This window comes from Rutidosis leptorrhynchoides, chromosome 2 (assembly GCF_046630445.1).
Source record: "Rutidosis leptorrhynchoides isolate AG116_Rl617_1_P2 chromosome 2, CSIRO_AGI_Rlap_v1, whole genome shotgun sequence".
Classification (NCBI taxonomy): domain Eukaryota; kingdom Viridiplantae; phylum Streptophyta; class Magnoliopsida; order Asterales; family Asteraceae; genus Rutidosis; species Rutidosis leptorrhynchoides.
The window spans coordinates 412766437-412838525 of NC_092334.1; the positions used below are offsets into that span (position 1 = coordinate 412766437).

Below are 72089 nucleotides of genomic sequence, written 5' to 3' on the forward strand. Positions count from 1 at the left end.
ATAGACACAAGTACGTGAAACTACATTCTATGGTTGAATTATCAAAATCGAATATGCCCCTTTTTATTAAGTATGGTAATCTAAGAATTAGGGAACAGATACCCTAATTGACGCGAATCCTAAAGATAGATCTATTGGGCCTAACAAACCCCATCCAAAGTACCGGATGCTTTAGTACTTCGAAATTTATATCATATCCGAAGGGTGTCCCGGAAAGATGGGGATATTCTTATATATGCATCTTGTTAATGTCGGTTACCAGGTGTTCACCATATGAATGATTTTTATCTCTATGTATGGGATGCGTATTGAAATATGAAATCTTGTGGTCTATTGTTACGATTTGATAATATATAGGTTAAACCTATAACTCACCAACACTTAGTTGACGTTTTAAGGATGTTTATTCTCAGGTGATTATTAAGAGCTTCCGCTGTCGCATACTTAAATAAGGACGAGATTTGGAGTCCATGCTTGTATGATATTGTGTAAGAACTGCATTCAAGAAACTTATTTCGTTGTAACATATTTGTATTGTAAACCATTATGTAATGGTCGTATGTAAACAGGATATTTTAGATTATCATTATTTGATAATCTACATAAAGCTTTTTAAACCTTTATTGACGAAATAAAGGTTATGGTTTGTTTTAAAATGAATGCAGTCTTTGAAAAACGTCTCATATAGAGGTCAAAACCTCGCAACAAAATCAATTAATATGGAACGTTTTTAATCAATAAGAACGGGACATTTCAGATCAGGGAATTGATTTTCGATAAGAAATAGATTATAGGATGTAGATTAGTACCCTGCAATACATAATTTACATATGCATATATAATACTAAAATCCCATAAGTTACGGAGGAATCTACGGAAGCTGCCAGGCAAAGGTAATAATAACAGATACGCTAAGATATGAATTTATCTATACACTATCTATTCAATAGAGGCAGTAAGACGTGTCTAGACTTTAAGGATGATAAGCAAGTAATTTTTGACACGGAATGATAAGCAAAACTTTTGACATGCAGACACGGCCGAAGTTCAGACCCACTAATGCATCTAATCATCTATCAATTAGACACACTAATGCAAGACCTGATTCGCTAAGACCACCGCTCTGATACCAACTGAAATTCAGTTGGGGACACCACACGTCCCACCCAGTGCCTTCCCAGCTAACCGCCTGGTGACCACTGAGTGTACCCCAGATACTGATTTTAGGGCCTGCCTCTCGGCTATTGCCAACCCTCGTAAGGGATTGCAAGGAGTAAGAGCCAGTGCTTCGCCACAGGTCACACTGTGAGAACCTCCTTTACGACTAACCCGTCACACATGGACGCGGTTATACCAGCTCTGATGCCAACTGAAATGCCCCGTTCATATCAATTATAAATGATTCACAATAGTTGATTTCATTACGAGGTATTTGACCTCTATATGATACATTTTACAAACATTGCATTCGTTTTTAAAAGATAAACTTTCTTTACATCGAAAGCTGACGGCATGCATACCATTTCATAATATATCCAACTATAAATGACTTAATAATATTCTTGATGAACTTTACGACTCGAATGCAACGTCTTTTTGAAATATGCCAGGAATGACTCCAAGTAATATCTTTAAAATGAGCAAATGCACAGCGGAAGATTTCTTTCATACCTGAGAATAAACATGCTTTCAAGTGTCAACCAAAATGTTGGTGAGTTCATTAGTTTAACATAAATAATCATTTCCATCATTTTAATAGACCACAAAATTTTCATTTTCAGTTCTCATAAATATACGTCCCATGCATAGAGATAAAAATAATCATTCATATGGATTGAACACCTGGTAACCGATATTAACTAGATGCATATAAGAATATCCCCTATCATTCCGGGACATCCATCGGACATGATATAAAACAACATCAAAGTACCAAAGCATCCGCTCCAACGGATGGGGTTCGTTAGGCCTAATAGATCTATCTTTAGGATTCGCGTCAATTAGTAGACTGGTTTACTAATTCTTAGGTTACCAAGTAAAAATGGGCATATTCGGCTTCGATCATTCAACCATATAATGTAGTTTCAATTACTTGTGTCTATTTCGTAAAACAGTTATAAAAATTGCGCATGTATTCTCAGCCCAGAAAATATAAAGGGTAAAAAGGCAAATGAAACTCACCATACTGTATTTTGTTGTAAAAATACAAATAACAATATTGAACAAGTGTAGGGTTGGCCTCGGATTCACGAACCTATATCATTCGTATATATATTAATACATATACTTGTAATCGGACAAATATGTATATTAATAGTAATATAAGTTTTAATATTATTAACTTATATGTTTCATTATATTCATTTTATTCATTTTAATAAATAAGATATTAATATAGTTTACTTTTGTGTTATTAATTATATTGTTATATGAATATCATTTACTAGTTAAATTAATGAAAATATTAAGATATGGATGATAATACTCTTAGATTTAATAATAATAATATTAGTGCAAATTTTATATAAAATGATAAGTTTAATAATAATAACGATAATGAAAATAATAATTTTGATAATAATACATAATACTTAATAATAATAATTATTATTATACGATCTTATTACTAATGATAATCTTTATATTAATAACTTTGTTAATAATAATAATAATAAGTCTACAATGATACTAATACTAATATTAATGATAATAATAATAATAATAGTTTGTGTTATTTTCGTAGGAACAATAATAATAATAATTATACTCTGTATTAATAATAATAATACTTTTAGTTCATAACGATATTACTTAATAATATCTAAAATGATAATAATAAGAATCATGTTATAATAATAACAATAATTAATAATGATCATAATATCAATAATAATACTACTAATGGTTATGATACTTATAGTTGTGATGGTAATAATAATAATTGAACTAATAATAATACTAACAATAATAATACTATTACTTAATTCTAATACTTATATTGATAAGATTACACATTTTCGTAATTATAAGTAAATAATGTTTATTACTTCTATTAGTAATAATGATGACAATAATAATATCCTTAATACAAACAATAATACAACAATAACAATAATCAGATTAATAATAATAACAATAATAATAATAATAATAATAATAATAATAATAATAATAATAATAATAATAATAATAATAATAATAATAATAATAATAATAATAATAATAATGAAAATTGAAGCTACCTTCAAAAGAAATCAGCCCAAAAATAAACTGCCCCATCAGGGACTCGAACCTTTGACCACTCGCTCACCCATAACAATCCAAGACCACTGCTCCGTTTTTATTTTCCTAATATAATCTCATCCTAATTTAATTTAAAATGTTTTCATCTGTTTCTTTTCACCTCTCCTTCTTCTCAGAACCGAAATCAACCAAGTCAGTTTTTAAATTGTCCCAACAAAGATTAAGATATTTTAAAACAATTATAAATAGTAGAAATCAGATGTTTGCATTAAAAATAAATAAAAAAAATATATAAGTATAAACTGCTAACTGCAGTCACGACCCAAAAACAAAAAAATAAATCGTGATTTCGAATTAGAGGTGGTTTTAGATAATATTTACAACATAAATTGTGTTGTAAATGGTTTATAGAAACTTTATGGTTTATCAATTTATCCAGAAACATCAAAACAATTTCAGATTTTTCGATGAACAACTTGTTGACTTTTTTTGAATTAAAAATTTGACTCTAAAATTAATACACAATTTAAAGAATTAAAACCTGAATTTTTGCAGAAAGTTCGTTCAAAAGATTCTTAACATAACTGCAATTTTAGTTTTTGAATTGGAATTCAAATTCGAGGTTTTTATAAAATGGATTAAGAACAGGGGTATATCGAGTTTATTTTCTGTATTTTAGTTTCCTTCCTTTACAAATTACAGAGTAATATATCCAATGAATGATTTCTGTTTTTAGATGTGATTGAGAACAACTTGTAACAAAAATTCGACAATTACAAAACTTGGTTACAGTAGGGATAGAGATGGACAACTTAATCGTACACTTTATGAAATTTTATATAATATATGCATATAGCTGTATTTCTATATATATATCTCTGTATATATTTATATATATATATATATACACCTGTATCTGTTTATATATATCCGCATATATTTCAAGATTTTTTTTGGTAATCAACAAGTATAACTATATGAATACTATTAAATATACTAATAATAATATTACTAATAATAATAATAATATTGTTGATAGATGAACTAGTAATAATAAATAATAAATAATATTATTAATACTAATAAAATGATAATTTTAATAAAATTAATAATAATGATATTAGTCATATTGTTAATGTTAATAACCATAAACTATATTATTTTCTAATAAATTTTAATAATATTAATAATTATTTTAATAATAATTATAATAATATTAGATAATAATAATGATATTTATAATAAAATAATAATATCATTCATAATACTAGTAATACTACTAATTATAACACTTTAATAACATTGGTGATAATAATAATATTAATATAATAATTTATATACATCAAATTTCATATTTATAACATAATATTATTAATACAAATATTGATCTTATTAATAAAGAAGGTAATAATATTATTATAACAACTATATGTTAATTTGTTTATATATTATTATTACTTAGGTAATGCTTAATAATCAGATATAATAACTTTTATTAACTATTTATTATTTATACATTCTATATATGTTACCATGTATTAATAATTATTAATAGAAATCATGTACATATTCATAATATCATGTATTTTTTACATTTTTAATTTCAATTGATTAAGTGTACTTTATTAATTTAAATTATTATCTATACCCTTATATTTATATCTATATATATATATATACATATATGTATATATATTTACATATTTACCTACATACAATTGTTCGTGAATCGTCGAGGATGGTCAAGGGTTGAAGTGTATCCATGTGAATATTTCAAAGATTTTTGAGATTCAACTTTACAGATTTTTGCTTATCATGTCGAATTCATATAAAGATTGAGTTTAAATTTGGTCAGAAATTTTTGGGTCGTCACAGTACCTACCCGTTAAAGAAATTTTGTCCCGAAATTTGTTTGAGATGGTCATGGTTAACATTAAAAATGTTTTTATGACAAATATGAGTTGAAAAATAGAATTTTATCATCATTGAGTAATAAGGATAAAATAATTCGATTATTCGAAGAGCACGAATGAAGCTATCACAAAAGTGTGAGATGAGTAAATAGTGTTTCGTCAAATATTTTGACGTAGATATGATTGATTTCCAGAATTCAAGGGATTTAAAGAAAATCTTCGAAATCTAAAAGATTTGATTCTTCGGTGAATAAGGAAATTAGATCTTTATAATTAAATACGGTGATCTGCCTCAATTACTCTCTCTGATATTTCTATTATAATTTAAACTCTTCCGTTCCAGTATTCTCACCATTCCTATAATTTCTTTCTTAGTTCATACTTCCAAAAGATTGTGAAAATGCTTAATCCCATTCTAATCCTTGATATTTTCCTAATTATCATTTCTGTCATCCTTCTTTTCAATCTTCCACCAGAAAAATTTGTTTACTTCTACTATTACCTTGGGGTGATACTATTCTTAATTCTACCGTGTCTTTATATTGCTATTCATATTAATATCCACGGTTTGTAACCTCCGTGTTTTTATTGGGCTTTATATTTTCTCTTATATTTTGGAGCTCTTTGCCTTTTTATTATCTTTTCGACCTCTAGTAAAGCGAGTAACGGTCCAGAATTCGTAAGTATGGAATTTCGAATGAACTTAATATTCTAAACAAGAAAGAACGTAATAGCACGATTTGATTTGTCAAATTACCAGAATCACTGAGAATAGAACTATCAAGAATATATTTTCTTGATATGTTCAGAAGTTAAGCCGAATGAAAGAGTTATGTAACATGGCACATGATGACGTTATGATCTGTGAATCATCACGTTCCATTAGAAACTCAGCATGACTTACTGTAATATAATTACTTTGATCTAGTGTCATTATATTATACTAACTCATGCTTCAGTTCCCAACACTACTTCAAAATCATTCATATTTTAAATTCGAAGGTTCACAGAATATAGAAACTAAAACAGTTTATTTTTATGATAGAATACAGATAGCGCGGAGAGATAATTAATATCGGACGAGAATATTTATGAAGATATCTTCGATAATATTGAGGATATTAATAAAGAAAGATACGATGATATCTTAGAATTTCTAATATCGATGGATGATGATGAATATTTGTCCGTAAAGATTCAGAGTTAGGAGCAAGGTATTCGTTAATGACTTCAGCAGGTACTGAATCATTTGGATTCTTTGAGGGAAGGTTTAGTCTTTGTGATTTGTCCACATCCTCCTTCACAGTTTGCTTAATTCGTTTTTCAGTTCCAACTTTTCTGAGCTTTACCAACATACTATTCTTTATCATCAAACTTTCGACGGTTAAGGTTGTTTATGGTTGTCTACAGTTTCTGTTGCTTCATTTAGCTTTTTCAAAATTCAGAGTATTGGTTCATAGACTGGTGCTTTTCAGAGTTTCAGAATGGAAGATCAAAATTTTAAGAGAAAAATGTTATATTTATACATATAACTGTTGCTGGAGCTGTGACAAAATTGGCTACTTTGGAAAGGGATTGCAAAGTTATTTTCGGTAATAACAATACAATGAATCACGGATTTGTGTTAATCTGCTACTTAGGTTCCGGAAGTTTTCAGACGCATGACTATATGCATCAATCTTTTCTTCTGTAGATGAAGTGCGGTTGGTTCATTCTTTCGATTGAGGTGTTTTCAAGAATCATGAAAAGTTTGAACGCAGATTGTAATCGTCAAGATACAAATGAGGTTTACGATGAAATCATGTGGCAAACTTGAAGAGATGTTTAGTTTTATATGTTATAATTAATATTTTATTTCATTTTAATTGTCCAATGTCATTAGTCCACAATCAATAGTCCACAGTTAACAGTCCAATAATTCATATATAGTTTAATATATAATATTTGAATTAATTAATACGTATCGTGATCCGTGTACATGTCTCAGACTCAAAGTATATATATTATTATAGAATCAACCTCAACCCTGTATAGCTAACTCCAGTATTACTGCAGATAGAGTGTCTATGGTTATTCCAAATAATATATATAGATGCGTCGATATGATATGTCAAAACCTTGTATACGTGTCCCGATATTTAAAATGCGTAAATAACAGTATTTAAATGACGATAAATAAAGTGCGTAAAATAAATAACAGAAATTAAATGATGATAAATAAAATTGCGAGAATATAAATTGCGATAAATAAACTGCGATAAATAAATTGCGATAATTAAATTGCGATAAATAAATTGCGATAAAATAAAATGTAATACGAAATTAACAGTTAGCTAGGAACAGTTAGCTAGGATCTTGTTAGCGTGGTTTCTTAACAAAATTTCATATTGTTAATTAGTCTGTTTCTAATTAATTTTTATTGTGTCCATTATTTCTCCATTATGCCACTTGTTGGATTCTGATATGTCAAAATCCAAATACGAAATTGAATTTGAATGAAAATAGTTATTCTTTGGTGAACGGATACGTATATCGGTGGTTGAAAATAGGATAGTAAATGACCATTGAATCAAATTCGAAGAATGTACAGTGTAACTTATTAATGTGAAATCTAAATATTCCTCGGGTATTACCTACCCGTTAAAATATTCTCACCATTAACAGTTTGTACAATAAAACTCTTAATTACAATCTTTATGAAAACATATATACATATATATTTTCTTCAGACGTAATCATGGATTTAATGAGTTAACATGATATTAGACTCATTTGATTTACCGTTAGAACAAGAATAAATAATCTCTAAAACATTAGAGATTACATAATCGCCATGTCGAACAAAGATAAATGATGTAGAACGATGATTATACTCGAGGTACAGAATGAGATATTGAGGCATGGATTGTTGATGGTACTGGTGCTGTTATTAATGGTACTGTTGGTGCCGGTGATGTTGTTGAAGCTGGAAATTTGTGCACCATATTCTCCAAATCGATTATTCGAGTGCGAAGTTCGTTGACTTCTTGTATTACTCCTGGATGATTGTCGGTCGGAACGAGTTTAAATTGATCATGTCGAATTCATATAAAGATTGAGTTTAACTTTGGTCAGAAATTTTCGGGTCGTCACATAGGTAAAGGTGCCAGACACTCAAATTCAATGTTTCTTTTGAAAATTCACAAAAATGCACCGTGTAAGAATGAGATGTTTATATCATACTTTTATCATATAACCCCATTTCACAAGAACAAGTTGAAAGGACCCGTTCATATACATTATAAACGATGCACAACAGTTGATTACATCGCGAGGTACTTGACCTCTATATGATACATTTTACAAACATTGCATTCGTTTTTGAAAAGACAATCTTTCATTACATCGAAAGTTGACGGCATGCATACCATTTCATAATATATCTAACTATAATTGACTTAATAATAATCTTGATGAACTCAACGACTCGAATGCAACGTCTTTTGAAATATGTCATGAACTACTCCAAGTAATATCTCTAAAATGAGCAAATGTGAAATGCCCCGTCCTAATCCATCTGGATGAAGTCATCAACATTTGATCCCAGAGCGATGATTAACTCCAAGTAATGTCTTTAAAATGAGCAAATGCACAGCAGAAGATTTCTTTCATACCTGAGAATAAACATGCTTTCAAGTGTCAACCAAAAGGTTGGTGAGTTCATTAGTTTAATCATAATAATTATTTCCATCATTATAATAGACCACAAGATTTTCATTTTCTCATAAATATACGTCCCATGCATAGAGACAAAAATCATTCATATGGATTGAACACCTGGTAACCGACATTCACAATATGCATATAAGAATATCCCCATCATTCTGGGATCCTACTTCGGACATGATATAAATTTCGCAGTACTAAAGCATCCGGTACTTTGGATGGGGCTTGTTGGGCCCGATAGATCTATCTTTAGAGTTCGCGTCAATTAGGGTGTCTGTTCCCTAATTCTTAGATTACCAGACTTAATAAAAAGGGCATATTCGGTTTAATAATCCATCCATAGAATGTAGTTTCATTTACTCGTATCTATTTCGTAAAACAGTTATAAAAGCAGCGCATGTATTCTCAGTCCCAAAAATATATATTGCAAAAGCATTTAAAAAGGGATTAATGAAACTCACACATATAAATATTATAAAACAGTTAATAAAGCATTTGCATGTATTCTCAGCCCAAAAACGTAAAGAGTAAAAGGGAGTAAATGAAACTCACCATACTGTATTTTGTAGTAAAAATACATATGACGACAATGAACAAGTGTAGGGTTGGCCTCGGATTCACAAACCTATATCATGTATATGTATTAACACCAAATAGTAATCGAACAAGTTTATATATATACTAAATATATATTAATAGTTATAGTTATAAAATAGTTATAGAATTCTTATACTTGTTATATATATTTTTGAATATCATTTATTAAATTTTTAAAAGCAGGTTTTAATATTACTACCTATTAATATATTTTAACTATTATATTTTATAACTTATCATTTATTATGGTATATTACAATTTTAGTTATTATTATATATTAATGTTTGTCATAATATATTACAATTATATTTTTAAGAAAAATGATATATGTAATATTATGGTATTTGTAATAGTTATAAAATAACCTTTATCTGTTTTAACAATATTGTCAATATGTAAAATCATAATAACAATGATAATAAATTAAGAGTTATATTATTTTTATAATAAAAATAGTAATAATGATAATAATATTAATACTAATAATGATACTTATTTTATGATGATAATAATGATAATAGTAATAATAATAACAATAATAATAACTAATAATAATAATATTAATAATAATAATAATAATTTTAATAAAAGTGTTAATTTTAATAAAAATTGATAATTTCTAATAATATGATACTTTTAATAAATATGAAAATTCTAATGATACTTTTGATAATAATATTAATAACAATAATAATGATAATTCTAATGCTCTTTTTAGTAATAATAATAATAATAATAATAATAATAATAATAATAATAATAATAATAATAATAATAATAATAATAATAATAATAATAATAATAATAATAATAATGATATACCTAATCCATTAAGGTTTTTAAAGAAGCCCACTTAATAGCCCATCCTAAATGGCCCCATTTAACATGAGTCCAGTACCCAAATCGAGTTACTAGGTTAAATGGTACTCCGTAATCTGTTGTTGGCTCAAAAGTAGATCGAGTGGCAAGGTCAAGAACTCAGGAACGATTCAAGGATCTGTGTTTCTTCAATCGATCCAACTATAATCATCGAGGTAATACAATTCATCGATTCATCATCATCATTCTTCAATCGGCATAATTTGTTCTAATCGTCAATTATTGAATCAACGAAAAAAATAAAATCGAAGCAGGTGTTTGGATTGGTGTCTGTTCACACAATGGAGAAAAAGGATTGAATACCGCAACGTGTAATATCAGTGACTGCATCAATTCATCATCAACAGATTAATAGACGATAATTATCGATGGATAGCAGATCATTGATTTGTCATTATCCCTCTTCAAGTCATAATCGATCTTCTCCTTCATCATCAATTGATTCGTTATTTGGTGATGTAAGTAAATAGCTCTTTAATATTGTTTTAATTTCTTCATCTTCAATAAATTTTCTGTATTTTCTTAATTGAATTGAATACGAACAGTAACAGTAGTAGGGTTTTAAATGATGATGATGCTTCGTGGTATTTTAAAATAGGTGATGATGGTGATGGATTGAGAGGTTTGATGGAACAAAACCCTAAATAGAAGCAACAAGCGTATAGCAGCAACATGAGATTTGCTGATCTGATAATGGTTGATTTGTAGGGTGTTGTTCGAGTCGTGACATAGTAACAAAACCTCCTTCGTATGCACAGGTATGGTCTGAATGATTCATCAGGAGAATAACCAAATTTCTGATCTGTCAAAACAGGTATATAACCATATATGTTAAATTTTGATTTCTTTTACAATTACAACTTAGTTTGGTGTATACTTAACAGTTAAAGTCTACCTAGTTTTAGAGTTTACTAATTGTTTTCACATGTTAAAAGGTCCTGGAATTAGTTTGTAGACTAACTCATTTTAATCTATTTGTGGTTTCATTATAATGTAAATATGGGTAAGATCGTTTGTGAGTGGAAACAAGTTGAAATGATTTTTGTCACTGCAATATATTATACGTATTTGTGATATCGTTTGTTATACAGGGAATGGAAATAATTGTAATATTTGTGAACTACCTTTAAGGAGGGATGGATGGATAGCGGTTTGGTTAACCTGTTTGAACCAAAAACATTGGATAACCTAACAGCTTAGTTAGATAGATGAAGCAGCCATTTTGTTGGTGGTGTTGATAGGTGTTTTTGTGAACTGCAACAGTAGTTGAAGTGAGTGATGGGAACATGGGGTTTTCAATGGTATTCTAATTAGGGTTGTATTCTTTTTTTTTTATAGGTGATGGTGTTTTGAGGTGAAAAAGATAGTGGATAAAGGATGATTCGATGGTTGTCCGATGATGTTGATAAAGTGGTGTTCAAATGGGTTTGGTTTGAAGATGGCAATGGTGGTGAGGTTAGTTTCGATGGTGGTTGATGGCGTGAAGAAACAGAAACAAATTTAGCAGCAGCAGATCACTTTACAAGTGTTTTGATTTGTGGGTTACAACCGAGCAATGAGAAAGTTGCAGAAATGAATAAGTGGGTATGTAAGGGTGAATGTGGGTACATGCATCTATAGATGTATATATATAATATATAATGTATATATGTGGAGAGAATAGATAGGTTAGTTGATAGTCAAACACAGTGCAATTTCACTAATAATTGTAATCACGGGTGTTAGTTTGCTTTATAAATAATATCCATAAGTTATGTATATGCATATGGACAAGTTGTGTGTTGTTTATCTATCTTATGCATAATATATAATCTGTGTATTTTAGGTAGTGGGGATTGAGAGTGATATTTGACAAGAAAGAAAGAAACATAAGAGAAATTTCATGTGGTTTGGAATGGTGGTTGATTAGTCAAGTAGTATATCTAATTAAGAGATGATGGGTATTTAGTGATTCAAAACCAGAGAAACGGATAGCTACTCTTGCAAGTTGGTGGGGTTTTTATGTTTTATACTTTTAATTCACATTCTATATTTTGTATGCATATGGATATAATACGCTTATTATATTAAAAAGGGAATAGTGATATATGTTACATAATTGAATTTAGAATCAGACGTGCAATATATATATAGTCTAGCCCTCATTGAATTGTTTTCTTATATCAACAGTTTTATCACGAGTGATATTTCGTAATCCATTTATTTTAAAATTACATAAGTTTGAATTTAACTTACTTATTATCAATCGAAACATCAAACGAGTATTACCATCATTTAATATTTATTTTTAAAATACCTTATTTATATATAGAAATATATTTTAAATAATAATTATTATAATATCCTATTTTTTAATTTATTAATCAAATTTTTTTTTACAACAACAACATATAATACATCAAATTATATTATTATTTATATATATACATACACACAAATCTATTTACAATTAATTGTTCGTGAATCGCCGAGAGCAGTCGAAGGTCAAATGACTCTATGTAAACAGTTCAAAAATTCTTAAGACTCAACTTTACAAATCTTGGTTATCGTGTCGGAATCATATAAAGATTAAGTTTAAATTTGGTCGGAAATCTCCGGGTCGTCACAGTACCTACCCGTTAAAGAAATTTCGTCCCGAAATTTGAGTGAGGTGGTCATGGCTAACAATTAAAATGTTTTCATGACAAATATGAGTTGATAAGTAGAGTTTTATCATCATTGAGTAATATGGATAACACAATTCGATTATGTAAAGAGTACGAGTGAAGCTATCACTAAAGAGTGAAATGAGTAAATAGAGATTCGTCTTACTTTTGACGTAGTCAGGGTTGAATTTATAAAATATGGTGTATCATAACTTTTGATGTTGTCTTGATTGAATTCCGGAATTCAAGGGATTTAAAGAAAATTTTCGAAATCTAAAAGATTTGATTCTTCGGCGAGTAAAGAAATTAAGATCTCTATAATTTAATACGGTGATCTACTTCAATTACTCTGTCTGATATTCCCATTATAAATTAAGCTTTTCCATTATTCTCACAATTCCTATACTCAATTCCCAAATTCAAAAGATTGTGAAAATGCTTAATCCAGTTCTAATCCTTGTCCTTATCATGACTATCGCCACAATCTTTCTCCTTTTTCCAACTTCCACCGGGGGAATCTGTTTTCTTCTACTTCGCCCTTGGGGTTATAGTATTTTTAATTCTCCCGTGTCTTTATGTTGCGATAAACATTGTTACACACGGTTTGTAATTCCTATGTTTGTGATCGGCTTTATATTTTCCTTTATTTTTCGGAGCTCCGTGCTCTTGTTTTCTCTTCCCGATTCTAAGTCAAGCGAATAATGGTCCAGAATTCTTAGATATAGAGTTTCGAATGATTATAATGTTCTAAGCAGGAAGAAACGTGATAGCACGATTTGATTTTCAAATTTATCAAAATTACAGAAGATGGAACTATCAAGAATATATTCTTCTTGATATGTTTGGAGGTTATGTAGAATTAAAGAGTTATGTAACATGACACATGATGATGGTATGATTTACTGTGAACCATCATTAGGTTTCATTAGAAACTCAGCATGACTTACTGTAATATAATCACGTTGGCCAAGCGCCATTATATTATACTAACTCATGCATCAGTTCCCAACATTACTTCAATAACATTCATATTTTAAACTCGAAAGTTTACAGAATATAGAAACTAACAGTTTCTATATGATGTAACACTGATAGCACAAAGAGATTATTGATTTCAGATAAGAATAGTTATGAAAATATCTTCAGAAATATGGAGGATGTTTATAATAAAAGATACGATGATATCTTGGAATTTCTAATATCGATGGATGATGAAGTAGATTTATCCGTAAGGGTTTAGATTCAGAAGCAAGGTATTCGCTAAAGATTTTATCATAAACAGAATCATTTAGATTCTTTGAAGTCAAACTTATTCTTTGTGATTTGTCCACGGATTCCTTCATAGTTTCGCATAATCCACTTTTCGGTGCTAAATTTTCTATTGAGTGTTTCCAAAACTCCATTCTTTATCATCAAATTTTCGACAGTTAAGGTCGTGTACAGTTTGTGCTGCTGTATTTAAGCTTTTTCAGAATTTCAGAATGGAAGATCATAATTGTAAGAGATAAATGTTATATGTTTGCATATAACTGTTGATATAGACATGCTGCAAGATTTCAAAATACTGATTGCTGATTCTCGGTATTTGGTACGGCAATTCTCGTTACAAGGTGCGGATGAGTACATGATGAGACTTCAATAGATAAATTTAGTGATTTGTCGGAGAGATTTAAACCAAGGAGCGACGAGGTTGTTGGTATATCTGCAGGTAATATGGTGGAATATAATAAAAGGTTCCCCGGTAACAATAAAAGAGTACACATATAAATCAAGGTTATAATAAGGTTGTTTCGAACGAAAAGTCAAAGTTGACTTGCTGGAGCTGTGACAAAATTTGCTAATTTGGAAAGGGATTGCAAAGTTATTTTGGGTAATAATAACACTAAAGGAATTAACACAGCTATGTGTTAAACGTTTACCCAGTTTCCGAGAGTTTTTAGGTGCATAACTAAATGCGTCAATCTCTTCTTCCGTAGATGAAGTGCGGTTGGTTCATACTCTCGATTGAGGTATTTTCAAGAATCATGAAAGGTTTGAATGCAGATTGTAATCGTCAAGATACAATGAGGTTTAAGATGAAATCAAGTGGCAAACTTGAAGAATTGTTTAGTTTCATATGTTATAATCAATATTTTAATTCATTTTAATTGTCCAATGTTGATAGTCCTCAGTTGATAGTCCACAGTTAGCAATTCAATAATTCATATATAATTATATATATAATATTCGAATTAATATGTATCGTGACCCGTATACGTGTCTCAGACTCGATCACAACTCAAAGTATATATATTATTGTAGAATCAACCTCAACCCTGTATAGAGAACTCGATCATTACTGCATATAGAGTGTCTATGGTTATTCCAAATAATATATATATATATATATATATATATATATATATATATATATATATATATATATATATATATATATATATATATATATATATATATGCGTCGATATGATATGTCAAAACCTTGTATACGTGTCTCGATATTTAAAGTGCGTAAAATAAATACAGAAATTAAATGACGATAAAAAAATGCGTAAAGTAAATAACAGAAATTAAATGACAATAAATAAAATTGCGATAATTAAATTGCGATAAATAAACTGCGATAAATAAAATGTAATCAGTTAGCTAGGAACAGTTAGCTAGGATTTTGTTAGCGTGACTTCTTAACAAAATTTTCTCATGGTTATTTTGTATGTTTCTAAAAAATTTTTACTTTTTGTCCAATGTTTTCTTTATTATGCCACTTGTTGGATTCTGATAGGTCAAAATCTAAATATGAAATTGAATTTGAATGAAAATAGTTATTCTTTGGTGAACGGATACGTATATCGATGGTTGTAAGTAGGATAGTAAATGACTGTTAAATCAGATTCGAAGAATGTACAGTGTAACTTATTAATGTGAAATCTAAATATTCCTCGGGTATTACCTACCCGTTAGAATATTTTCATCATTAACAGTTTGTACGAAAGAATTTTCAATTACAATCTTTATGAAAATGAAAATATATATACATATATATTTTCTTCAGATGTAATTATGGATTTAATGAGTCAATATGATAATAGACTCATTTGATTTACTATTAGATCAAGAATATATAATCTCTAAAACATTAGAGAATAAATAATCGCCATGTCGATCGAAGATAAATGATGTAGAACGTCATGTAGAACGATGATTATACTCGAGGTACAGAATGAGATGTTGAGGCATGGATTGTTGATGGTACTGGTGCTGTTACTGATGGTACTGTTGGTGCCGGTGATGTTGCTGAAGCTGGTAAATTTTGCACCATATTCTCCAAATTGATTACTCGAGCGTGAAATTCGTTGACTTCTTCGATTACTCTGGGATGATTGGCGGTTGGAACAAGCGGATGAATAAGATCTAGAATTTGGTATAGTATATAGTCGTGACGAGATACTCTGGAAATGTGGCTGAAAATGGTGTTTCGGATAGCTTCGCCGGTAGGTGCTTCAGGTTCTTCGCCAAGAGGTGAATTCGATTAGTGGAAGGGATCGTCTTCTGCACGTCTCTATTGATTAAGTCTACTACGAACCCATCAAATGAATTGGGGATGGATGATTGGTTGATTCATTCTGGTAACACTGCTTTCGGAGCTTAGGTGAAACTCCATATCGGAATAGCTTTCAGAATCCGAGGAATTTGAAATGGTTAAGGGATTCATCTCGTATGATCAGGTGAAGGATTTTCGATAAGAAATAGATTATAGGATGTAGATTAGTACCCTGCAATAGATAATTTACATATGCATATATAATACTAAAATCCCATAAGTTATGGAGGAATCTACGAAAGCTGTCAGGTAAAGGTAACAATGACAGATACACTAAGATATGAATTTATCTATACACTGTCTATGCAATAGAGGCAGTAAGACGTGTCTAGACTTTAAGGATGATAAGCAAATAATTTTTGACACTAAATGATAAGCAGAAATTTTGACATGCAGACACGGTCGAAGTCCAGACCCACTAATGCATTTAAACAACTATCGGTTAGACACACTAATGTAAGACCTGGTTCACTAAGACCACCGCTCTGATACCAACTGAAATGCCCCGTCCTAATCCATCTGGACGAAGTCATCAACATTTGATCCCAGAGCGATGATTGACTCCAAGTAATGTCTTTAAAATGAGCAAATGCACAGCGGAAGATTTCTTTCATACCTGAGAATAAACATGCTTTCAAGTGTCAACCAAAAGGTTGGTGAGTTCATTAGTTTAATCATAATAATTATTTCCATCATTATAATAGACCACAAGATTTTCATTTTCTCATAAATATACGTCCCATGCATAGAGACAAAAATTATTCATATGGATTGAACACCTGGTAACCGACATTCACAATATGCATATAAGAATATCCCCATTATTCCGGGATCCTCCTTCGGACATGATATAAATTTCGAAGTACTAAAGCATCCGGTACTTTGGATGGGCCTTGTTGGGCCCGATAGATCTATCTTTAGAGTTCGCGTCAATTAGGGTGTCTGTTCCCTAATTCTTAGATTACCAGACTTAATAAAAAGGGGCATATTCGGTTTAATAATCCATCCATAGAATGTAGTTTCATTTACTCGTGTCTATTTCGTAAAACAGTTATAAAAGCAGCGCATGTATTCTCAGTTCCAAAAATATATATTGCAAAAGCATTTAAAAAGGGATTAATGAAACTCACACATATAAATATTATAAAACAGTTAATAAAGCATTTGCATGTATTCTCAGCCCAAAAACGTAAAGAGTAAAAGGAAGCAAATGAAACTCACCATACTGTATTTTGTAGTAAAAATACATATGACGACAATGAACAAGTGTAGGGTTGGCCTCGGATTCACAAACCTATATCATGTATATGTATTAACACCAAATAGTAATCGAACAAGTTTATATATATACTAAATATATATTAATAGTTATAGTTATAAAATAGTTATAGAATTCTTATACTTGTTATATATATTTTTGAATATCATTTATTAAATTTTTAAAAGCAGGTTTTAATATTACTACCTATTAATATATTTTAACTATTATATTTTATAACTTATCATTTATTATGGTATATTACAATTTTAGTTATTATTATATATTAATGTTTGTCATAATATATTATAATTATATTTTTAAGAAAAATGATATATGTAATATTATGGTATTTGTAATAGTTATAAAATAACCTTTATCTGTTTTAACAATATTGTCAATATATAAAATCATAATAACAATGATAATAAATTAAGAGTTATATTATTTTTATAATAAAAATAGTAATAATGATAATAATATTAATACTAATAATGATACTTATTTTATGATGATAATAATGATAATAGTAATAATAATAACAATAATAATAACTAATAATAATAATATTAATAATAATAATAATAATTTAATAAAAGTGTTAAGTTTAATAAAAATTGATAATTTCTAATAATATGATACTTTTAATAAATATGAAAATTCTAATGATACTTTTGATAATAATATTAATAACAATAATAATGATAATTCTAATGCTCTTTTTAGTAATAATAATAATAATAATAATAATAATAATAATAATAATAATAATAATAATAATAATAATAATAGTAATAATAATAATAATAATAATAATAATAATAATAATAATAATAATAATAATAATAATAATAATAATAATAATAATAATAATAATAATAATAATAATAATAATAATAATAATGATATACCTAATCCATTAAGGTTTTTAAAGAAGCCCACTTAGTAGCCCATCCTAAATGGCCCCATTTAACATAAGTCCAGTACCCAAATCGAGTTACTAGGTTAAATGGTACTCCGTAATCTGTTGTTGGCTCAAAAGTAGATCGAGTGGCAAGGTTAAGAACTCAGGAACGATTCAAGGATCTGTGGTTCTTCAATCGATCCAACTATAATCATCGAGGTAATACAATTCATCGATTCATCATCATCCTTCTTCAATCGGCATAATTTGTTCTAATCGTCAATTATTGAATCAACGAAAAAATAAAATCGAAGCAGGTGTTTGGATTGGTGTCTGTTCACACAATGGAGAAAAAGTATTGAATACCGCATCGTGTAATATCAGTGACTGCATCAATTCATCATCAACAGATTAATAGATGATAATTATCGATGGATAGCAGATCATTGATTTGTCATTATCCTCTTCAAGTCATAATCGGTCTTCTCCTTCATCATCAATTGATTCGTTAATTGGTGATGTAAGTAAATAGCTCTTTAATATTGTTTTAATTTCTTCATCTTCAATAAATTTTCTGTATTTTCTTAATTGAATTGAATACGAACAGTAACAGTAGTAGGGTTTTAAATGATGATGATGCTTCGTGGTATTTTAAAATAGGTGATGATGGTGATGGATTGAGAGGTTTGATTGAACGAAACCCTAAATAGAAGCAACAAGCGTATAGCAGCAACATGAGATTTGCTGATCTGATAATGGTTGATTTGCAGGGTGTTGTTCGAGTCGTGACATATTCACAAAACCTCCTTCGTATGCACAGGTATGGTCTGAATGATTCATCAGGAGAATAACCAAATTTCTGATCTGTCAAAACAGGTATATAACCATATATGTTAAATTTTGATTTCTTTTACAATTACAACTTAGTTTGGTGTATGCTTAACAGTTAAAGTCTACCTAGTTTTAGAGTTTACTAATTGTTTTCACATGTTAAAAGGTCCTGGAATTAGTTTGTAGACTAACTCATTTTAATCTGTTTGTGGTTTCATTATAATGTAAATATGGGTAAGATCGTTTGTGAGTGGAAGCAAGTTGAAATGATTTTTGTCACTGCAATATATTATACGTATTTGTGATATCGTTTGTTATACAGGGAATGGAAATAATTGTAATATTTGTGAACTACCTTTAAGGAGGGATGGATGGATAGCGGTTTGGTTAACCTGTTTGAACCAAAAACATTAGATAACCTAACAGCTTGGTTAGATAGATGAAGCAGCCATTTTGTTGGTGGTGTTGATAGGTGTTTTTGTGAACTGCAGCAGTAGTTGAAGTGAGTGATGGGAACACGGGGTTTTCAATGGTATTCTAATTAGGGTTGTATTCTTTTTTTTTTTTTTTTTTTTTTTATAGGTGATGGTGTTTTGAGGTGAAAAAGATAGTGGATAAAGGATGATTCGATGGTTGTCCGAAGATGTTGATAAAGTGGTGTTCAAATGGGTTTGGTTTGAAGATGGCAATGGTGGTGAGGTTAGTTTCGATGGTGGTTGATGGCGTGAAGAAACAGAAACAAATTTAGCAGCAGCAGATCACTTTACAAGTGTTTTGATTTGTGGGTTACAACCGAGCAATGAGAAAGTTGCAGAAATGAATAAGTGGGTATGTAAGGGTGAATGTGGGTACATGCATCTATAGATGTATATATATAATATATAATGTATATATGTGGAGAGAATAGATAGGTTAGTTGATAGTCAAACACAGTGCAATTTCACTAATAATTGTAATCACGGGTGTTAGTTTGCTTTATAAATAATATCCATAAGTTATGTATATGCATATGGACAAGTTGTGTGTTGTTTATCTATCTTATGCATAATATATAATCTGTGTATTTTAGGTAGTGGGGATTGAGAGTGATATTTGACAAGAAAGAAAGAAACATAAGAGAAATTTCATGTGGTTTGGAATGGTGGTTGATTAGTCAAGTAGTATATCTAATTAAGAGATGATGGGTATTTAGTGATTCAAAACCAGAGAAACGGATAGCTACTCTTGCAAGTTGGTGGGGTTTTAATGTTTTATACTTTTAATTCACATTCTATATTTTGTATGCATATGGATATAATACGCTTATTATATTAAAAAGGGAATAGTGATATATGTTACATAATTGAATTTAGAATCAAACGTGCAATATATATATAGTCTAGCCCTCATTGAATTGTTTTCTTATATCAACAGTTTTATCACGAGTGATATTTCGTACTCCGTTTATTTTAAAATTACATAAGTTTGAATTTAACTTACTTATTATCAATCGAAACATCAAGCGAGTATTACCATCATTTAATATTTATTTTTAAAATACCTTATTTATATATAGAAATATATTTTAAATAATAATTATTATAATATCCTATTTTTTAATTTATTAATTAATTTTTTTTACAACAACAACATATAATACATCAAATTATATTATTATTTATATATATACATACACACATGTCTATTTACAATTAATTGTTCGTGAATCGCCGAGAGCAGTCGAAGGTCAAATGACTCTATGTAAACAGTTCAAAAATTCTTAAGACTCAACTTTACAAATCTTGCTTATCGTGTCAGAATCATATAAAGATTAAGTTTAAATTTGGTCGGAAATCTCCGGGTCGTCACAAAATGCACAGCGGAAGATTTCTTTCATACCTGAGAATAAACATGCTATAAAGTGTCAACCAAAAAGTTGGTGAGTTCATTAGTTTATCATAAACAATCATTTCCATCATTTTAATAGACCACAAGATTTTCATTCCTCATAAATATACGTCCCATGCATAGAGACAAAAATAATCATTCATATGGATTGAACACCTGGTAACCGACATTAACAAGATGCATATAAGAATATCCCCATCATTCCGGGAAATCCTTCGGACATGATAAATTTCGAAGTACTAAAGCATCCGCAACAATTAGTAGACTGGTTTACTAATTCTTAAGGACGGGGCTTGTTGGGCCCGATAGATCTATCTTTAGGATTCGCGTTAATTAGTAGACTGGTTTACTAATTCTTAGGTTACCAAGTAAAAGGGGCATATTCGGCTTCGATCATTCAACCATATAATGTAGTTTTGATTACTTGTGTCTATTTCGTAAAACATTTATAAAAGTAGCGCATGTATTCTCAGTCCCAAAAATATATATTGCAAAAGCATTTAAAAAGGGAGTAATGAAACTCACAATACTGTATTTTGTAGTAAAAATACATATGACGACATTGAACAACTGAACAATGCAGGGTTGGCCTCGGATTCACGAACCTATATCATTCATATATGTATCAAAATTTATTCTTGTATTCGGATAAATATATATATATATATATATATATATATATATATATATATATATATATATATATATATATATATATATATATATATATATATATATATATATTATTAGCGATGTAATTGTTTTATTTATTAATTTATAAGTTTCCAATATTTATTTATATATTTTCATTTTGTGCATAATAATATTAATATAATTAAATTGCGTATATTAAATATAGTTCATATGAAAATCATTTATTTATGAAATTATTAGTTATAATAATTCTAAGGATAGTAGTAATAATGATATTAATAATAATAATGATAAAAGTGATAATAATAATAATATTGTTAGAAGAATCAATGATATTAAAAGTGATATTATTTATGATAACATTACTGATAATAATAATAATTATAGTAATTTTTACTGCTAATATTAGTTAAGATAAAAATTTATGATATAATAATGATACTCAAAATATTCATAATAATACTTATAATAATCTAATAACATTAATAATAATGATAATACTAATAATTATAGAATGTTAGTAATACTAATATTTATAATAATAATAATAATAATCATAATTGTAATGATAATAATAAAACTTAAATGGTAAAAATTTATAATGATATTAACAATACTTATAAAAATACTAATGATAATAATGTTTCTAACACTTATAAATATAGATATGATATTAGTAAAAAATAATATTTATAATACTTAATAATAATAATACTAATAATAATAATAACTCTATTACTTAATGATAATAATAATAAAAATAACAATAATAACAATAATCATAGTAACAATAACAATAATAATAATAATAATAATAATAATATTAATAATAATAATAATAATAATAATAATAATAATAATAATAATAATAATAATAATAATAATAATAATAATAATAATAATAATAATAATAATAATAATAATAATAATAATAATAATAATAATGGTGTTGAAAACTACCTTATAAAGCTTGTAAAAAAAATAATGTACTGAGTCGGGCTCGAACCCGCGACCTCCCGCTCACACACAAACACCCATACCACTCGACCGTTTCTGTTTTTCTCAAATATAATGGATTTCGTTTATTTAAAACCCGTATTAAGCTTTCTCCCTTTTCTTCTTCGATCCACTTCAAATGACCAGAGATCTAATTCAGTTGATAACTAATTTTATAGGATTTAGGATGTATACAAAAACAATTATTTATCGATTACATGAATTCACAACAGAAATTAAAACAAACTGAGTTGAAACAGATGGTTTTTAAAGAACACGTTAACTCTTAATCAAATTCTAAATTGCAGAGTGTTTGAGACCTCGATCACAACATGAAAAATACTTTAAATCATCCTTAGTAACTTTCTGAACCATTGTTTGCTCCAGAAACAACACAAAATGTTCGAATTTATTGATGAACACATTCATTGACTTTTTAAAATAACAACTTTGACTGTCAAATTCTTACTCGATATAGAAAATTGAAACTTGAGCTTTTGAAGAAAGATTTACGACATGATTTAGAAACTTTCTGCATTTATGGATTTTTAAATGTATTTCGAAATCGAGGTTTTTGAATTTTAACTCACGAACAGGGTAATACATGTTGTTCATCTCTTTTTCTGATTAATTTGACTGTTTTAGGAATGGTTAACGACTTTTGAAGTTTGTAAATGATATTTTGAAGTAATGTGGTATCAATTATCAACTGAGATAAATTGATTTATAGCCAATTGGTCGACAACCAATTTTTAAACAGATTTTGAAATAAAAAAAATAAAAAAAGAGATGGCGACCCTAAACAGATTTTGGTTCCATCTGTGATTATATTCGATTTAGTAACGAAATTAGAGTCAGAAAGTACAATCAAATACAGTTGACAATGATTTAGAACAGATTTACGATCCATTGGTTATAATTCGTATTTATTTATTAAATTTTTTTTATATAAACATATCCGTAATTATATATATATATATATATATATATATATATATATATATATATATATATATATATATATATATATATATATATATATATATTTGTAAATGTATTTATATATATATAACTGTATTTATATATCTAACTCTTAAATTTGATTAATGTTATTACTAATACTAATAATAATATTATTATTAAAGAGACTATTAATAACTAATGATAAATAAAATTATTATTAACAATAATGATAAGTTTAATAAATTTAATTACTAATAATGATAATAATAATCTTAATATTATCAATGATAATAATAATAATAATATCAATAATAATGTAATAACTTTTTTTTTTCTTATCTAATTTTATGTATATCTTTATTTTAGAAATAATACTATTAACAATACAAATATTAATATCAATATTAACAATAATAATATTGATAAAGATAATAATAATAATATGGTAATAAGAAGGATAATGATAATGATTAATAATTTTTAGTAATAATAATAATAATAATAGTCATATTAATAACTACAATTATAATTTTACAATAATAATATTAATAATGATATCAATAATATTAGTATAATGATGTAACAATTTAAGTGTATCAAAAATATTAACATAATAATATTCATAATACTGATATTAATATTATTATTTATTTTATAAAAAAATGGAATAATAACTATATTTTAACTTGTAATTAAATTTATTATATTAACCTTTCATATTATAAATTATGTAATACTTTTATTGTATAATAACATAATTATTTTCAACAATTAATCATATATTATTTCAAATAATATATCGAATTAAAATATATGTAAGTCTTTATTAATAAATAGTTGTTCGTGAATCGTCGGGAATAATCACAGGTTAATTGCATCCATGTAAATAGTTCAAAATTTTTGAGACTCAACATTACAAACTTTGCTTATCGTGTCGGAAACATATAAAGATAAAGTTTAAATTTGGCCGGAAATTCCCGGGTCATCACACAAGTATCATTACACTTTATCAAAGGTTGAAATTCTGCCAAGAGTGGACTCGAATCTGCGCTCATTTTGACAAAAGTTCCTACACAGTGCACCATAGCTTCAAAGACAATGGATAACACTCAACTATTAGCTCATTGATGCATTTTCTTTTTATATTTGTGTGTAGAGTTGGGTCACAAATATAAATTGAAATTTTATAAAGTAGTTAAACATTTTTTATTTGATAAAATCAAACACATACACATACACATACACATACTAGGACCTTTTCTTTTTTTTTCTTTTTTTTTTTTGAAAAAACATAAAAATAGATTAAAAAGATCTTAATGCATACAAATTGAGTCAGACCGACTACGTTTGATTGATAGATCTTCTCATCTATTTGACACGTCGTTAATCCTAAACAAATCAATAATTTGCATCAATACATTGCATCAGTACAAACCTATTAATTCCAACTACACCATTACAAACATATTGAAACCAACACTTGAACCTACACTTGAAATACAATTAAAGTCCCATATAACCCGAATTTGTCGAAATCGAAGTCCAAACGTCGAAGACCCAAAAATAATTAAAAGGCGATCACACCCAACGAAAATAGGCACCACAAATTGCATCCAAGCATGAACAAGGAAACACCCAAACTACAACCAATAAAACTATAATTAATTATTAATTAACTAACCCTTATATACTAAAAGACATGTAAAAGTGTGTAGTTTTAGTTGTTTTTTATTTTAGTTTCGAGTTTGCATTCACACTACAAGATCCCTCAACTTTGGCTCAATTTACACAACAACCCCTCAAGTTTACACTTTCTTAAGGGTACAAAGTGTAAAAATATAATTTTATTAAAATCCTTTATATACTAAAAGACATGTAGAAGTGTGTAGTTTTAGTTGTTTTTTATTTTAGTTTCGAGTTTGCGTTCACACTACAATCGGTCCCTCAACTTTGGCTCAATTTACACAACAACCCCTCAAGTTTACACTTTCTTAGAGGTACAAAGTGTAAAAATATAATTTTATTAAAATAAAAGAAACTAACTTCCACCGAATTTATAACGGGCCCTATCTTCTCGCTCGGTGCGAGTTAAATTTTTCCGAGACTACCGTTCAACTTCCCTTATATAGTAAAAGACATGTAGAAGTGTGTAGTTTTAGTTGTTTTTTATTTTAGTTTCGAGTTTGCGTTCACACTACAATCGGTCCCTCAACTTTGGCTCAATTTACACAACAACCCCTCAAGTTTACACTTTCTTAGGGGTACAAAGTGTAAAAATATAATTTTATTAAAATAAAAGAAACTAACTTCCCCCGAATTTATAACGGGCCCTATCTTCTCGCTCGGTGCGAGTTAAATTTTTCCGAAACTACCGTTCAACTCGAAAAAGTCTCACGAACCCAACGAGACTAACTATACGCAAAACGGACACTTTTTAAAAAACGCTTAACACAACGACAACCCGTGTCTTTCTGTTCGCCGCAAGTTAAATTTTTCCGACAGCACCGTTACACTCGAAAATTATTAATGAACAATACGAAACTAACTACGTTCGAAATGGACACTTTTTAAAAAACGCTTAAGACAACGACAACTAAAACGACGCTTAAGACATGAGCCGTTTTTTCCTCTGTAAATACACAACGCTACGTTAAATATGAATACACATGCCGAAAGCTCCCGCCGCATCGCGCGGGCCGGATCCGGATTAGTTCATATTATAGGAAACCAATGGGAGAGAAAAATAGAGAAGGAGAATACACGGATGGAAGTTGAGCCACCAAGGAGGTCGGTGGCCAGAGAGTTGTTGACGACGTCGTTTGCAAGATAGGGTTAGAGTTATAATAGATGTTGAAGAGGAAAGGAACGTTTGAAAAAGTTATTTGGGGCATCATAGTTGTTACAAATGCATTTTTTGATCCATATAGGGTGTAAATGAGTCGAGCTACTCATGAATTATTCTAGCTCGGCTCGTTAAAAGTCTGCTTCGAGCCGAGACTAAATGAGCTCGTGCTTGAACGTATTTTGAAGCTCAATTACTAAACGAGTTTGAGCTCGAGCTTTGTATCTTGAGCTCGAACAATCTCGCGAACCTAAACGAGCTTTTCACTTATATACACTAAATGCTAGATTGTGGGGGCTAAAAAAATGGAAAGAAAAATCTGAAATGCTAAAACAAAAGTCAAGGATCATATGGGATGCCGAGGGTGATGACAACACGGCTTTTTACCACGCATCAATCCGAAGAAGACATAAAAATTCGAACATCCGGTGATCCGGAGTTTACACACAAATGGTTTATGGGATGAAAAACCTAGTGCAATGAAAAAGGAAATCTACAATTACTTCAGTATGCTATTTGAGGCAAATCACATGGCACATCCCGACTAGGCGACTACGAATCTCTAAATAGCCTGTCCTTTAATTCTATTAGCACCGAAGATGTGCATATGTTAGAAGCTAAATTTTCGGATGAAGAAATTTGGGATGCCATCAAGAATTGTGACCCGTCAAAAGCCCCGTGCCCCGATGATTTTAATCTAAAATTCTATAAGAAGTTTTTATGGTTAATAAAAGATGATTTGAAAGCGGCTTTGGATTGGTTTTGGTCTAAAGAATCGATCTCGAAAGGTTGTAATTTAAGCTTCATGACCTTGATCCCGAAGAAAACAACTCCAATGAACCAAGGTGATTACCGTCTCATTAGCTTAATCGGAAGCAACTATAAAATAATCGCCAAGATCCTATCGAAAAGATTTCAAAGAGTTATTCATAAAATTATCGGGGTCGAGCAAAGCGCTTTCATGAAAGGTCAATACATCTTAGATGGAATCCTTATAGCAAACGAATTGATCGATGAGACGAAAAGACACAAGAAAAAATGCCTAAAATTCAAAGTCGATTTCAAAAAAGCATTTGATAGTGTAAATTGGGAATTCCCTTTTAAATTTTTGGAAAGAATGAGGTTCAGTTCTAGGTGGAGGAATTGGATTAGATCTTGTATCTCATCGACATCGATTTCTATTTTAGTCAACGGATCACCCACCGATGAATTTCAACTTCACAGAGGAATCCGCCAAGGTAATCCTCTATCACCTTATCTATTTATCATAGTTGCGGAAGGTCTTAATGTTTTGATAAATCGTGCTCTACATGTTAATCTATATAAAGGTGTGGAAGTCGGGAAAGATAAAGTCACAATCTCTCACCAACAATATACGGATGACACAATAGTTTTTAGGGAATGAAATAAAAGAAACATCACAAATTTGTTCAAATTACTCAAATGTTTCGAAATATTCTCGGGCTTAAAGGTAAAATTCTCGAAAAGTTATCTCTATGGCATTGGTGTCCAAACGAATGTAGTGGAGGATTTAGCTAGATCATTCGGTTACCTAGTTGGTAACCTTCCTTATCATTATCTTGGTTTGCCTATTGAGAAAAAGATGAACAACATTCGGGATTGGGAACCGTTCATAGATAAGTTCCACTCAAGACTTGCAGATTGGAAGGCAAAATCGATGTCATTTGGTGGTCACCTTACTTTAATAAAGTCGGTCTTAAGTAGCCTTCCAATGTACGCATTCTCCCTATTCCATGCTCCTACATGCATCATCAACAAACTTGAAAGTTTGTGCCGTAAGTTTTTCTGGGAAGGGTCGCGGGATAATTCGAAAATTTTCTGGGTTAATTGGGATAACATCTTATTACCATATGAGGGCAGAGGGCTAAACATTGGGTCTTTTAAGGCAAATAATCTAGCCTTGTTAGAAAAATGGTGGTGGCGTTTCCATGGTGAAAAAAACACTCTTTGGGTCAAAATCATCTCAAGTATATATGGGAGGGATCGGAGTTTGGGTAGTCTAAATTTTAATTATGATTCGGGAATGGGGTCTGTATGGAGAAACATATGCAAATCGGGTCTATATATTGACAACTTTGGTATTTCTTTCATTAATTCTTTTACGAATGTTGTGTGCAAAGGCGACAACACTCTTTTTAGTTAGATAGGTAGCTCGACAATCAGGTCCTTGGAGTAAAATTCGGCAGGTTATACAAGCTTGAATCAGTTAAAGAAGCAAAGGTTATCAATATGGTTAGAGAATGCAGCGGTGCAAATGTTGTTTCATGGAGTTAGATACGATCCCCCTCGGGCAGAACATCAGTTGAACTTCAGCAACTTATGGATCTTATTAACAATTCTCTTTTGTAAATGGATCGGTGAACATGTGGACTTGGAATTTAAAATCAAATGGCGAATTTTCGGTTCATGCTCTCACAAAAATCATTGATCCCAAGCTCATTTATCAACCTCCAAGCATGAGCAAGGAAACCGATCGTCTTAATATCCTCCCTCAAAAAATTGGTCTCTTTATATAGCGAGCTAAACAACAAAGGTTACCGGTTAGGATGGAACTTGATAAACGAGGGATAGATCTCGACTCAATCCGATGCCCCGTATGTAACAATGGGTTAGAAACTGTCTGACACACCTCCCTTCAATGTGACTTGGCAAAAGATCTCTGGCTTCGACTGTTTAGATGGTGGAATACATTCAGGCAGTACTATTCGACTCTAGAGGACATGTTTCAATGTATTATATTAGCGGCGCAAAGATATATGATCACTTGATGACCCTGGGGTACTATTGGCCAACTATGGAGATAGATTCAGCAACATTTGTTAAGAGGTGCAAGGTTTGTCAACTACATGGCAACCTCATACATGCTCCAGCCGTGGAACTCCCTACCCATTTCAAACTTGTGCCCTCGATTTCATCGGGAAAATAACCACTCCCTCGAGAACAGAGTTGTTCACCAAATGGGCAGAAAGCCGATGATTTCGACGAGACCCTTCCCTTTAACCCGAACAGCCAGATTAATTACATGTCATCCCCTACCTCCGAATCCTTTGACGGACACCAGAGAAGTTAGTTCTTCTCCTATCACAGTGATCCCGTTCAAGCGAATCAAAGATCAACTTTATGGAAATCAATTGAATGGGTGTGCGGGTATATAATTTGGCTTAATCGAAACTCCACGTTATTCCAAAAGAAGAAGATTAGTGGTCCCACGTCTTTGAACGAAATTCAAATAAAAACGTTCAACCGGATCACAAGAAGATCGAGGAATCCGAATCTGGAATGGAATCAATGGTTGTTAACTCCAAATGTTTTCGATGATGATGGTTAGGTCTTGTTGTATGTAACATACATTGTGATTTTTTCTTCCTTGTAGTCTTAGATAATCTTGTTTTGTAGCAAGGCCTCACATGCTTTGGATGTACTGTTTTTTGAGTAATGAAATTTTTGCCGTTCAAAATAATAATAATAATAATAATAATAATAATAATAATAATAATAATAATAATAATAATAATAATAATAATAAAAGTAATAATAATAATAATAATAATAATAATAATAATAATAATAATAATAATAATAATAATAATAATTGTATTATATATGGATAAATTACATAAAAATAAATATGCAATATAATAAAATTAAATAATGAAAGGAGAAATAATATCATGAATTTAACTAGTCGAGCTCAAGCCGAGCTAGACCTTGTATATTATTAAACGAGCCGAACTCGAGTTAAAGATATTAAGCTCGAATCGAATCGAATCGAATCGAGCACTTTGAATTTTAAACGAGCCAAGTCGAGCCTAGCCAAGCTCGAATCGGCTTACACTTGTCATTAAAGAGGAGTTAGGACTTAAACCTACAACTTTTTAAGTGAGTTAATAAAACTTTTATTTATAATGCAAATATTAATTTTAAAAACCAAGTTGTTAAATTACTTGTTGTATTTATTTAATTTAACTTCTGATAAAGATATTAAAAATATGGACTTTTCTACTATTATCTACGACACATTTCTTCAAATTAACAAACTGTTATATCAACGTCACCTCAACATTTTAATCTTTCTCAACACTCAGTCGTCACATATCACTACATCAATCACACACTTTCTCACCATTACGTGGATCTACTATATAAATTAAATAAATTCATTTTCATATTTTAAGATATGTACAAGTTTAAAAATCAATAAACCGGGTTGGCTTCAGTGATGAAATGTGCTTCATATTCAAGAAATAGTTGGCGTGTGATCACTGTCATGCTTTAGCGCATCTGTGCCAATCTTTGGCATGAGATTGGCATGCCGTTTGGCATGTGATTTCCGTTATTAATGGCCGGGTCTAATGAGAGCTCTAAGTGATGTACTCCGCAGATCACTTATAGCCTTTCGTTTCGTCACTGATTTAATTTTTCATTGGATACATGTAATTCCTGAGCTGTACCAAAGGGCCATTGACCTGGCGGTATTGTGGTGGTTCTTTTAACCAAGAGGTTGATGGTTCAACTCCCGTTGTTGACATATTTCGTGGATTATTTAAAAAAAAAAAAATCCCGAGCTGTAGATTGATGGCTATTATTGGTCTCCGGACTAATTCCAACGAGCTAGGCCCAACTATTGTATTTTTATAAGTAAATAAATAAGAATTTTCTTGCTTTACAAAAAACATTATATACAATTATTTTTTTTTTTTTAAATTTTTGGGTAAGCAAGGAAATCCTCCTATGAACGAGCATATTGGCTCCCCCATAGAAGGTAAAACCTCGGGTAATCAAGCCTCCCGAGCGCGAGACCTGGTACCGGGTGAATTGCGCATTATGCGCACCCTCTGGTCACACTCTCTTTTTGAACAATTTAGCATAGCCAAGGATTGAACCCGGGTAATGTGCTTCATTGGGCAACTCGGTGGCCACAATAACCAGTCAACCATAATACTTTTCATCAACCCAATATACCACTAATCTGTATAAATATATAATCTCAATATAATAAATGAATAATCCTAAAATAATAACAAAATGTTGAAAACATAATTGCTTATATAATTATATATTGAACCTTTCATAAACAAAAGCTTTAACACCAGAAATAAGTTGCTAAGATCATACATAAATTTTAATTTTAATAGAATACCAAGACTCTTTTACACCAAATCCAAATGATATTAATGACGCTTTCTGTTTCATAATCGGATCAAGTGAAATGCGTAGATCGATCGATGATTTGAAGCTAGCTGATTGATCATTCAGCAACACGATACATCATATTCATATTAAGAGATAAACGAGGCGCAAGTAGGACCTCGAGTGGTGTTAATTTTCCGCTAGTTAATCCTGCACTTTCACTCATATCAATGGGTTCATCTGATGGTTTTCTTAGCACATATTGTTGAATCAAGGTAGCTTGTTGGTGCATAAATCCCGAGTTCTATTACGTTTATTGTTCTATTTGTTATGTACTTGATATTTCAGTCATATATGTACGTGGACACTTATACTTTGTGTTTATGATGCTTAGTATAATGTCGTGAATAGGTCAAGCAGTCGGTTGGCTGCTCAAGACCATCGACCGATGGTAGGGACCATCGGTCGAGGGACTGTCACCATCGGCCGAAGGTCCCCGACCACCGGCCGATGGTCGCTGTATTTAGTATAAATACAGGTTTCGTGGTTTTGTGTTAGGTTACACACCATAAACCCTTAGGCCGTCGTATTACTTGCTGCTAATCGTCCCAAAACCCTTACCAACCGAATACACAGTCTTAGGCATCGATTCTATCAATTATTCATTGGTTAATTCGATCCCGTTAGTCTAATACGTATTCGACTCATTCTAATTAGTGTTTCCGCCATTAATCTAGATACAACGTATGATCTAAGGTCCAAACTACATCTACAAAGTGGTATCAGAGCCTTGTGTTGCTGATCCATACGTTTTTGAGTCGAATTTTTGATTTTTGTGATTAGGGTTTGTGTCAAAACGGGTTTCAATTAAAAGGTTGGAACTTTTACGTTTAAATCCAGTGTTTTCGAGTGTTTTTGTGTTCAAAGGTGTTTTTGTGAAGTTTTCATCGGTTTTGTTTGAGTCCAGAACGTTAGAATCAATCAAAATTTGAGTTTTGGCCAAAAACCCTAGTTTTTCTGCCCAGATACGTAAGAACTACCCTCGACCGATCGTCATTGACCATCGACCGAGTGTCTTGACCTTCGACCGATAGTCACTCACACTCGACCGATCGTCTTAAGTTGAACCGGAGGACAGTTTGTGATAACCTTGAACCGTTTGTCTAGACCATCGACCGTTCGTCCTTAGACCATCGACCGATTGTCTCAGTCCTCCAACCGATCGTCTCAGTCCATCGGCCGATCCTCTTTTAATCCAGAATAATTTAATTAATCCATAATTAATCACTTAATCAGTTAATAATGTCTGATACAAACGAGAAATTAACAAACGAATACAGTGCACTTGTTATTGCACCCGGAATTCAAAGACTATTATTAAGCGAAAGTGAATCAGGATCTAACAATAAAGTTCCGAGGCTTGAAAACTTAAAAGACTTTTTAGAATGGAAAGTTAGGTTTGTGATTTACCTTAATGGACAAGATTCTCGACTTTGGGAGTGTATTGAGACTCCTTTTGTTTGGCCATCAGGGGCTGACGGTGAACCTAAAGAAACTCATGATTTTGATCCCGCAGAACGCGAAGGGTATAATCTTGAGTGTCGGTGTTATGCTCAGTTAACGCAAGCCTTGTCTAAGGAAATCTTCGGTCAGTTTAAGAACCGTTATAAGACGTGCTATACTCTTTGGCAGGCTATTGTGTCCGCAACTGAGGGTACTGCTACTTATAAAGCAACTAAAGGTAAAGTGTTGAAGGATGAGTGGAAGGTGTTTGCAGCCCTTCCAACAGAAACTTTGAGCCAGACTTTAGAAAGGTACAGGTTATTGGTTGCAGAGATGACGGATTATGGGATTGAGGTAAAAGATGATAAGGCAATAAAAGTGTTGGCACTTGGTCTTCCTGAGAAGTGGGATTATGAAGTAGAGAAGATCCAAAACCTATATGTTGCTTCTGGACGTCCTTTGACATTGACTGCATTTACTTCAAAGTTAATGGAGAAGGATATTCAGGTTGAGGCCAAAAGGAAAAGGCTTGGTACTGTAGCAGCCAATGTCACATCTAGTGCTTCTTCTTCTGGTCATGCTCCATTGCAGACAGCGTACATCACAGCAAATGCAAATCAGATATCTGCACCAAAGTCACAATCTGGTTACTTTAATGCCAAAATACATAACTCTACAATTAAGATGATTGAGGACGTTCCGACTCAGCAGACTCAGATTCCACCTCAGACTCAGACTCAGAGTCCTATGTTTCAAACTGACAATATCAGGAAAAGATCTATTGAGTCCATTCAGGAGGACATGGCTTTAGCTGCTATCGTTGTTAACTCTTACAACGATATGATTAGTGGACAGGTTCTTAACAATCATCTCGAGAATGAAGATTATGATCAGATCGATGAAGATGAGCTAGAGAGGATGGACATTCTGTACTGTATGGGTAGCATTGTTAGGCGTGCAAGGAAGTATTTAAAGAGAACTGGTCAACGATCTTTGAGTTTAAACAGGGATTCTAAGTTTGGTTTTGACATGGCGAAGGTTAGATGTTACAACTGTGATGAACTTGGTCACTTCAAGAAGACTCGTACTAGACCACCAAAGGCTGGTTATCATGATCCTTTTCTTAGTACAACCATCTCAGTGACTCCCCAACACGTCATTGTTGAGAAGGAATCATCTGGTTCTGCTCAACCTAAAGCCTTAACTGGTTCCACAATATATCCTGATGAAGTTTGTGACTGGTCTATTCCAGTTGATGCTCAGAAAGCTAATGTTGTATTTGTGGGAAAGAGTCCGGCTGAAATTGAGGAAGAAAGAGTAGTTCGAAGAAGAGCAGGTTGTAAGGGTAAAGATAATCCAAACTGCACATGCTACGTGTGCAAGTGTGATGCAAGGTTAAAGAGAGCTGAGGAGCTTATGAAATGGTGTTTCAGAAAGAGGGTTAAGGAACAGCTGTATGATAAGTTCCGGAAAGCCAAGGATTTGTCAGACATTGAGTTTACTACTGATCCATCCGATGAAGAAGAAGGTAAAAGTTGTCATGAGGGTACTTGGTTCAGAGAAGAGTTGGGTCATTTGCTCAACCGTGATTTTGTGAGTGGTGATAAGAAAGTTGTGACGGTTCAAAGTCAAGTTAGTTCAGATAATAGTGAGGGTAAGGAAGGTTATGAAGCTGATTATTCGGACAGCACAAGTTCGGAGTACGAATCAGAGTCAGAAGCAGAATCACAGGATGGAAGGAATAACTATGCTTTTATGGCTAATACTTCCAGTAACGATAAGGTATGTACTGATTCAATTTCTAAATGTGCTTATTGTTTTGGTTATGAACAGGAAATTGAAAGACTTGAATGCGTTATTTCTAAGCTAAGTGAAATACCTGTTACTTGTGAGACCTGCCCTAAACTTAGGACTGACCTTAAGAACCTAAGCTTAGAAAATCAGACCAACAAGAAGAACTATGAAGATGCCCTTTTCTACCTTAACAAACAGAAAGAATATGTTGAGGTGATTAAGTCTCTAGAAAACCAAATAGGTCACATGAAATCAACCATTAGAGATGATGAAAAGGTGATCACAATGTATTTGGGGCAAATAGAGACTCTTAAGGCTGAAAAGGATTCTTTTAAGTTAAAATATGAGTCTGAGAAAGCTAGAATAGATAACTGGCAGAGGATGTCGTATGTGACTCAGACTTTTAATCATCCTAAACGGGAGGGTCTGGGATATTCTGAGGTTGCACCACCTCTTATGGGTGAGTATGTTAATAAGCCCGTAGAGAAGTTTAAGGAACCAGTGGTGGAACCACCATATGGTAAACCTAAGGAGACCCCAGTAGTTAGTGCTAGTAAGGTTGTTGATTCTAAGAACCCTACAGAGGTTGTTTATGAGACTGAGTCTGATACTGACATAGACACTGAGAAAGATAGCAAACCATTTGTGCCAGTGACTAAGCCAGTTACGATTCTTAAGAATCCAAAACATAGTGAGAATAGGAGTGAGAGTCTTAAGACGCCGACAAAGAGTGTAGAAAGGCCCAAACAGAGTAAGAAAAAGACCACTTTGTCTACTCCTATTAAGTTTGTTAAAGAAAATAATTCAGGAAAACAGCAGGTTAGTGTTCCTAAGGTAGAACAACCACCTAAAGGTGGGAGTTCTAATTCTGAGAAAGTGTCCAAGTATGTTCCGCCTAGTCGGCGTCAGACTGTTGAAAAACAGGTTTTGACACCCCCTACGATTAGACAACGTACTGAACAGCCTAGGAGACAGTTTTCACCGATTAGACGCAGGTTGTTTAACGTTAATGATTTTGATAATGTTAACTGTTTCAAATGTGGGAGGCTGGGACACAGGGCTGTGGATTGTGGACCCATTAGACAGACACCCCGCAGAAAGATTGATCTCAGCCCAAATCGTTCTTTTTATAGAAGATCATCTTCTCCTGTGCACAATTCAAATGTGAAAGTAATTGATTCAAAGGTTTTTCAAACTAACGATTATTATAGAAAACCATTGCCTAAAAATACAGTTTGGAGACCAAAATCTGAGGTGAAGGGTGTTCAACGTCCTGCAGGTCCTTCGGGATCCAAGGGACAATGGGTGGAATTGCCAGTTGTTGGCATTGACGGGAAACCCACTGCCATTAGGGCATGGGTTGCCCTTTCTAACTAATCCTCTTACTTTAATGTGCAGGTCGCCTACAATCCACGCTGCAGTACATGGATTGTTGATAGTGGGGCATCCAGGCACATGACAGGGAACTTGTCCTTACTTTCTAATGTGAAAACAGTGGATGGTGGACCGGTTTCTTTTGCTGGTAGTGAAGGAGGGTTTATTACTGCTCAAGGTGTAATCGCGAATGAAAATGTCAGCTTTGATAAGGTTAATTTTGTGGAGCAGATGTCAAACAATCTGCTTTCAGTCTCTCAGGTTGCTGACAAGAAGTATACAGTAGCATTTGATGATAAACAATGCTATATTTTGAAGAAAGAATTTGTTATTCCGGAAGACATGATTCTGATGACTGCTCCCAGATGCAAGGATCTCTATATCCTTGACATGCGTAAGGCTCATGTAAAGGAAGCTACTGGCCATCAGGCTTTCGTTTCTAAAGCTACTGAACAAGAGTCTATCATATGGCACAAGCGTATGGGTCATTTGAGTCTGAGGAAGATGAACAATCTAGTCCACAATGGATTAGTTGAGGGTGTTAATCTTAAAAGTTTTCATATTCCTGATGTGTGTCTTCCATGTAAACAGGGGAAACAAACGAAAAAGTCACATGCTACCAAAAAGCATCATTCTGTTAACATTCCTTTGGAGCTGTTGCATATGGATCTCTTTGGTCCAGTCAACTGTAAAACTCTCACAGGAGAATCCTATTGCTTGGTAGTTACTGATGAATATTCACGTTTTTCTTGGGTGGTGATGTTGAAGAATAAGTCGGATACTTTTGAGCATATTAAGGTGCTGATTCTAAAGCTCGAAAGTTTATATAAATTGAAAGTGAGAAAGATTCGTACTGATAATGGTACGGAGTTTAAGAACAATCAGATGCTGCAGTTTTGTAACGAAAAGGGGATACAACAGCAGTTCAGTCCTGCTTATACACCACAGTCAAATGGTGTTGCTGAGAGAAAGAACAGGACTTTGATTGAGACCGCAAGAACAATGTTAGCTGATTCATGTCTTCCGATTGCCTTCTGGGGTGAAGCAGTGAGTACAGCGTGTTATGTTATGAACAGAGTTCTCGTGGTGAAGCGTCATGGTAAAACTTGTTACGAGCTGCTGCATAAGAGAAAACCTAATATTAAACATTTCGAACCCTTTGGCGCACCTTGTACTATTTTGGTACGTGATGCTGGAGGAAAATTTAATTCAAAGGTTGTTTCTGGTATCTTCTTGGGTTACGGGAATCCGAACAAGCGGGTGTACAACAATGAGACAAAACGTCTGGAAGAACAGTTTGAAGTTGATATTCAGCGCAATGCACCGCCTCGTGTCAGTAAAGGTTATGCATGGCAGTTTGAGTATGATAAGCTTTTTGATTCATTCAATCTTCCACCAGGTGCTACAGAGGAAGAACTTCTGACTCAGATATTGTTTGATTCTCGGAATTCTTCAGAAAATGTTATCACTATTCCTACGCAGGTTCAGAATCCGGTTTCTAGCGTGCAACCAAGTCCATAAAGTGTTCAAGGTAATCTTGAGTCTAATGAGGACGGGGTAGTTGATACAGATGAAGATAGTGAGTTAGATGATGATGTGGAACGTACAGCATTGACAGAGAGACATCTGAATCCTCTATATAACCAACCATCTACTGTGACTGATCCAGAACAGATAGCAGATGCAGGAGGTGTACGGAGATCGAATCGTGTTATTCTGCCACCAAAGCGTCTGGCAGACTATTATGTGGATACAAGAGGACTGCCTAGTGTCAATCCTCCTTAAACTACTACATCTGGGGCATCCACGTCAGGAGTTATCTCTACATCCGAGGTTCCCGCGGTTACTGAAAATATGACTGCAGTTGAAGATGTTCAAAGTGAAAGTGCGAATTTGGTGACAGCTTTTTATTCATCATTGAATAAGACAGGGAGAGTGTTTGTTCATGCCCACTCGTGTTATGTGTGTCAAATCGAGCCGGAAGATGTATACGAAGCTTTAAAGTACGATGAGTGGGTAAGTGCTATGCAGGAAGAGCTGTTGCAATTTAAACATCTTAAGGTTTGGAGGTTAGTCAATCCACCGCATGGTTGTGTACCCTATGGTCTTCGTTGGGTTTTGAAGAATAAGAAAGATGAGCAGGGTATAGTGATTCGTAATAAAGCTAGATTGGTGGTTAAGGGATATCAGCAAATCCCGGAAATTGACTATGATGAGGTTTTTGCTCCAGTTGCGAGACTGGAGGCTATCAGGATTTTCTTGTCCTTCGCGTCCTATATGGGTTTCAAAGTTTATCAAATGGATGTGAAGAGTGCGTTTTTGTATGGTGAGATAAACGAGAAAGTATTTGTTGAACAACCGCCTGGTTTTGAGGATCCGCATTTCCCAGAAAAGGTGTATCGACTAGAAAAGGCGCTATATGGTCTACACCAAGCTCCTAGAGCTTGGTATGCGACGTTGTCCAACTACATGCTTGAAAATGGTTTTCGGAGAGGTGTCATTGATCAGACACTTTTCATCAAGAAGAAAGGACAACATCTTATGTTAGTGCAGGTCTATGTTGATGATATTATTTTCGGGTCTACAGATCAGAGTATGGTTGATGAGTTCGAGAAGGTTATGCAACGGAAGTTTAAGATGAGTTCCATGGGAACTATTAAGTTTTTCTTAGGTTTGCAGGTAGCTCAAACGGATAAAGGCATCTTCTTACATCAGACGAAGTATGTTGCTGATATCCTTAAGCGCTTTCAGGTAGATACAGAGAGACCAGCTAAGACTCCGTTGTCGGTTAATCATGGGATTTCACCAGATAAGGAGGGTGCTCCAGTGGACCCTACTTTGTACAGGGCTATCATAGGTTCTCTAATGTACCTAACTACTTCTAGACCAGATATAATGTTTGCGGTGTGCCTGTGTGCTCGTTATCAGGCAAACCCTAATGTTCATCATATGTTAGTGGTCAAGAAGATTCTGAGGTATCTAAAAGATACTCCCAGCTTAGGGTTATGGTATCCGTGTGAGGATGGTTTTGATCTCACAGCGTACAGTGATTCAGACTATGGAGGTTGCAAGAAAGATTTCAAGTCAACATCAGGAGGGTGTCAATTTCTTGGTAGCAAACTAGTAACCTGGCAGTGTAAGAAGCAGACAGCAGTGGCTCAGTCCACTTGTGAAGCAGAATATATTGCCGCGGCCAGCTGTACATCACAGGTTATCTGGATACAACAGCAACTACGTGACTACGGTTTGAAAATCTCTAACACTCCTATTTATGTTGATAATACTGCTGCCATAGCTGTCACTAAGAATCCCGTAAATCACTCTAAAACGAAACATATAGGGATTAAATACCATTTCATTAGAGATTGCTATGAGAAAAAGTTAATTGATGTAGTGCAAATTGACACTACAGCCCAAAGGGCTGATCTCTTCACAAAAGCTTTTGATAAACCACGTTTTGAATTTCTATTAAATGAGATAGGTGTTAAGTTGCTTCAAGATGTAGTTCCTGAAACTGAAATTCCTGAAACTGAGGTTCCTGACACAGGGGAATCTAAGCCTGAGACTGAGTTGTGAATGGTTAGAAACTGCTTGTAGAGTTTGAATAGTTTTGCATGATAGCTTCTAGATCATTTGCATTTTTCGTTTGCACGATAGATTAGTTTTTACTGAAATTTGCATGTTTGTTTATGTTTTTAGATAGTTTTATGCTTTTGTACAGAGAAAATCAAAAAGCCATAAAAATTGAAAAACCAGAAAAACAAATAAAAATTAGAAAAATAGAAAATCCATAAAAAGTGAAAAATCAGAAAATGAGTTGCTTGTTATGTTTGTGGGGAAGTGATTGCAATACTGAACTGACATGTAAGTTGTGAAAAACAAGTAATACAGGATGATTGATAATATGTTGGTAAACTTTATTGATCTAATTCTAGATAGAGATGATCACACTAATAACGCGTAAATATCATGATGAGGAAATCGTGGAAAGGTTTACAGCGGTTGAGGGTAGTCACCTACTTATCACTGAATATGTACCGAGAAATGATTGAACAGAAACTCGACAGACGGTTGAGGTCTCCCCTACTACGATTTATACTCGGTAGCAAAAGGATAATTTTGTGAGTCCCCAAGGTGAGCATATTTTGTCTAGGATGCATACTTGTTTCTATTTACCTTTATTACTTGGACCGAAATCCAACAACATACATATCGGGTACCCAAAGGGAGGTGTTTTCTCTAAAAGGGTTGAGAAGTGCAGTTTTGTATCACAGACACAGAATGATTTTTAAAAGGCAACATCATCGGGTTCTAGATTTCCACATACGAAGATTGGTTTTCCGTGCAGTTATAACAAATGTCAAAGACAGTGGTGCGTCATCATCATGTTTAGTTGTAATCATTTATTTATTTATTTTGTTTATGTATTGTAAGGAGAAAATGCAACATCAGAAAATCCAAAAAAAAAAAAAAAAAAAAATTGCAAGTTATGGATTGTTTATGTTTATTTATGTATTTATTTCAATTTGTAAATAACATGATGCACTACATAGCTGCAAGAGAATCATGGATCAAGAATTGAACAGAGTTTCAGAGATTTCTCGGTTATCAATGTTTGAGACAACATACATTCCAATCGGAGACTTATTTGAACGATTTCGTTATCTACATCCGAGGGGGAGAATTTATCAGATCATCAGATATAGAGAACTTAAATCATTTAGTTCACATCTCAATTAGTGAACTTTACATCTTTTGTCTGTGATATGGGATTGTGCCTATTGACCTGGATAGAGGGAATATCTTCTGGAAGGTATCTTAGCGTTCCATCACTCAAATATATATATCACTTCCATCCATCCAACACCATACATCATACTATTTCCGTTTAAGTATGGGGTTTATAGCGGCCGGTATGCGTCCTTAACAGAGTATGCAATAAATTTGAGATTAACAATGTTATCTGAAACGAAAGGTATAAGTTTAAGGTAGAAGCCAAAGGCTGACAGGGTTGCTAGAAACATCGTGAGATGGTTCTGTTCAATAGAATCGAAAGTACATTGATGTGATAAGAGGACAGCGTCAACAGGTTTGTGCTCAATTGTTCTACCCGAGAAATCGTGCGATCTCAAACGAGGACTGACTTTGTGATGTAAATCTGACATTGAAAAATGTTAAAGTAATTAATCTAACGTGATCATCGAAGTCTAGGGTGAAAGTTGATGAATGTTTATTGATATATTTGAAGGTTGTTCTGTATATGCTTTAATGAATAAGTTCGTGAATGAACTATGGAATAACATGTCAATATAGTTCAGTTCTGATCCCCGAATCAAAAAGATTCAATCAATTTTATATGCCAACTCACAAAAAGATATGTTATTCTTCTGGAAGTGTGACTGATGATAAGCAGTATTATTTGTTCCTATGCTGATAACATCATGAATTTGTTAATGTTAATGCTTTATGAAACTGATGTTAAAGGTTTATTATCCACAGATCTAAAAGGTTAAATGTTACTGATTATATCTGTTATTATATTGCTGATCATGATACACTTGATCTTGTACAGTTATTTGCTTTGTGTATTTGCATGAGCATTCATTTCTGAATTAGTTTGCATTCATGTGTTAGTTGCATGTGCATTTATATTTCATCTTTTAAGTCCACAACTCAGTTCTGGGTAAGGTTTACTGTGAAAGGAACCTTAGGTTTCTTATTGTTTTGAATATAAGTTGTTTTGAGCTTAAAGGAACAAAGCGTGATGTTTTTTTATTGTGGAGATCAGTCCCAGGGGGAGTTAGTGTAAATGGGTAAAAGTCTGATATTGAAAAGTGTTAAGTTTTAAAAGTTTTCAAATGTCAGACCCTCGCCCGAGTGTCAACACCATCGGACCGACGGACTTGACCATCGGCCGATGGTCACTGACAGGGTAGAAAAGGACCCAGCGACGAACGGGTCAGTCACTCTGGCCAAAATTGTGTGATTTTACCCTAATTTTCTGAAGTTAAGGAGAAAGGTTTTGATCCAGTTTTTATTATTCATCTTTTCTTTGTGATCTTAGCGCCGTAAACAAGGTAACATAACTCTTAATCGTTTGTTTGTAATCGATGATTTAGTGTTCGAAGTATAAACTTTAAATCGGATGAGTTTTATTTGAGATCTGTTGAAATTGATGTTTGATGTATGATAAACGGCCCCTTTAGCATCTGTTATAACAGGAATTTGAACTAGAAACGTCAAATCGGACGATTTGATCAATTTCGAGTCACAGATCTGATGAACTACCTCCGGCCGAGGGTCTCTGACCATCGACCGATGGTGTCCATCGATCGGCCGGACATCTTGTCACTCGGCCGAAGGTCGTTATTTGACCAGTGTGTGTATGTGGTTAGACCATCTGCCGTAGGTCTAGACCATCGGACCGATGGTCTCCACCATCGACCGATGGTCATTCTGTTGGACCGATGGTAGATTATTTTGATTAATTTTAATTGAATGATTGGTCTCTGATAATTTCTGTGATGCCCATCTAATGCTAGTGCTTGTAGTTTGTATTAGAATGTCAGGTGGCTCATTTGTTGGTCAATGGATGTTCAACATCGACCGTAGGTAGCTAGATATCGACCAATCTTAGTAGAACAAAAGGTCATTGCGACTCGACAGACTTATAGTCCTTGGGAACAGATTGGGTGTCAGGCTTTCATAGATATTGGGGATTATTACTGTCCTGCTCTACTTAGAGAATTTTACACCAATGTTGCTTTAGAGGATGGTAAGAAGAAGTTTGTACACTCGGGTCTATTTAATCAACAGTATAGGTGAACTTTAGAGGAATTCTCAAATCTGTTAAACGTTCCTCATACTGGGGTTAAGATACTGTACCCTAGCAAAGATATCAGAAAGATTCCCAGTAGATTCAGATTGTCAGATGTTATTGTTAGGATATGCAAGCCAGAGAAGGTAGTGTATACTGGTAGAGTTGAGGTTAGTGATGAAGATATCTTGCCACAACATGAGATACATTTGAGAATCATCAAAAGAAATGTGACTTTTAGGAGAGAAGGAGATCATTTGCTGTCTGGTACTGAAGTCTTGTTTCTATATTGCCTACTAGAGGGTATTCAAGTGAATGTGGGACACTTTCTCATTCATGTGATGAAAGATTTTCTTGAATCAGAAGAACCATTCCCATATGCAGCTTTACTGTATAACTTGTTTGAGAAACTTGGTGTGATTCAACATGAAGAAAAGTTAGTGCCAGAGGATCCCATAATGGGATGATTGATTCTGATGTTATGTTTATGTTTGATTATTTTCAGATTATTGTGTAATTTGATAATGCTAGCCTGTTAGCATTGATACGGTATCTTATGTCTGTAATGATCTAACTTTGAACATGTGATTATGTAACCGTGATCGTATTAATGTGATATGTTCTGTGATGATAAATCAGTGATACTTAATTAATCATGAATTTAACGCTGATTAAGAATTGTGTTTGCAGTTTTTGTTAATCATGTCAGGTGCACAAATGGATCAAGAACAAGCTGTCCACAGTTCTGAGACAGAATCATCAGGAGGACCCACATCTGCTAGTCTTCCAGGGTTGAAGGCGAGCCCTAACTCTAATCTGATGGCGTGTCTAAATGACAAAGGTCCAAATGCTAGCAAGTACAAGACTGTGATTGAATTCTTGAAGCGTTCAAGGATATTTGCTGCGGTGTCAATGCCATGTACTGCTTATTATTCTCATCAGAGAGAATTCTGGGCTAACGCTAGAGTGGAAACTGTTGATAATAAGCCTGTGATAGTAAGTCGAGTATGTGATCAAGAGGTTAAGATATCTGAGTATACTATTCGAAACACGTTTTTGTTTGAGGATGATGAGAAAATGCCCAAGAGACTGTCGAAGACTAAGATTACTGGATGTGTGCTGAGATGTGAGTATGCTGGTGATATTACACGTGCTACGATCAAAAGAAGCGGATTCACTCCACCGTACAGATATCTGTCTTTAGTGATTGTTAAGTGTTTGAGTACGTTACAAGGCGGATTTGATGAGCTGAGTGAGATTTATCAGGGAATGTTTGCTGCCTTGATTCTGAAAGCTGATTTCAATTTTTCGGGTGTTATCTTTGATCTGTTGATGGAGAATGTTACGAGCCAACAATACTTGATTTATCCGAGGTTCCTGCAGATAATGATTAATGCTCAAACTATGGATCTACCGAGATCAAAGAAGGACGTCATCGAGCTGAAACATATGACTGATCTTACGTTTAATCGATTAAATTAGAAGAAGAGTGCTAGTGATGGAAAGCTGGTGTGTCATCTTGCGAGGGAAGATTATCAATGTCCACCAGGCAAGAAGTGGAGGAATGAGAATAGTCTATCTGGTCATGAGCCTGATTTTGAGCTAGCAAACAGTGATGAAGAGGTTGATCAGCCGATGAATACTCAGGGTACAGGTGGTTCTGGTACTGGAGGTTTGGCTGATGAGCCCGTTGATGTTAATACTGGTATTGGTGAAGAAGCTCCTAGAGGTGAGAGGAGACGTCTGGTAGAAGATGAAGGTTCTCAGGTTTCTACAAAGATGAGACCGAGCAAGAGGTTTAAGTTGGTTTTGAAGAATCCAGGTGGTTCTGCTACAGGTGCTACACAAAGAACTGCACCTACTCAAGCACAAAGTCAACAACAGCAACAAAGTCAGCCACGGCAACAAACTCAACCGCAACATCAATCACCGCCAATTGTTCAACAATTGTCTCAAGAGACTGTGTCTACTCCAACTCCGGAGGCACCACATACAGGAGCAGAAGGAGGAGTTAGTTCATCTGCGCTTCAGAATCTGAATGATTTGTATGTTCAAGCTATGGCTGATAATCTGAGAATGAAGAAGGATATGGATGCGAAAGTGAAGGAGTTGAGAGAAGAGAATCGTGTGAAAACTGAGGATGTTACTAGGTTGAGAACTCAGGTTGATTTGTTATAGAAGAAAGTTGGTGATCAATCATTGTTGTTAACTGCTGCAAAGAAAGAAGCTTCTGAAGCTAGAAAGGTGGCAGAGTCGGCTTTGGCTAAGATTACTGCTTGGGAAGAGAAGTTTGATCTGGTTGAATTGCCAGAGGGAGAAACTGATGTTCAAATGGTGGTGGCTCCTGGTACTTCAAAAGAAATAGCACTGTCAGTAATTCCTTTACAAATTGATTATAGTTTTAGTGAATTCTTTTCTAAACAGGATGAGCTCAAGCATTCTGTTGTTTATGATGATTTAGAGGAGGGGGAGATCCCTCACAACTTCACCAGAGCTGAGCTGGACGAGCTGGTGCGTCTAGAGCAAGAAGAAGCTAAAGCTGCTGACGCACAGTCCGATGATCCTCCATCAGAGGATGATTCTTTTGGCCCTGAGATTTCTAAGGATATCGATGATGGGGAAGTTGATGGTTTAATGGAAGATGTTACTTTTGAAGAATATCCTACGTATATGAATGATAGGAATGAAGATCTTCCTGGTTTTGAGGAGTTGTTTAGAACAGATGACGAAGTTTTGAATCGAAGGTGTAAAGAGAAAGAGAGAACTGAGGTTTTGCCTGAAGGGTTCTTGCCAGTCAAGTATAATGATGAGGTTGCTGCGAAGTTAGAAGCTGACTGGCGTGATATTTTGAGGATTCGAAAGTATTGTGAAAAACCGAAGCTTGAGCCAAAGTATTTGAAGATGATAAATTTGAGGAAAGGTGCGAAAGGAAGGATCTTGGCCTGGGCATACATTGAAGAATTCAACATGTTTGCAATTAAACGAGAGTTTGGAGTTGACTACATCAAACATGGTCATGAGTTCAAGTCACTGCCGTATTTTGAGCTTATGCAGATTGCCAGGTTAAAGATGTTGTATTGTGGAATGAACGATCGCTCATCATTGTTGGTTAAGAAAGTTCGAATCGCGTACAATTCGAATAACTGGAAGGATTTTAGACCACAGTATCCGAGGATTAAGTACAGGGTTGATCCTATTAATGGAGTATCTCGACAAATTTTGAAGTATAAGCCGGCAAAGACTATGAAGAAGGTTCCGTTAAGAAAATTGCCGCAGAATTGGAGTCAGAGATTTCGTTGGTGGTTTTATGATGATCGTTCTGAGGAAGCTGTGATTGTTTTAGATAAGCTGAAGGAAGATGATATCGATTGTATTCGTGTGTTGGATCCGATCTGGTTAAGGAACTGTACCGAAGCTGATATTTTTACTTTGTACTATAACCGTATGCTTTATCGTCGTGAAAACAGGGTACAGGCTGAACAGTATGTTAAAGTGGCTAAGCTGTGCTACTTGAACAACATGGTGATCGATCCGTATGATGACTGAAGACTTATGGAATAGAACTAGGTCTTAGGGGGAGTTTGTTGGTGCATAAATCCCGAGTTCTATTACGTTTATTGTTCTATTTGTTATGTACTTGATATTTCAGTCATATATGTACGTGGACACTTATATTTTGTATTTATGATGCTTAGTATAATGTCGTGAATAGGTCAAGCAGTCAGTTGGCTGCTCAAGACCATCGACCGATGGTAGGGACCATCGGTCGAGGGACTGTCACCATCGGCCGATGGTCGCTGTATTTAGTATAAATACGGGTTTCGTGGTTTTGTGTTAGGTTACACACCATAAACCCTTAGGCCGTCGTATTACTTGCTGCTAATCGTCCCAAAACCCTTACCAACCGAATACACAGTCTTAGGCATCGATTCTATCAATTATTCATTGGTTAATTCGATCCCGTTAGTCTAATACGTATTCGACTCATTCTAATTAGTGTTTCCGCCATTAATCTAGATACAACGTATGATCTAAGGTCCAAACTACATCTACATAGCTAATGTTAACCGCAAAGTTTGTAGTGCAAGTAACATACCAGGACACATTCTTCTACCACTTCCAAAAGGAATTAATTCAAAATGGTTGCCTTTGACATCAATATCCTTTTGATTTGTCATGAATCTTTCCGGCCTAAATTCATAAGGATCAGACCATATATTTGGATCACGATGAATTTTCCATAGGTTTAACAATAAACGTGTGCCTTTGGGGATATGGTAGCCGCTCACAACACAATCTTCGATGGACTCATGAGGAACTGCAAGAGGTCCTGCTGGGTATAAGCGCAATGTTTCTTTGATGATGGCATCTAAATAGACTAAGTTCTTCATGTCGGACTCCTCTACTGGTCTCTCCCTTCCAACATGCTCATCAATCTCATCTTGGGCGATTTTTAACGCCTTGGGGTTGTTAAGTAGTAAAGATAAAGCCCATGTTAAGGTTATCGATGTCGTGTCCGAGGCTGCCGTTAGTATCGCCTGCAAATTCAAATTATATGAAAATGTTAGGTTCCTTATTAATAAAATAGAATTAGGATGGTTCAAAATCTGAATATATGGAAAGGTTTTGATTGAATAAGTACCGAATGACAATAACATGTTTGATAACATTATTATAATGTTGTTAAATTACTCCATTATCATTTTACATTTTACATTAGTAAATATTTCACGGTCCCATAAAAAGAGTCCATATTACCATTTATATATGTTCCAAATTAAATATCTCTTTTACTCAAAATAACAATATAAGATCGGTGAAACTTCATTTCTACCCTTTTTATATATAAAAGTTAATAAAATATTTACTCATATTTTTTTTATCCGACTTACTTTTTTAAGGAATTTAATCAATTCAGATTTAGATACCATGTTAAATGAAAGAAAAAATAGACATTTTAACAACATATCTTAAATTTAACTTAATTGTTAGGGGATACTTTTTGTGAGACGAAGGAATTATAAAAATATAAGTGTTATGGATATAAGGTAAGAATTTTTTTAAAAAAAAAATGAAGATACTTAATGGTTAATGGTTAAGAGATAGAATGGTTCAACACACATTTTTGTTTCATTCAACCTCATTTGTCATTCATAGATTATTAACAAACACGGTGAATGCTGAACGATTCAGCATTAATAGCTGAATCATTTGTTAAAACACAATCAAATACAACCTTAGAACTCCACGGTGTTAATTTAGGTGATAAATGTTGCGACAGCGACGAATATACACTGATGGTTGTGGGGTAAGACCTCAGTACTTTTGAAATTTTTCTGACAAAATACTACTCAAATATTACAAAACACCACTAAATATAAACATGGAACTCCATATATTTTTAACAATGATTTTTTAGATCTGAATAGTCATTTTCTGGAAAAGAAAATATTAATATGTACCACTCAAATTATATTAATGTGTTGGGAACAACAACAAATTGAACCCTTATATATCAGCAAATATATAGTTACTAATAGTAATATAGATCAAGGTTGTTTGAGCTTAATTTACCAGACATGAGGCTTTGATAACGGTATCATGATCAAAACCTGGAAAATCTTGATCAGTGGCATCTTGAAGAATCGAAATCAGCACATCCATGAAGATTTGGTTGCCTTCATGTTGCTGTCCTGTTTCTATCTTTTTCTTGTGTTCTTCTAACCATCCTCCAAATATGTTGTCCATTTCTTTAGCTACCTTCTTCATATCTTTCTCATATCCACTAAAGTCGAAAACCTTCATATAAGGAATGAAATCAGACATCACAAACACGCCCAATAATTCGAAAAATTTCTTTACCACATTTTGAAATCTAACCCCTTCTTCATCGTCAAGTGGAAATCGCTTTCCCACAACATTTAATATCAAGTTACCAAACCATTTAGTCATATCCACCTTTACCATATCCGAACCTTCGTTTTGTTTATTCGTAACCCAAGCCTCATAGATATCGTTCATGGAGGCTTTAAGTTCAGAAACTCGAATATGTCCTAGCATCTCAACTCGTCGTTGAGAAAGAACCTCGAGCATAATAACTTTGCGAACTTGGCGCCAATAATCCCCATAAGGGGCAAGGCCAAACATAGCATAGTTGTATCCCATGAGTTCTACCCCCTTTGATTTAGGTCGACTAGCGAAGATCTTATCGTTGGTCGTATAGCACTCTTTGGCTATGTCCCCATTACTGACCACCAAAGCTTGGTGAACTCCAAGTTTGATGGTGAAGATTGGGCCATATCTATCTGCCATGTCACCTAAAACATGGTGCGGTAATCGAGATCCACCGAGAAGGTGTAGGTGTCCGATTATAGGCCATGCCCCCATGGCTTTAGGTGCAAGTTCTTTCTTCTTCACATCTCTCTTTTTGTCCAAACTTAAAGATATTATAACAATAGCTAAAAAGATGGCTGCTATAAATGTTAAAATTAAGAGATTGAACTCCATTTTTTTCTAGTTTAATTTGCAGGTTGATAGTAGATCTAAAGGCCGACTTCCTCCACCTTTAAACAATTGTTGCATTCTTTTATTTATTTTTAAATAACATAACATAAATAAAGTTCACAAAAGTTGAAAAGTTAATTTGAAATACTCCGTAATAGATAATAATATAATATAATATGGGTGCTTTGAAAAAAAGAAAAAGGATTGAATAAAAAACAATATTGGCGGCCACCGCACCAACTTTTCCCTTAGAAGTTGATACTTACACACTACATTTTAATCTATCTATATTTTTGTCTCATAATTTTACAGTTATGCTTTTAAAAGGTTGAACTTATATTATTATTATTATTCTAAATATAATTAAAGGTATAATAGTAAATTAGGTGTAGATGGATTAAAAAATGATACGTGAGGATCATCTTCTTTTTCCTTTTTGCCTAGCTGCTCTGCACTTTATTTTAGTAATTTAGTTGTCTTTTTCAGACGCTCACAACGGCTGTCACTCATAAAACATCGTTAAAAGAAAGTTTGAAGCTTTCTTATTTACTCTTTATTATAGTTTGAAGTTTGATGTTTACATAAAACATAATATAATTATCATAATATGTGTTTCATGTTAGGGTTATTGGACCCAACAATAAGAGTGATTTTCAGAAAATCACCCTCCTACAATAGATAAACGAAGATAATAATAAAGAAAATAAGAACGCGATAATTTAACGTGGTTATATGTAATCAACAAGTTGATTACTTTAATCCACGGACCAAACTAGAAAGATTTTATTGATAGTTTTTAGTGATACAATGTATGGGTTACAATAGGATGTTTATATAGGCAAAAACTCAACAAGGAAACAGCTTAGGGAACAAGAAAATTCGATTCTGGAAACTTCTCTCCGTCAGACCCGTGTCGTGATCGCGACCCATGATCAAGCATAGAATAATCGGGTCGGGTTCGGTCCATGCTTGACATCAATGAAGGGGGATTTAAGGGTCGATTGGGTTTAACTCTCCGGTCCGGAGTATCGTGAATAACCCCCTGCGAGATGAGGATCTCAGCGGGGGTGGTTAAACATAGACCCACCATCGACGGGTCACCCGGTTAGTGATGGCTCGTGCTGGGAATATGGTTTATGTTCGTAGAATGTTACATGTATATCGAGAGTAACTAGTGATATGCTGTGAGTCCGGTAGCGCGGGTATAGAACATGCTATGTAAATAGCGCAACTAGTCCGTACGTGGGTACTAAAAATAGTATGTCAGTAACTTCCCAAAAAACGGATCTTCTGCCTTGTGATTCGAGTCCGTTATTCATAGCTACAGTGATGTTTGCTTATTGGAGCCACGTGTTCCATGTTGCTTTCTTGTCTGTACTACCTGGTCGTTCAGTGGAGGGGACCAGGGAACAGTACTATTACTTTTTGCTAGCTGTCGGTCCTTGTTCAGAGATCGTGGTAAGTACAGGACATGTCATCTTCGTGTAACGTGCTATCCTAACCTGGCGCACACTAGCGCACATTTACTTGCGCCTGAAGTGCCAGAGCGCGAGGGATATGCACATAAGGTGCAAGTGTGATGCGCAACACGAGCCAATCGGGTATGCGTATCATTAAGTCCCCCCAGTTCGATATTATGCGCAAGCTTTGCGCATGGTGTCGAACTCAACTATTATTAACTCCATAGCAGGTGTGACGTGATAGCTGTCACATCACCTGTCCTGTCGTATTAAATTCAAACCTTCTTTTCCGTACATTTTTTGACACATGTACGATCAAGATCATTTACAATCGTCCTTTCCCCTTCTATAAATAGAGCTTTCTTCATTCATTTTTCACTTTTCCTACTTTTCTCATTTCTAACATGGCTTACTGCGCTGATTTTTCTAATGTTGGTTCCATTCCTTCATCTATCTCGTCCGAGTATGTAGCGCATATCGCGAAGCGCTATCCTCTCATGAGATCATTGTCACCCATTGTTCCTGGTCGCTTAGATCGAGCCAATTGTTCCCCTGGAGGGAAAATGACCGTATATAGCGTGGTTTTCGAGCGGGGGAATATGCACATTCCACCCACGAATTTCATTTTGCGCGTACTTTCTCATTTCAATATTGGTATGGGTCAGCTAGACCCTGATAGCGCTTGTCGCCTTGTTGTCTTCCAGATGTGGTGTAGGGCGCATGATTTTGTCCCTACGGTGAACTTGTTCAAGAACATATTTTCTTTTGAACGGCTCGATACTGGCTGGTTCTCTTTTCGCGACAATGTCCGTTTTACTGGTGAACCACTAGAGGAAAGTCCATCGGACTGGAAAGAACGCTACTTCTTCGTGGATGATACCTTCATTCCCCTAGAGATCTCGAATGTGAGTTCCTGGCAATATGGTTTTGACAGGAGCTTAAATACATCGCCACCTTTGAGTTCAAGCGAAAGGTCAATGTTGGATAAGTGCGTGGGTCGCGCTTCCCTTACATGCATATAGCAACAATGTGCTGTATGCTGGGGGAATATCCAAACATTGGTCAGATTCCAGTTACTATCCTCAGTTAGTCGCCATTTACAAGGTACGCATAACTTTTTACTTTCTCCTCTTTTACTCCCTCCTTAACGCCTTTATCTTTTGTTGACAGCGATTCCCTTCTCCAAGTATCTTGAATTCTCTTCTTCCGCGTCTGTGGTGGTGGACCGTATGCCTTTGGGGAAAGGTTTCTCGGCTAAGTGTCCTGTTACCGCAGCTTCTACTTCTGGTTCTTCGCGCAGGAAGAAAAAGAAGAAGGTTGCAGCGCAATATGCTGATTTGCCCAAGCGATGTCCCCGTGGGAAACTTGTTCCGTCACGCAGTGATGCTCCTGATTCAAAGAAGAGCAAAAGACCGACCACTTCTTCGTCAAAGCGCACTCGTACTGGTATGCTCCTCGTTTTGTTACTTACTTTGCTTACGCGTTGATGTTACCCATCATTATTATTCCTACTCAGATGACGGGCGCGGGAGTAACGCGGAAGGGGGCGTGAACAAACCTAACCCGTCCTACATTCAGGTTGATAGTGACTCCTCCGTTGAAAAACAGCGCCCTAACTCGACGGGGTCTACTAAAGGTAAGAATGTCCAGGGCCCCGGGCTGAGCAGTGGGTCTTCCGGCGACGAAATGTTCATAATGAGGGACACCACAATGCGCCTTTGCGGCAAGCTTGAAAATGCGCAGCAGGCCAATAAAAAGATACAGGCACAACTAGATTGCGCTAACCACCAAAATAGTGATCATGAGGAAACTATCCGTGCGCTTAGGGCACAGTGCGCTGAATCGGAGCGACGAGCGTAGTCGGCTGTTCAAGAGTTGGGGGTGTTAAAGGCGGGTCTTCCTCGTATAGTGCATCATGCTTTAAATAGCGACGCTATAAATGATCGCTATGAGAGTGCCTTGAAATCTATACAGGATGTTGAGCGCCTCCACTTTTGGGATATCGTGAAGGAGCATATTCAGGTGCCCACCGTTCTTCCTAAAGCTATCCAGGATTTCCTTATTCCTGAAGCGCGCAAAGCCTCTAGGGAGGCTTGCAGAGCCTTGCACCACATTTTGTACTATGTGTATTTTTGGAAGAAATAAAAAATGTATTATCGTGATGTAAACTTGTGATACACCTACTGCTCGTATTATTGCTTTGTTATTGATAATCATCGTTATTTTATACTCTTGACGTGTCGTCGCTAATCTTTATGTGCGTTGATGTGCACTCAACACACACTCGGATCGCACGCTCGTAGTCGCGTCAAAGAGTCTTCCAAACGTTAGTTTGGGACTGTGGTCAAGCGCAACCAACGCTTTTTTGTTTATAGTCATGACTTGCAGATCCCTAGGTCTGCTCGGGTGGAACTAGTCAAACCAATGACCGTCGCTCTTCGGTAAAATAATCTAGTCTGTCGCCAAATAGACTTCTGCCACGCGGGAGCTAGGGAAAGTCATCCCTTAAGTAGGAAAAAACGCGCTAGTATTCTACTCTGCGTGCGCAGTTCAAATCATAGAGTTATTCAGCTCTGAGAGGTACATGAAATCATAACCGAAAATGACCTAATGCTTTAATATAATCAAAAAATGATTTTACAATAGTGCAGCACACGGTTGACCTACAAAGGCGCATTGTTTAGTAATTACATGTAAATCTAGACAAAGTAGGTGAGTGATCAATTCTCCTATTTTCTATATTACATGTAGCATTTTTTAAGTGCGGTAGCACGCCAGGTCCGCTTGATTGGATTTCTCTTAAGCTCTGCCAGTTTGTAAGTTCCAGTGTTACTGATCCTAATGACCTTATAAGGTCCTTCCTAGTTTGGCCCCAACTTCCCAGTGTTTTAGGCCCTGCTTGCTTCGTTGTCGTGCCATACAAGATCTCCTACTTTGTAAGTTCTTGCCCTCACGCGCTTGTCGTAATATTTTGCAATGCGTTGCTTGTTGCTGGCCTCGCGGATTGCTGCCATTTCCCTACGTTCCTTCGCATAATTCAGATTAGTGCGCAACCTTTAGTCATTTTCACCCTCACTGTATGATAGGACTCTTTCTGTCGGGATGGTTATTTCTGCTGGGATTACCGCCTCTGAACCGTATACCAAACTGAACGGTGTCTCTCCTGTGCTGTTCTTATGCGTTGTTCTGTGTGCCCATAGGACCTTGGGTAACTCATTCACCCATCCGATGCGCTTAATTCCCAACCTTTCTTTGATGGCGTGCACAATATCTCTATTCGTAACCTCACATTGGCCATTAGCCTGAGGGTGCGCAACGGAGGTGAAACGTTGCTTGATGTTCAAATCCTGGCACCAGCTGCGGAAGGGGTTACCTTCAAATTGTGTACCGTTGTCGCTGACAATTTCGTTAGGTATGATGAACCTGCATACAATGCTTTCCCAAAAAAATCTCTGATCTGTTTACTGGTGATGGTGCGTAGGGGTTTCGCTTCTACCCATTTGGTAAAGAAGTCGATAGCGACCACTAGGTATTCCGCGTTCCCTGCGCCCTATGGGAAAAGTCCGACTATATCTATAACCCATTTGTAGAACGGCCATGGCGACGTGATGGGTATCATAGGGTGTTGCGGAGCCCTACTAACATGTGTGTGCAATTGGCATTCTTGGCAAACTCTTATCCTCTCTGCTGTGTCAGCGTACATTCGGGGCCAATAATACCCTAGCAGTTTAATCCTCTCAGCGACTGTCCTCGACCCAGAATGTAACCCGCAAGACCCCTTGAGAATCTCGTCAATAATCATAGCAGCCTCTTTGGGTCCCACGCAGCGTAGGGATGCGCCTAGATAAGATTTTCGATATAGGATTTCCCCTCGTAGTTCGTAATTTGGCGCTTTTACCCTGATCTTCGTTGCTTCATTCTCTCCTTCGGGTATAGACCCAGTCCGCAAGAATTCTATGATGTCTATCATCCAAGTCGCTTCTTCTTCTTCAACGGACGCAATCGTTGTCTCCGGCTCGATGGATTTCTTGAAAATTTGCTCCACTAATATCTTCTTTTCCAGATGGTTGAAGGTGAGAGCTGCCAGCTTACTGAGTATATCCGCCTTCTTATTCTGACTTCTAGGGACTTGTCTGATCCTGAAGTCAATGAATGTATCAGCCAGTGAGTGGACCAGAGCCAGGTATGATTGCATAGATTTGTCGTTGGCGTCGAACGTGCCGTTTATCTGGTTGGCGACTAACTGCGAATCCACGTAGGCTTGTAGCTTTTTTACTCCCAATTCTCGGGCTATACGCATCCCTTCCAGTAGCGCTTCATATTTAGCCTCGTTGTTTGCCACCTTAAAGTTGAACCGCAGCACGTATGTATGCTCTTCCCGAAGCGGACCTTTAAGAATTAGACCTGCACCAGCGCCCTCAGCGCTTGCTGCTCCATCGGTATATAGCTCCCACAGTTCTGTAGAAGGCGCGAGGAGTTGTTCAGGGTTGCAGATTACTGGCATGTCAGCGGCTGTTTCGGCCAGATAGTCAGCCATCACATGTCCCTTAATAGTGCTTCTGGCGCAGTATGCGATTTCATGCTCGCCCAGCTCTATCGCCCATTTGGTTAGCCTCCTCGATATTTTCGGCTTATAAAGTAGTTGCCGAATAGGCTGGTCAGTGAGTACCGTAATCGGATGCGCTTGGAAGTACCTGTGTAAACGACGGGAAGTGACGACGAGCGCGTATACGAGTTTTTCTATGGGGAGGTAGTTCAACTCGCTTCCTGATAACCCTCTTCTTCTCCAAAGCTACATTTGGTAGGTTTGAGCTTCATATTGATGCTCCTGAGCGTGTTAAATGTTTCGAAAATATCTGCTAACAATTGCTCCTCGGTGTTGCTTTTGATGACGAGGTCATCAACATACGCCTCAAGGTTGCGTCCAATTTGTTTAGCAAACGATGTATCTATAGTGCGCTGATAAGTAGCACCCACGTTTTTCACTCCAAAGGGCATTTTAGTGTAACAGTATATCCCTTGGTCTGTGTGGAACGCGGTCTTCTCTTCATCTTCCTCCGCCATTTTTATTTGGTGATATCCTTTGTAGGCGTCTAGGAAACACTTAAACCTAAAACCTGCGAGTGACTCAACTTTTTAATCTATCTCCGGCAACGGATAATTATCCTTGGGGCAGGCTTTGTTGATATCTTTAAAATCGATACAGAGCCTCCACGTTCCATCGGACATGGCTACCAACACGGGCTTAGCCACCCATGTCTGGTAGTTCACTTTGCGCAGTATGTTAGCTTTTACCAGCTTATCAACTTCTCTACGCAACCATTCACTTCTTTCGGGTGCCATTAGCCACTTCTTCTGCTTGATAGGGGTCAAATTGGTGCTATCGCGGAGATAATGCTGCGCGATCTCTCGCGGTACTCCGGTCATATCGGCATCGCGCCAACAGAATACATCAGAATTGGAAATGAGTATATTCCCCAGCTTCTCTTTAGTTTCACGTGTGAGGCTTCTCCCTATCTTTACCTTCTGTTCCGAATATTCGGGATTAACTACAACCCACCACTCATTCGCGCCTTTTTATTCAGGAGTAGTGCTTCCTTTGTCAGTAATGGATGCGCACAGGGCGTCCAGCGGCATTGATTCGAGGGTGGCGACCCCTTGCTCTGTCAGGAATCGGACCATCTCGTGGATTGTAGATGGTATGGCGCCGAATTTTTGAATGGAGGTTCTTCCCAGTATAGCATTGTATCTAGAATACGAGCGCACTACACAAAATTTTATGCTCTCAGTGTGCTTTTTTAATTTGTCCTTGCTGTCTCTCAGCTCCAGCCTCAAGTCTAGAATTCCAATGGGCCACGTTGATTTTCCTGAAAACCCGGACAAGGCCGTGGTCGGAGGCTTGATGGATCACCTCATCATTATGGGCAACTGTCGAAAGCAATGCTCGTACATGATGTCAACACTACTGACATTGTCCATATGAAGGCGCTTCACGCCATGACCTGACTCGGGCAAGTATCCCTGTACTACAATGGGCGCACATGAAGTGTTGAACGTTCGGATGGCGGGGAACGATATCTCTGTCGCCTCCGAGCTTCTGCCAGCGCTGGCTTTGCACTTAGTTCCTAGTTGTTGTCAGTAATTGGCCATTGAATGCACTTATCTTTTCGTAACGGATGCCTGTATAGAAAAAATAAATGAGTAGTGGACATATACAGAAAAGATCAAATCAAAACCTTTTAACTTGTATGTCCCACGGATGGTGCTAAATGATCAAGCATAGAATAATCGGGTCGGGTTCGGTCCATGTTTGACATCAATGAAGGGGGATTTAAGGGTCGATTGGGTTTAACTCTCCGGTCCAGAGTACCGTAAATAACCCCCTGCCAGATGAGGATCTCAGTGGGGGTGGTTAAACATAGACCCGCCAACGACGGGTCACCCGGTTAGTGATGACTCGCGCTGGGAATAGGGTTTATGTTCGTAGAACGTTACCTGTATATCGAGAGTAACTAGTGATATGCTGTGAGTCCGGTATCGCGGGTATAGAACATGCTATGTAAAGAGCGTAACTAGTCCCTACGTGGGTACTAAAAATAGTATGTCTGTAACTTCCCAAAAAACGGATCTTCTGCCTTGTGATTCGAGTCCGTTATTTATAGCTACAGTGATGTTTGATTATTGGAGCCACGTGTTCCACGTTGCTTTCTTGTCTGTACTACTTGATCGTTCAGTGGAGGGGACCAGGGAACAGTACTCTTACTTTTTGCTAGCTGTCAGTCCTTGTACAGAGATCGTGGTAAGTACAGGACACGTCATCTTCGTGTAGCGCGCTATCCTAACCTGGCGCACACAAGCACACATTTACTTGCGCCTGAAGTGCCAGAGCACGAGGGATATGCACATAAGGTGCAAGTGTGATGCGCAACACGAGCCAATTGGGTATGCGTATCATTAACCCACGTATCAAGGTCATGAAGCCTAGTGACAAGACTTGTTTTTGTTCTATCGTTATGTCGCGACTGCAACAACTTTATCCCAGTCGCGATCCACCCGTGTTCGCGAGTCTCGATTTTTTGAATCTCTTTCACCACTCTAATAATCTCCCACTTGAAGGAGTATTCACACAAACCCAATCTTCATAAACCCAACACTTCAACAAACTAACCAAGCTAGTCGAACCACCAGACATACCGCCAAAATGCCATTTGGTACACGCACACTCATCACATACGTCGAATGAGTAGACTTTCGATACAAGGTCTTCAAGACTTCTTGTTAGATCGAACTATCATCTCTCTATTTCTCTTGTAGGTCATCTTCTCTCATCAATTCATGAGAAGACCGGTTGAGGCAATGCAAAACCTGAACTTGTCCGTCGTCACCACCTTAGTAAGCTTATCTACAGGATTCTTCGAACCAAGGATTTCTTCAAAATCTAAGTACCATTGATATGACTACAAAGATACGGCCGAAACGGACGATTTTATTCGTGCGATGTTATCAGGTCGCAGGACTTCAGAATCAGTGGATTAGAGTAGCGATCAGTGGTTTATTTATTTATATTGTGCGGGGTCTAAATTTACTTTTAACTTTCTAATGTAGAAGGTGTAAGTTAACCTAGGGTCGTGTTTTTGAATGGATTAACGAATTGAAGATCAAGTGGATAATTGTCTTTTATTTAAATTACCTGGATAAAGGATAGTATTTGGTTTAAGCTAATAGTCCTAAATGCGGAAAAGTAAATAAAATGGAAGGATATCCGGAGTATGCAGATCAGGGAAATGTTGACCAAGATATTAGTTTGGGTTAGGGAAAGGTAATTATACTTATGTTAAGGCTTTGTTTGGGATGGTGTAGATCTAGTTGGATGAGCCAATTACACAAACCTACTTATCTCTAGACTCTCAGAGTTCTCGTTGAGTAGTGAAAAGTATGTCACTTGGTTGTATAATTGAAAGGTAACTATACCTCGGAGGTTATCCTTAGTAAAGCACTAGGTTTATTAGTGAGTTGAGTTCTAATCCTAACCCTCGTTATCAGTTTAGTTAACTGAATAACAATGTGCCATGTTGATTGAACACTGATCACAAACGAAAGGAGTCCGTTGGGTTAAGTTGATAAAACCTTAATTAAAAACTAACAACCATTTCATCATTACAATTGATATACTGGAAGTAAAGCAGATAGAAACCTAGCAGATACCTAAACAGTTGATATGACTTAGTCCTAGGGCAACAATCAAACAAGAACATGCAATAGGTTTGGATCATACACTCAAGGCACTAGCTAGATCTTAACAGCTCCTAAGAGGTCTCCTTGGAACAGTCAATAGGCATACTAGGTCATTCATGTCTCAATTCCTAAGTTCCGTGTCCTAAAAGCGCTTTAAATGCCTCTCGGGAACTCCGACCATACCGAGTTCATAGAATCTTCAGATACAGTATAACCAGGAGTCTTAATCCTATGAAGTAGGTAAGTTCATATAGATGGACAAATCCTGATCACAACCTAGGTTGGTCAATCCTTAAGATGCTAGCATATAAATATATCAGACTCACAAGTTCAACATAAGAATAGCAACCGTACTAATTTAACATAACTACGCTAACCCAAACTTCTATCATGGCAACATATAGATTAATTAAGCTAACATGGTAATATTGGAACACATTATTAAACATAAAAGGTAAGAGTACATGTTTAGTACAAAAGACAAGCGTTTCGGATAAAAACCTGAAAAGGCTGAAGAAATCTGCCCGAGATCGCAGGGACTCGCCGGGATATCGTCCGGAAAATAAAAGCTAAGCTAGCTACTACTAAAAACTAACTAAAAGGCTTGAAAATATAAAATGAATTGTAAATTGAGTGTGTGTTGAAATGGATGGAAAGAGCCCTTTAAATAGACTTGAATTTTGCCAGCAAACGGCTGGCAGGCCGTTTGCTGTGCCTGTTTGATCAGATCAGCCGTTTGCTGTGCTCGTTTATGCTGGCCATGTGGCAGGCCGTTTTCCATATAGGCAAGCCATTTGGTAGGCCGTTTGGCTTGCCTGGTCAGCTGAAATCTCTGGATCGTAACTTGATTTCTTATCTTTCACCGTTTTCGCTCTAGATTCTTCGTTTTAGCTCTGTTTTACTTGATTCTTTTTGCATCGCCTTCGTAATTACTTGATCTACAAAATCAACCGACAAAGCGATTATTTTTGCGATAAAGTTTGAAACTTTATGGATTTAGGGCCCAATATCGGGGGTAAAAACGTGACTTTTTGGCCGATATCAAATACCCCACACTTAGCTTTGCTTGTCCTCAAGCAAAAAGCGGGAATATAAGGTTCTTTCTAATAGATTCTTCCTCGCCCACCCTTGTATCCTTTTATTATGCCTTCATCAGAAGTCGTCACATCTTTCGAAAGTATTAGAGAAAGTTTCGAACTTCGATGGTTTTGGTTGCTAGATTTCAATCGCGTCCATAGTGAAAAAGGCGTACTTTCCAACTCTCAGATGTAGAATATACATGACCAGGCTTCTTACTAGCAGATCACTCATATCACTCAAGTGTTTAGGGGTGCCCTAATCTAATTGTATTATCGCTCAGAAGCGAGTTCTGTAACAGTTCTCATCATAGGCTTGGTAAAGCATCGATATCTCCACCGGTTAAGTAAGGACGTCACTAATCTTCCTAGGCATTCTTTTAAGAGGAAGACAGGTTATAGGGTTGGTTGAGGAGTTTATGGAATGGTGAAAGGTATCCAGATCTTTTGATTTTTAGAGAGAATTGATAGATTTTGATTCTTCAGAGTATCCAATTTTTGGATAGAGAATGGCTTGAATTCCGTAAGAGTTTCTTCGGAAGATGCGGATTTTGCTAAGACTTTGTCTAGAATTTTTCTTGGCTCTTCCGGCAATCCTTCTTTGGGCCACTTCTCGAGTTTTCTTGCCTTTATTTAGAGACTTTGCTCTTCATCATCATTTTTTTTGGCATACCCTTTCTTCATAACTTTTGTTATTTGTTCCTGGTGCCCATAGAGGAAGTGATAATTCACCGAAAATAGCTCTTTGACCTATCAAAAACAGTCAGGGGTTCAGAATTTTTTAACAAGTGCTTTTGAAGCGAATTTGATCGATCTATCTCTTCATTAATCTCTGGATCTTTTGATAAGCGAAAAGGAAATGAAGGTGAATGGGTAGTGTATATTGGGAGTGAATTTGGGGTGGATAATTTTGATTCATCAATTCTTTATGTGAGTTGGTCGGTTTAAATTGAGTGGAGTGGAAACGAAAATGGATGGCTTTTTGTCTTCTCTATTCGGAATGATTTCGGAAGGAGTATCGCACCTGCACCACGTATGGTGCTTACTAACCATTGGCTTTGAAACGTATGTCAAGACCAAATTCTAACTTGAACAGTACACCGGCACGCACATCAATTGAATTGACAAAGTACGAAAGATTTGATGGGTCGTACAGATACTTTGGGTCCAAGAGTCCTCATTTATTGGGAGTATGGGTTGTTCTTGGTCATGCGTAGCCTTTGACATATTTTTTTCGAAAGAAATATTTTAACGTAAATCATGAGTTTTAGCTTAATCGTTCCGTTCTAGTAAATGTTTCGAAAACTGATTTCTAGCAATTTTATAGAATCTTTTGGGTAAAACGAGGTAAGAATTTTTCATAATTACCTAAATATTCCTTGCTAGTTACTTTTAGACAAAAAGAATTTTTCAAAACTTTAACATTTTACGGTTACTTGTCCTTAAACCTTTACCTAATACCCCACACTTAGAAGAACATTATCCCTAATATTCTCTGAAATGGAATATTTTAATATTTTAAAAATTAAGAACAGTGTTTCTAGAATCTCCAAGTTTGGTGTGGGGATGACCCCACACTTAGAGGTTTTAGTGCGTGATAATTGAAAATAGATTTGAGGAAAGATTACTTCCTTACGGTCAGGTTACTTTTCTAGTGCTGGGCTTTCCTATGGTCGAGCTCCTAATGCTGGAAAGGACCAGTCTCTTTGATAAAATTCTGCATGAAGAACAAAAAGAGAGTAGCATTTCCACTAGATATAGAACTTTTTATACAATGCTTTTAAAAGATAAAACTAAAAATAAAGTAAAGTAGTCTATGGAATACTATCATGGCCAATGTGTCGATCAGTGTCTACGAAGTATCCATTAGGTCCGAAGAGATCATCGTCATCCTCAAGTCTCGGCAATACTCAAGCGGCTGTTCTACCTCCAACTCAGGACTCAAAAGCATGTCTAGACAAAGGTCTGATGGCAACTCCAGATGTGATAGGCTCGAAAATGGCTCCTCATCGGGGACGTTCCCGGTAATCTCAAAAACCTGGGCCATGAGTGGCTCTACTGAGATAGGCACTGTCACTAAGTGGTAGCCCTCAGGTGGCTCATGAACAGGGACCGTCTCAATGACTGGAGCAGGATAAACAACTAATACAGGTGGCGTGATGGGAGCAGTGTGAGTTGGAACAGCGGCTGAGGCGACTGAATGGACTGAGACTGGAGTGGAGCGCCTGGGAGTATCTTGTCGTGTTGGCTGAACACAGCGTGCTAGTATGAATGACGAAGGTCCTAGAGTACTGTTGGGCATTCCTTCACGCTGAAGGTATACTTTGAGAGCTCGGTAAAGTCTCTGCTGTAGTGACCCGAACTTTTCCATGTTTATATATATTAATTGAGATTGATATTTACATGATTAAATGTTTCCAACATGTTAAGCAATCAAACTTGTTAAGACTTGATTAATTGAAATATGTTTCATATAGACAATTGACCACCCAAGTTGACCGGCGATTCACGAACGTTAAAACTTGTAAAAACGACATGACAATATATATATGGATATACATATGGTTAATATGAGATTATGATAAGTAAGTATCTCCATAAGTATATTAACAATGAGTTATATACATATAAACAAGACTGCTAACTTAAGGATTTCGAAACGAGACATATATGTAACGATTATCGTTGTAACGACATTTAAATGTATATATATCATATTAAGATATATTAAGATATCATAATATCATGATAATATAATAATTTAACATCTCATTAGATATAATAAACAATGGGTTAACAACATTAATTGAGATCATTAACTTAAAGGTTTCAAAACAACACTTACATGTAACGACTAACGATGACTTAACGACTCAGGTAAAATGTATATACATGTAGTGTATTTAGATGTATTAAAATACTTTTGGAAGACTTCAAGACATATATCAAAAAACTCATACTTAACGAAAATGGTTACAGTTACTTTCCCATTCTTTTCTTTCATCAAGAATTCTAGTCGTATTCTTACCCGTATTATACACAGCTTCAAAACGTACTTACTATGGGTATATACCAATATGAACTAGCATGGGATTCCACTATTGATTATGTCATGTAAGACTAATCAATTTTAACTTCTACCATGAGCTAGTCAACTAACTAGAACTCCTTTTAACTCCACTCACCACTCACCAATTACCACTCATCATTCACTCCATTTCACTTCCAATTCTCTTTCTAATTCTCTCTCAACACACATACACACTATTATGAACGTATTTTTCCAGTAGTTAATCATCATCTTCATCAAAAATCACTTCAAGAATCAAGCTATAATCATCATAGGAAGAACACTTCAAGAACACTTCAAAAATCCCTTCAAGTTTACTAATTTACTTCCAAGCTTTCTAATCCATTCCAAGTAATCATCTAAGATCAAGAAACCTTTGTTATATACAGTAGGTTATCTTTCTTATTCAAGGTAATATTCATATTTAAACTTTGATTCAATTTCTATAACTATAAACTATCTTAATTCGAGTAAAAATCTTACTTGAACTTGTTTTTGTGTCATGATCCTACTTCAAGAACTTTCAAGCCATCCAAGATCCTTTGAAGCTAGATCATTTCTTGTCACTTCCAGTAGGTTTACCTACTAAACTTGAGGTAGTAATGATGTTCATAACATCATTCGATTCATATATATAAAACTATCTTATTCGAAGGTTTAAACTCGTAATCACTAGAACATAGTTTAGTTAATTCTAAACTTGTTCGCAAACAAAAGTTAATCCTTCTAACTTGACTTTTAAAATTAACTAAACACATGTTCTATATCTATATGATATGCTAACTTAATGATTTAAAACCTGGAAACACGAAAAACACCGTAAAACCGGATTTACGCCGTCGTAGTAACACCGCGGGCTGTTTTGGGTTAGTTAACTAAAAACTATGATAAAGTTCGATTTAAAAGTTGTTATTATGAGAAAATGATTTTTATTATGAACATGAAACTATATCCAAAAATTATGGTTAAACTCAAAGTGGAAGTATGTTTTCTAAAATGGTCATCTAGACGTCGTTCTTTCGACTGAAATGACTACCTTTACAAAAATGAATTGTAACTTATTTTTCCGACTATAAACCTATACTTTTTCTGTTTAGATTCATAAAATAGAGTTCAATATGAAACCATAGCAATTTGATTCACTCAAAACGGATTTAAAATGAAGAAGTTATGGGTAAAACAAGATTGGATAATTTTTCTCATTTTAGCTACGTGAAAATTGGTAACAAATATATTCAAACCATAACTTAATCAACTTGTATTGTATATTATGTAATCTTGAGATACCATAGACACGTATACAATGTTTCGACCTATCATGTCGACACATCTATATATATTTCGGAACAACCATAGACACTCTATATGTGAATGTTGGAGTTAGCTATACAGGGTTGAGGTTGATTCCAAAATATGTATTGTAGCGACCCGACCAAATCATCATTGACGGCGCCGACTACTTAGGTCCCGTTACGTGGTCGTAGTCCCTATATGAGACTCGTTTGACCAAAATTATGTCGCATTCTTTTGAAACGTATCATGCTTGCAAAGTTTATTTTACCAAACAGATCGACAATGAGTTTAAGTGTACAAAAGTTATAAAGTGTAAATGAAATAACTTGCGACATAATTAGTTTAAAATCACAGTTTGCTATAAATAGCGAAAGTATGTAAACAACATGTTTGAATCCAAAGGTGCTATCACTAGTGTATGTATGTATGCTTGACCCCAAGCAAGAAATCAGAGTGTATGCATGCATGCTTGACTCCAAGCAAGTATGAGTGTACGCGGAAGCATGTATCAAATAGCCAAGTATGAACCTGAGAAACATATAGAAAAATGTCAACGAAAAACGTTGGTGAAATCATAGGTGTTTGTAATAAACGTTGTTTTTGAACCACAAGATTTAGTATTCCCATAACGTTGATTATCAAAATCGTTTGCATTCTAAAAGTATTGTTCGCGAGCACCCAATTATCAAGACTTAACATTTCCTTCCATAGAACCCCATCACAATAGTGTTAGAACATACACTGTTTCTCGAAAATATATTTCATCCATAGACAGTAGCGAACCGTCCGAAATGAGGGTTTGTCAAACCCGTATGGCCACACAATATAAGTTCTCGCTTACACCCTGCAAGTGTAACTAATGATAATCGAATTGAGGATTTTTGTTCTAACTCGCTGTGGAATGTTTGTTTTCCTTGTACTTGTGCTCAAAGTATAAAAGTAAGTAGTACAAAATGTAACAAAGTATATGTCTCTCAGCCCACAATTTAAAAGTATAAAAAGTTGTTGAAAAGGTGGGACTATGATCTCACCTCGAGTGCATGAGTATAAAAGTACTTCACAAAGTAAATGTGTGCATGATAGTTGCTTAGCCTTGACCTAAACAAATAAGTTGTATCAATTAACCGATTACGACACAAGGTCGGGTGAAATGTGTTCAATTAGTCCTATGGCTCGTTACGACTCGATTAAGTAGCATGTGAATCAAATTATCACGTTTCATGCAAGATACAAGTATAGAAGCGAGTTAGAAAGATTGTATAAGTATTCGGTTAAGTTTGGCTAAAAGTCAAACTTGGTCGGGTCAAAGTCAATGAAAAAGTCAACACGTTCGGGTCGGGTCCCGAACTATTTTCCTGAGGTTTTTAATCATATATAAGCATGTTGGTCAAGTTTCATGTTAATCGGAGGTGCGTAGCATAGTTAGAATTAAACGAAAAACGACAATTTTGGACAGCCCCTGATAGTTCATCTGGACGGCGTCCAAAATGGCTGGACGGCGTCCAGTATTGAAGGCCTGGACGGCGTCCAAAAGGCTAGACGGCGTCCAAGTCTGAAGGGCTGGACGGCGTCCAAGAATCTGGACGGCGTCCAGATCTGTATCCAGGCCCTGTTTTGCTGCAACAAAGCAATGCACGAACCAAAACTCAAACAATCCCAATTTATGACCCGCAAATAATCAAAACATGTATCCTATATCATCGGGAAGGTATTTTGACAAAGGATACAACTAACCACATATCATCAATCGAGTTTATCATTTACAACAACAAAAACCTCATCAAGAGATCGTTAAATGTTCATAATCAAAGTCTCAAGTTCGCAAAATGTATTTCATGATTCGGGAATCCAATTTATACATATGATATGCCGTTTTGAAGGTAACGAAACATACAATACAACTAAACACTTACTAACAATGTTTCATGGCATTCAAATCATCAAAAGTCCATTTTAAGAGCTATCAAACCCTAGCCAAGAATCACAAAATCAATAATCATGTTAGTGATATTTTTCCAAATCAACCTACACACCAAATTGAAGCTAGTGATACTAGTAACACAATTAAAACATGAACTTTAACAATTTAACAACATTAACTCATCCAAAATCAAAGATTAAGCACACCCATTTCAATTGTTCATACTAGTTACTCAAAACAATAAATCGAGCAAGTAAATCATATATTCATGCTAGACACGGGCCATAGACACTAACTAACACCATTTCAAATCAAAAACACGAATTTAGAGAAATCTAGAGTTTTAGAAATGTTACCCAAACGAGATGAAGTTGGTATCAAATTGTAGAGGATGAAGAGAGGATTCCAAATACGTAATTTGTTTTGATGTTGGCCTCCTAGATCGAATTTAGATGATGAATGATTGAATTGGGTAAATGTGTGTGTGTTCTTGCTAGAGGAAAAGAGAGAGAGATGGAGATGATTGAATGGTGGTGATTGGGGTGGACTAGTTGACCTAGTCAACTAGTTTGCCCCGTATCAATTTTAGTCCCTCGAGTTTAGAAGCGGGTGCGGGATTTTACCGAACGAATATTTTGAAAACGCTCGAGTAAACGAGTGATGTTATAATTAAGTAACGGAAATATTATGAACGTTAGTCAACGGAAACTACGAATTTAAATAACGAAAGATATTATTTAAAAAAAAAAGACGGCGTTAAAATAAATTTAACGAAAAAATGCGGGATGTTACATTACCTACACCTTAAAAGAAATTTCGTCCCGAAATTTAGTTGGAAGTAGTAGTCGTTGTTTCTTCCTCGAGATCTTGCATTGTCGGTTCTACGAATAAGTAAAGGTACTTCATCGGGCATTTCAACGAACTTTGACATTCGGGGTTTTACGTTGTTTCTGAGTTTGGTTTCATGATTCAAAATTTCAACCGGTTCTCCTAGGAAGGAAAGTTTGTCATCGATAGTAGGTTCGTCGAAGAGGGTAACAAGTCCTGGTTTCGCAAGGCACGTCTTTAAGTTTGATACGTAGAATGTGGGATGTACGGAGACTCGAATGAGTTGAAAAATCTAAACGGCTAGTAACGAGTCCGAAACGCCCCAGGATTTTAAAAGGTTTTGTGTATCACGGATTTAGCTTCCTACGTTTCCCGAAACGGATTGCACCTTCCTAAGGTGCGACTTTTAACGTTACGCGGTTACCCACTTGGAATTCGAGAGGTCCACGTCTAACATCGGCATAGCTCTTTTGGCGACTACGGTCCGCCTTGAGCCTTTCTTGGATTTGAACGATCATAACGGTTATCTCATGAATGAGTCCGGGTCCGGTGGTTTGCATGTCAACTACTTCGGTTCAACAATTTAGAAAATGACAATTGTGGCTATACGAGTTCTCGAAAGGTGTGGCATTAATACTCGAATGAAAATTATTGTAGTACTAGAATTCGGCTAAAGGCAAATACTTTTCTCAAGTGAATTTGAAGTTGATAACGCAAATTCGTATTACGGTTTTCAAGGTTGAATTGTACATGTGCTTTGTTCGTCGGTTTGTGGATGATACGCGGTACTTATGTCTAAACGTAGTCCCGAGACTTTTGTAAGGCACTCCTAAATCTAGAAGTGAAACGAGGATCTCGATCCGAAACGAGGTACATTTCCTTAATATAAATTTGAATAAGTTTGTTAGGACTTGAAAACTTTAGTTAGAACAAGTTTCCTTTTCTCAAGAATTTCGCGCCGCGGAAGATTTATCGTTTTCCAAAAATGTTCGTCGGGACTATTCACCCTCGAGGCGAATACTAGTATAACGTGGAGAGTCCCTCTCTCCATTGAGAGTTTAGAATAAAAGATTTCCTGAACCGGAATTATGAGGGTGATGCAAGAGAAGTTTCTGCCCCGATGTAAGCATAACGAGTAAATTGTAGTTAATCAATAAGACTGTGCGAGGACGAGATAGTATTCATGTATAACGTATGTTTGAAGTTGAAAGAATTCATCATTCATTCGGAAGCATAAATATGGTTCTACAATATTCGAAGGTGTGTCCCCGGTATAGTTGTTGTCAGTACTTTCGGAGTTTTCAGATGTCCAAACATGAATAGATGAAGTCATGTACATGGCACATGGTGGTGATTAGGTTGATCGAGTCCAATCACCATCACGAGTCATTAGAACTTTGGTATGTCTTACCGTAATATAACCACGTTGATCGAGTGTCATTATATTATGCTAACTCATACCTCCATTCCCACATCACTCCATAGATTCAAGTTCATGTCATCGTGAAGACCTAAAATGAACAAAATGTAACGACGTCTCAAACGTGACTCGTATTAAATCGAAAGAATTTCTGCAACTCTAAGGAAGCGTTCCCCGAGGGAAGTGTATAAATGATTATTCACGTCAATGCGGTTCGAGTCAGACAAAAATGTATTTAGGTATGAAAAGAGTAACGAGTCATGATAACCAGTAGTACTCAACCGTAGTGATTAGTAGTGACGACGATACTCACCTAGAGTAGTGATGGTAGTGACAAGAAGTGGTAGATAGTGAAGAACACTGGTGTGGCACCGATAGTAAGTTGAGACGGTGGCGAATAACAATCTGGGAGACAGAGTTCCCGAACAAGTGTGACTAATGAAGTCGTTGTCATCCTTTCGTGTATGAATCTTGAAATTAACGTGGTTTACCAGAAAGTGGCAGAATACCGATTCGTATGATGAAAGTTTGGTATCATTAAGAAGTTTGCCTAAGAATGATTTAAGTATAATGCACAAGTAGTCAAGTAAGTGCTATCTATAGCAAATGTATGTTAGAATGCAATGGCTAACAATCCGGTTGTAGTCTAGATTCACTAATGCGTCCTAACGACTCTGTCAGACACACTAATACATATCCTAGTTCCCTACAACCAACGCTCTGATACCATCTGTAGCGACCCGACTAAATCGTCATTGACGGCGCCGACTACTTAGGTCCCGTTACGTGGTCGTAGTCCCTATATGAGACTCGTTTGACCAAAATTATGTCGCATTCTTTTGAAACGTATCATGCTTGCAAAGTTTATTTTACCAAACAGATCGACAATGAGTTTAAGTGTACAAAAGTTATAAAGTGTAAATGAAATAACTTGCGACATAATTAGTTTAAAATCACAGTTTGCTATAAATAGCGAAAGTATGTAAACAACATGTTTGAATCCAAAGGTGCTATCACTAGCGTATGTATGTATGTATGCTTGACCCCAAGCAAGAAATCAGAGTGTATGCATGCATGCTTGACTCCAAGCAAGTATGATTGTACGCGGAAGCATGTATCAAATAGCCAAGTATGAACCTAAGAAACATATAGAAAACTGTCAACGAAAAACATTGGTGAAATCATAGGTGTTTGTAATAAACGTTGTTTTTGAACCACAAGATTTAGTATTCCCATAACGTTGATTATCAAAATCGTTTGCATTCCAAAAGTATTGTTCGCGAGCACCCAATTATCAAGACTTAACATTTCCTTCCATAGAACCCCATCACAATAGTGTTAGAACATACACTGTTTCTCGAAAATATATTTCATCCGTAGACGGTAGCGAACCGTCCGAAATGAGGGTTTGTCAAACCCGTATGGCCACACAATATAAGTTCTCGCTTACACCCTGCAAGTGTAACTAATGATAATCGAATTGAGGATTTTTGTTCTAACTCACTGTGGAATGTTTGTTTTCCTTGTACTTGTGTTCAAAGTATAAAAGTAAGTAGTACAAAATGTAACAAAGTATATGTCTCTCAGCCCACAATTTAAAAGTATAAAAAGTTGTTGAAAAGGTGTGACTATGATCTCACCTCGAGTGCACGAGTATAAAAGTACTTCACAAAGTAAATGTGTGCATGATAGTTGCTTAGCCTTGACCTAAACAAATAAGTTGTATCAATTAACCGATTACGACACAAGGTCGGGTGAAATGTGTTCAATTAGTCCTATGGCTCGTTACGACTCGATTAAGTAGCATGTGAATCAAATTATCACGTTTCATGCAAGATACAAGTATAGAAGCGAGTTAGAAAGATTGTATAAGTATTCGGTTAAATTTGGCTAAAAGTCAAACTTGGTCGGGTCAAAGTCAATGAAAAAGTCAACACGTTCGGGTCGGGTCCCGAACTATTTTCCTGAGGTTTTTAATCATATATAAGCATGTTGGTCAAGTTTCATGTTAATCGGAGGTGCGTAGCATAGTTAGAATTAAACGAAAAACGACAATTTTGGACAGCCCCTGATAGTTCATCTGGACGGCGTCCAATATTGAAGGCCTGGACGGCATCCAAAAGGTTGGACGGCGTCCAAGTCTGAAGGGCTGGACGACGTCCAAGAATCTGGACGGTGTCCAGATCTGTATCCAGGCCCTGTTTTGCTGCAACAAAGAAATGCACGAACCAAAACTCAAACAATCCCAATTTATGACCCGCAAATAATCAAAACATGTATCCTATATCATCGGGAAGGTATTTTGACAAAGGATACAACTAACCACATATCATCAATCGAGTTTATCATTTACAACAACAAAAACCTCGTCAAGAGATCGTTAAATGTTCATAATCAAAGTCTCAAGTTCGCAAAATGCATTTCATGATTCGGGAATCCAATTTATACATATGATATGCCGTTTTGAAGGTAACGAATTATACAATACAACTAAACACTTACTAACAATGTTTCATGGCATTCAAATCATCAAAAGTCCATTTTAAGAGCTATCAAACCCTAGCCAAGAATCACAAAATCAATAATCATGTTAGTGATGTTTTTCCAAATCAACCTACACACCAAATTGAAGCTAGTGATACTAGTAACACAATTAAAACATGAACTTTAACAATTTAACAACATTAACTCATCCAAAATCAAAGATTAAGCACACCCATTTCAA

The 72089-nt window shown here is 35.1% G+C and overlaps 3 protein-coding genes across 3 annotated transcripts; 1 reads left to right on the plus strand and 2 right to left on the minus strand.

The window, feature by feature from the left end:
• Positions 1–27525: 27525 nt before the first annotated feature.
• Positions 27526–29082, plus strand: LOC139889151 (uncharacterized). Its single transcript, XM_071872116.1, has 2 exons — positions 27526–28156; positions 28442–29082. Exons 1-2 carry the CDS (start codon positions 27526–27528, stop codon positions 29080–29082), a joined length of 1272 nt encoding a protein of 423 aa, XP_071728217.1.
• An 18524-nt stretch (positions 29083–47606) lies between these two features.
• Positions 47607–50111, minus strand: LOC139889152 (cytochrome P450 CYP82D47-like). The gene is made up of 2 exons (XM_071872117.1): positions 49132–50111; positions 47607–48095 (listed from the first exon to the last, which is right to left on the minus strand). Exons 1-2 carry the CDS (start codon positions 50062–50064, stop codon positions 47607–47609), a joined length of 1422 nt encoding a protein of 473 aa, XP_071728218.1. The 5' UTR covers positions 50065–50111.
• A 4298-nt stretch (positions 50112–54409) lies between these two features.
• LOC139889153 (uncharacterized) lies at positions 54410–56585 on the minus strand. Its single transcript, XM_071872118.1, has 4 exons — positions 56386–56585; positions 55223–56215; positions 54647–54944; positions 54410–54547 (listed from the first exon to the last, which is right to left on the minus strand). The coding sequence occupies exons 1-4, from the start codon at positions 56583–56585 to the stop codon at positions 54410–54412; spliced, it is 1629 nt and encodes a 542-aa protein (XP_071728219.1).
• Between the last annotated feature and the right edge of the window lie 15504 nt (positions 56586–72089).

Excerpts from the sequence above, each read along its gene's own strand:
- LOC139889151 (XM_071872116.1), top strand. The coding sequence starts at position 27,526 with ATGTTAGAAGCTAAATTTTCGGATGAAGAAATTTGGGATGCCATCAAG. Across the intron at positions 28,157-28,441 it reads TCACAGAGGAATCCGCCAAG|TGGAGGATTTAGCTAGATCA; the intron begins GTAATCCTCTAT and ends AAACGAATGTAG.
- LOC139889152 (XM_071872117.1), bottom strand. The coding sequence starts at position 50,064 with ATGGAGTTCAATCTCTTAATTTTAACATTTATAGCAGCCATCTTTTTA. Across the intron at positions 48,096-49,131 it reads TTATCAAAGCCTCATGTCTG|GCGATACTAACGGCAGCCTC; the intron begins GTAAATTAAGCT and ends TTGAATTTGCAG.
- LOC139889153 (XM_071872118.1), bottom strand. The coding sequence starts at position 56,585 with ATGGCGGAGGAAGATGAAGAGAAGACCGCGTTCCACACAGACCAAGGG. Across the intron at positions 56,216-56,385 it reads AGCAACACCGAGGAGCAATT|GTACTTCCAAGCGCATCCGA; the intron begins GTTAGCAGATAT and ends TCGTTTACACAG. Across the intron at positions 54,548-54,646 it reads TGGTATACGGTTCAGAGGCG|GAACGTAGGGAAATGGCAGC; the intron begins GTAATCCCAGCA and ends AATTATGCGAAG.